The sequence below is a fragment of the Vulpes vulpes genome, chromosome X (assembly GCF_048418805.1).
Source record: "Vulpes vulpes isolate BD-2025 chromosome X, VulVul3, whole genome shotgun sequence".
NCBI lineage: Eukaryota > Metazoa > Chordata > Mammalia > Carnivora > Canidae > Vulpes > Vulpes vulpes.
This window is the reverse complement of record NC_132796.1, coordinates 119,348,333-119,420,421: the sequence shown is the minus strand read 5'-3', so window position 1 is coordinate 119,420,421 and position 72,089 is coordinate 119,348,333. Positions and strand designations below refer to the sequence as shown.

General features: G+C 44.5%; 1 protein-coding gene, 2 long non-coding RNA genes and 1 pseudogene across 4 annotated transcripts; 2 read left to right on the top strand and 2 right to left on the bottom strand.

Annotated features, from left to right (window-relative positions):
- Window positions 1-13,129: 13,129 nt before the first annotated feature.
- On the top strand, window positions 13,130-13,875 carry LOC140596051 (galectin-3 pseudogene; annotated as a pseudogene).
- Window positions 13,876-15,925: 2,050 nt separating this feature from the next.
- LOC140596082 (synaptonemal complex protein 3-like) lies at window positions 15,926-28,410 on the bottom strand. Its single transcript, XM_072743473.1, has 9 exons — window positions 27,074-28,410; window positions 25,817-26,001; window positions 24,981-25,050; window positions 24,790-24,824; window positions 22,777-22,894; window positions 21,844-21,943; window positions 20,252-20,350; window positions 16,532-16,636; window positions 15,926-16,399 (listed from the first exon to the last, which is right to left on the bottom strand). The coding sequence occupies exons 2-9, from the start codon at window positions 25,944-25,946 to the stop codon at window positions 16,346-16,348; spliced, it is 711 nt and encodes a 236-aa protein (XP_072599574.1). The 5' UTR covers window positions 25,947-26,001; window positions 27,074-28,410; the 3' UTR covers window positions 15,926-16,345.
- Window positions 18,598-25,143, top strand: LOC140596084 (uncharacterized). The gene is made up of 3 exons (XR_011998123.1): window positions 18,598-18,686; window positions 24,367-24,578; window positions 24,906-25,143. It is a non-coding gene; the product is annotated as an uncharacterized lncRNA (long non-coding RNA).
- Window positions 28,411-35,663: 7,253 nt separating the features above from the next.
- LOC140596083 (uncharacterized) lies at window positions 35,664-71,054 on the bottom strand. Of its 2 annotated transcripts, XR_011998122.1 has the most exons (4): window positions 70,733-71,054; window positions 63,868-64,003; window positions 40,498-40,569; window positions 35,664-37,450 (listed from the first exon to the last, which is right to left on the bottom strand). It is a non-coding gene; the product is annotated as an uncharacterized lncRNA (long non-coding RNA). The 2 variants fall into 2 exon arrangements; XR_011998121.1 differs by lacking the exon at window positions 35,664-37,450 and having other exon boundaries at window positions 37,473-40,569.
- Window positions 71,055-72,089: the final 1,035 nt, after the last annotated feature.

The window sequence follows — 72,089 nt, the reverse complement described above, 5'->3', positions numbered from 1 at the left end:
ATGGGATTGTTTTCTTTTGAATGATTCATGGGAGGAATTTCAGTACCTCAGAAAAATCTATTTAAAGGGCTTATTCAAAATATATTCTGAAACAATGTCATGTTTATTAAATAACATGCCCAAATGCACACGGTATTATGTCACCAAATGTTAAAGCAAATACCCACTACAAAAGGAGAGGTATAAGAATCAATTATTCAAATTCCTAGCTCTCAAGTATAAAATCAGAGTTCCACATACTCAATGAATATTAAAGTTGAAAACGAAGCACTGTATGTGATTTATCTTTAAAGACAGATGTGAGGGGATGCGTGGGTGGCTCAGTGGTTTAGCGCCTGCCTTCCACCCAGGACATGGTCCTGGGCACCCGGGATCGAGTACCACGTCGGGCTCCGTGCATGGAGCCAGCGTCTACCTCTACCTGTGTCTCTGCATCTGTCTCTCTCTCTCTCTCTCTCTCATTCTCTGTGCCTCATAAATAAATGAACAAACACACAAACAAAATGTTTTTTTAAAAAAAGAGAGATGTGAAATGCTAAGCCCTAAGTAATTAAGTACATGCGCATATTTGTGAAATACGTTCAATAAATGCTAAGGGTAGGTGTCATTTAATAGTGAACCAACACCAATTAAATGACATTTCGGTGTGCTTGTGGAAATGACGCATTCACAAACCCATGTCTCAGCACTGATATTTATACACGTAGTTCTTTTCTCCCAGCGATTGTAGGCAGTTTAATGGATTCAAAAACACAACCTTATGTTTGCTTGCAATCATTTTTATAAGGCAGTAGAGTACGTTTTCTTCTGAAACCATATTGGTATTGGAATTGGCTCAGTAAACTAATGAGTAAATAGAAGCGGGTGCACGGATAGGACAGATTTTATATTCTTTAATTTTTTTTCCCTATAGGCAAAGCAATGGAGCCTTCTTTCTGTTCTTGTGGTTTGAGCCTTTTGGGGCTAATACAGATCGACTGAGGGAAAGCCTAAAATTAAATCATCCTTACTGCTAACAGCTAATTGACAGTGTTAAGTACAAAAAGTCTTCATTACTAACAAAGGGTTGAAAGCGTAATACGTATATAATTGTGGAACTGCCGCTCCTCACACAGCTTTTTAGGGTTGGGGTTTTAACAGGAATAGGTTCTTGCACTTAGCAAGCAAGCTATGATAAACAAGACGTACCAATTTCAACTACAATCTTTAAACTACTACAGTGTGGTTCAGTGCAGCTAATGTCGTACTTAATAAAACGTAGCTTCCCGTTCTTTCATTCTTCAAAGTCGTCAGAACAACAGGGAATGAAGAGACTTCCGAACCATTGCCAGCTCTTGCTGCTGCTGATTCAAGGAAGGAAATATGGGACATTCGCCTGTTATTTGGGTAACTGTCATACATTTTGGCAAAACAAATACCCCAATGCTCACATCCCTCCTTGGGTCTTAATATTACATGTATACTACTTACAGCTTCCCTCATAATTTTGTTTTGCAACTTGGCGATTTCTTCTCTGACTTCACTTTGTTCATCAGTAAGAAGATGTTCATGGTCCCTGTCCAAGGCATGCAAACTCTAAAACAAGAAGCCTAGTTCAGGTATAAAGCACCACTTTTCATCTCATGCTGCAAACATGTACAATCAAATTTCAGGGAGTGCCTGGGTGGCTTAGTGGGTTACGAGTCGGCCTTCAACTCAGGTCATGATTTCAGGGTCCTGGGATCGAGCCCCACGTCAGGCTCTCTGCTCAGCTGGGAGTCTCCTTCTCCCTCCCCCTCTCCTTCTCCCCCTGCGTGTGCCCTCTCTCAAAAGATATTTTTCAAAAAATTAAGTTAGATTTCAAAGGTAACAGCCCTTAATATTCAAGGGATGCTCATTTATTTTTCCAAACAAAACACTGTACCTGACACTTGGAGATTGGAATACCCACTTAAGAAATTTTTGAAATGTTGTGTTTGAGTCAAATATTATTATTACAGAGGCACGACAGTAGTACACTTGGCTCCAAACAACGCATTAATAGACAGTTAAGGTCGAGGTGGAGGAAGAACAGATAAAGACTGACCGTCCCACAGAATGAAAATCCATAATTTTAAAACACTCTAAACACCACGGAACCCTGCCATTATAATGACTGATAATCAGTGTAACATATTCCATTGGAGGGAATGAAAGGATCTGTAACACAGATCCTTTTAAGGATCTGCCTCTTAAGTCATGAGAAACAGATCCTTTTAAGGATCTGCCTCTTAAGTCATGAGAAACAAACATGATCTAATCTTTACTGTTCACTTAACGAGTTGCGATCTAGTGCATCCTACGTAAAAGGTAACGTTAGGTGTCGTGAATTTGAAAAGGAATGCATGATCTCTTCCTCCCTTATTCCAGGGAGATAAAAACAGGTAAGTTAAAAGCCACACAAATCCTTTGTAACTATTAAGGAAATACCCCTTGCCATGACTGTGTGCTGGAAGGTAAGATTGACTCTACATTAGTTGCCGAAAGAATAGGAGTTCAGTAGGTAAAGGGAAGAAGGAATTGAAAGTGTTCCAGAAACAAGGAAGTAAAGGTGAGTTAGTTCAGAGAGAGCAACCAATCTGGAGGGGTGGGAGGAAAGGAGGAATGTCCACATAAAACCACAAAGGGGGGCAGCCCCGGTGGCAGAGCGAAACCTCAGCCCAGGGCATGATCCTGGAGACCCTGGATCGAGTCCTACATCAGGCTCTCTGTGGGGAGCCTGTTTCTCCTCTGCCTGTGTCTCTGCTCTCTCTCTCTCTCTCTCTCTCTCTCTCTCTCTCTATGAATAAATAAATAAAATCTTCTTTTTTAAAAAAAAAAAAAAAGGGAGTTCTGTTACTGGGCAGGGGCAGATGCTGAATACCTGATGGTTTAACATGGGAACCTAATGACAGGTTTTCAGGAGGGAAGATCATGTTGCAGAAGCTTAAGAATGGACTGGAGAAGAGAGCACTTAGGGAAGCGTTTAATCGGAGGAGCAAGGAATGGCGAGATCCCGAACTAGGGCAGTAGCAGTGGGAATTGAAAGAAAGATGCAGTTGCAGAAAGGTTGCAAAGAAAGGCACCAAAGCAGAGGTAAAGGGCCGATGCGGGCACACACACACACACACACACACACAGTGCCCATAGACACACCAAGAAAAAATAAGGGGAATGTGCAGGATTCCATCACTTCCTAAAGAAGTATATCTCTGCCTGAAGAAGAGGTATGTGTCACTGAGGACAATCTGCTTATGTGGAAATATCAAACCATATCATTCTCAATTCACAAACGGTTAGTCTTCCTCTGGCCTTTTCATTATGATATACATTCCCTTAGACCTTTCCTTATGATTTTTTAAAAACCTTTTTTGAAATTTTGTTTATTTATTCATAAGAGACGGACAGGAAGAGAGAGAGAGAGAGAGAGGCAAAGGGAAAAGCAGGCGCCATGCAGGGAGCCCAACATGGGACTCGATTCTGGGACTCAAGATCACGCCCCGGGCTGAAGGCAAGCTCTAAACCACTGAGACACCCAGGGATCCCTTAAGTCTGTGTATAAAGTCACTATTCCTCTCGTATTCCAAAAGCAAATGTGCCACAATTTTGTACTCATGTAACATATTTGAATATAAAATCAGGATCCATCAATTACAACTGCCTACTCATATTTAACAGAAACCACTAATACAAGGAAAAGACACATAGAAGTGACTCATAGAATTCCTAGTTTCCACTATATGTTTATTGCTGATCTCCTCAAAACTGATGGTCGAACCAAAAAATCATGCTCGAAGTGTTAATAAAGTACCAGTATTCTTCATGATACGTGTATTTCTAGATAAAATTCCCACGTTGCCATTCCCTGTTTTAAACGACTCCCATCTAGTACACTTAGGACACTTTTTTTAGTATTTCTGTATTTTTTTTCCTTTTTATAATCAGGATCTTTAAATCTTCAACATTGGGGAAATAAAGTTCAAGATCTCAATTTCACACATAATCAGATTTACAAAAATAAGAGTGGCAATAGTGTGAAATGAAAGTCAAAAAATAATGTGCGTGGCAATAGTGTGAAATGTGTGTGGCAATAGTGTGAAATGAAAGTCAAAAAATAAACGACTCCCATAAAAGTATCAATGAATGCTAAAAATAAAAAAATGCATTTCCCAATTAGGCTGAATCCAAGACAGTGAGGTCATACCGGACATTGGTTGACAATTTTGTTTTGTTTTGTTTTTTTAATTTTTATTTATTTATGATAGTCACAGAGATAGAGAGAGAGAGAGAGAGGCAGAGACACAGGCAAAGGGAGAAGCAGGCTCCATGCACCGAGAGCCCGACGTGGGATTCGATCCCTGGTCTCCAGGATCGCGCCCTGGGCCAAAGGCAGGCGCCAAACCGCTGCACCACCCAGGGATCCCTGGTTGACAATTTTGATGTACAACCTAAATGGTTTTCCACCTGCAGATTCAGAAAGAAACTATCTTCTACTTTTATATACATATTACATATTTTTTCAAGATTTTCTCACTTATTTGAGACACACACAGCGCACGTGCAAGTGGGCAGAAGGGCAGAGGGAGAGAATCTTCAAGCAGACTCCCTGCTGAGAAGGGAGGCCCAGCGGGGCTCCATCCCACAACCCATGGGATCAGGACCCACGACCTGATCCAAAACCAGGAGTTGGTCGTTTAAGCGACTGAGCCACCCAGGCACCCCTACGTTTGTGTTTCTTAATTTTTCCAGCCTCTGGTTCTGAACAATTCTAGCTTGTTGCAGAATCTTTTGCTGCTCTTGAAACATACGCTGGGAACATAAAAGAAAAAGGTGACAAAATGTGGGTCATGTTTATTATTCAGAGAACATAATTACCCATCAGGTTAAAAAGGAAGATTCCTTAAATCGATACCTGTCACCATTTCCTGTTTTAACAACTTTTGTGACTAAGTTTAGATCATTGTGTTCACCACCCATATACAGAAACAATACACGATGACCCTACCCAGTAGTCATTAAGTGGGAAATTGTCTTCCTCACCGATATTGAAGACATGTATTAATTCTGGACTTCAAAGTCCACAAAAGGCCCTTTCAATAATCTGTTTACCACAAGTAGGCAAAGACTCTATACAATAATCCTTCTTAGCAGTAGTCACAGAGGAGCGATTCTTTCTTAACCACGTTCAAAACATGTGTTAATTCTTAGTCATTTCAGGACACGTATAGACGATCGAAGCCTCTCTGTTACTTGAGCTGCTCTCCAACAATAATTCTGTCCTCTTCCCTACTTTAGTGACTTACGTAGTCAGACCCGGGATTCCTAATAACTGCAACTTCTACATGAGATTAATTAGAGCAAAGACTTGCATATCAGCTCCATGTCAGGTACTGTTTGGAACCATTTCAAATAGACATATTACACATGATCTCATTCAACGCTCAAAACAACTCTACGAGGCAGATGCTCTTACTATGTCTACTTTTATAGGTGAGGAACCTGAGTGCGATACTATTTGTCCCTGAAGCCACAGCTCGTACTGGTCAACCAGGATTGGATTAAAAAAACAAAAAAGCACAAAAGGTTCCGGGGCTTAGGCTCCTGACCACTGTGCTATGCTGTTTCTCCAACCCACTCCGCCCCCTACAACATTCCAGCTTTACCTCCCTGTTTGTTGTTCTCTCCCCTTCTTACTACGGTTCAGTACTCTTTCAGAATTGATATCTCAATGATCCAAGGAGTCTTCCTTGTCCCCAGTCCCCATTCTCTTAGTCTCCCTTTTCCTCCTTCTTGGCTTAAATTCCATGGTCAATCGTCATACCTCTGCACTTGCACGTGTACCTTGCCCCCTTTCCACTCTGTCAATCTGTGTGGCCGAACACCAACCCTGGAAGATCCAGCTCTCTGGCCACTCTGCCACAACTGTGCAGCGTGGTCTCACTTTAAATTCATGATCACTATGACAGTAAGCAAATCCAGACCCATAATGCTGTTTGGCAATGATATTTCCCTAGTGCATTCGCTGGCCCGCTCTCAGGAAACAATTCCGGGACTTCCTCTCTGCCCCCCAAAGGCAGCGCCTCCTCCACCACTCTAACTCTTAACTGGTGACCTTCCTGTATTACTAAATAGAAGCCATCCAAATAGAACATCCGGCCTCCCACCACTACTCATCTGGGCTACCTTCTACCCTCCCTTACCCATCTGGGCTCACGGACTCTACATTCTCTCCTGTGTTTTTGCATGACCTCTTGCTACCTGAGACTTTGATACAGTAAAGAAATCAATGGAATAGATAAATTTTAAAGCCAAGGCTGATACCAACAGCTAGTTTTGCTTCCTGTTCCTGGGCTTTCCTCATGTCGGTATCCCACTTCTGAAAGAGAGTCAGAAACTGCTGAGAGTATTTGAAATGAAGATTCTGCCTGTAAAACATGATAACGGGCACCATCACACTCCACAAAGAGATGACAAAATGAACCATATTTTGGAGGAATACTGTAACAGCAGCTGAAATAGTCTCACGGGAAACAGAAAGGGCACACGAACAATTGACTCTTATTACCAACAGTATTGATCCGAATTGACCAATATAGAAGCTTTTGCACATGCCTTGCCTCTTCAACACTAGCAAGGATTTACCATAAAATAAATATTCCAGAAAGACTCATTTTATCTAAAAGCAGCTTACTTTTCATTTCTTATTCCAGAAGAAACTCTACATTCGGATGCGGAAGTAGATTCAATGAGGATGTTATATCGAAGATTGCCGAACAGGAATATTTCACTTAAACAGTTCCCCTCTTTGTCACAACAGTGATTTTTTTAAATTTATTTTTTGTTGGTGTCCAATTTGCCAATATAGAATAACACCCAGTGCTCATCCCATCAAGTTTCCCCCCCAGTGCCCGTCACGCAGTCACCCCCACACCCGCCCACCTCCCCTTCCACCACCCCTAGTTCGTTTCCCAGAGTTAGGAGTTTCTCATGTTCTGTCTCCCTTTCTGATACTTCCCACTCGCTTTTTCTCCTTTCCCCTTTATTCCTTTTCACTACTTTTTATATTCCCCAAATGAATGAGACCATATGTTTGTCCTTCGATTGACTTATTTCACTCAGCATAATACCCTCCAGTTCCATCCATGTCGAAGCAAATGGTGGGTATTTGTCGTTTCTTATGCCTGAGTAATATTCCATTGTATACATAAACCACAACTTCTTTATCCATTCATCTTTCGATGGACACTGAGGCTCCTTCCACAGTTTGGCTATAGGGGACATTGCTGCTCTGAACGTCGGGGTGCAGGTGTCCCGGCGTTATATGCATCTGTATCTTTGGGGTAAATCCCAAGAAGTGCAAAATCAATGCCCAGAAGTCAGTGGCATTTCTATATACTAACAGTCAGACTGAAGAAAGAGAAATTAAGGAGTCAATCCCATTTACAATTGCACCGAAAAGCATCAGATACCTAGGAATAAACCTATCCAAAGAGGTAAAGGATCTATACCCTAAAACTACAGAACACTTCTGAAAGAAATTGAGGAAGACACAAAGAGATGGAAAAATATTCCATGCTCACAGATTGGAAGAATTAATATAGTGAAAATGTCAATGTTACCCAGGGCAATTTACACGTTTAATGCAATCCCTATCAAAATACCATGGACTTTCTTCAGAGAGTTGGAACAAATTATTTTAAGATTTGTGTGGAATCGGAAAAGACCCCGAATAGCCAGGGGAATTTTAAAAAAGAGAACCATAGCTGGGGCCATTGCAATGCCAGAATTCCGGTTGTACTACAAAGCTGTGGTCATCAAGACAGTGCGGTCCTGACACAAAAACAGACACAGAGGCCAATGGAACACAATAGAGAATCCAGAAGTGGACCCTCAACTTTATGGTCAACTAATATTGGACAAAGGAGGAAAGACTATCCACTGGAAAAAAGACAGTCTCTTCCGTAAATGGTGCTGGGAAAATTGGGCATCCACATGCAGAAGAATGAAGCTAGACCACTCTCTTGCACTATCCACAAAGACAAACTCAAAATGGATGAAAGATCTAAATGTGAAACAAGATTCCATCAAAATCCTAGAGGAGAACACAGGCAACACCCTTTTTGAACTTGGCCACAGTAACTTCTTGCAAGACACATCCACGAAGGCAAGAGAAATGATTTTTATGATTTTTAAGAACGACCAGTGAAGGCAACTTAGCTACAATGTGCAAATTCTTTATCATATAAAGTTAAGCTTTTCTACATGATGGAATACAGTTAAGTTTCCCCGGGATAACGCTGTAAGACGTTTACCCAAGGTTCGGCTAGATTAGGTCTAGAATGACTATGAATTAAAAGAAAACCATATAGGAAGAAAACTCCTACAGGAAGAGAACCCAATTGTCCTTTGCAAGGGAGGCAAAAGGTCATCTTTACTGGCTTCTGGAATTACACCTCAATGCTGATAAGGAGTGAGGTTAAGAGAATTTATCCACGTAGAAAAGAATCAAGCAAGATCTCTTTTAATGGAAAATTCAATATAATAGCATTCGCCTTCCGTGATTTGCACCAAGGAATACTAAGATATGATACAAGGGTCCTCGTAGCTTAAAAATGACAACCTCACCTTTGTCTTTTTATTTCCCAACCTTGCTCGATTTTCTCGTTAGTGCATTTCAGAGAAGCTTTTGCATTTGCTTCAAACATTTTTCTTTTTGCAAGAAGAGCCTGTTTAATGCCAGCTGTGTAGAACATAGATATTCACTGAAATTTCATGCCGAAAATTATTTGGTTTTCATATATACGATTCAATATAGGTAAATGTTGCCTCGGCTACACGCAAAGGTGCTTCAAATCTATAATGCAGGCATCGTAAATGTCCAAACAGTATGTCGCATACCTGGAACTAATATCATGTTGTGTGCCAATGACGCACCCCCCCCCCAAAAAAGGTAAAATAAAACCTAGAACACAGGCGTCGTTTGAAAAAGCCATATTTGCTCACTAGTTTCCATAAAGTTTTTGCAGTACTAGTATCCTGATTCTCATTACTCTAACTGCGGGCTCAGAGACAAGGAAAGGGGGATAATAATCCAACGACTTTCCATTCTCAAATGCATATAAACAATCCAAAAGACAGACTTTAAAGTCCTTGTGAGAAGACAGGTAAAAGGCAAACTTTTCTGAATTTATAAAATATCCTGCAACTCAGGGGACATGTTTAGATGGATTATCATTAAGATGCATTATATAAAACATCACAAAAGCATTTTCTTAAAAACGACCTCCAAAAGGAGAAAAATCATTATATCGCACATTAAAGAATCACTTTTCAAGCGATCTAGCGAGTGATGCTTTTAACTGTGCTTTACTAAAAGAGAGCAAGGCTGTGACTGTATTCTGATGACACTAAATTCATATCTTTCAATAGTAACTCTGTACGTGAATATGCTTAATGATCCCATCAAGAGGTGCAGGCTTTCAGACTGGATAAAAAAGCAAGACCCATCTATTTGCTGTCTACAAGTGACTCATTTTAGACGTAAGGACAACTACGGCCTGAAAATAAAAGGTTGGAGAACCATTTACCATTCAAATGGTCCTCAAAAGAAAGCAGGGGTAGCCATCCTCATATCAGATAAATTAAAGTTTATCCCGAAGACTGTACTAAGAGATGAGGTGGGACACTACATCATACTTCAAGGGTCCATCCACAAAGAGGACCTAACACTCATGAATATGTATGCCCCTAATGTGGGAGCTGTCAAGTATGTCACTCAATTAATAACCAAAGTTACAACAAACTTAGATACTAATACACTTATCCTGGGAGACTTGAACACGGCGCTCTCTGCAATTGATACATCCTCTAAACACAACATCTCCAAAGAAACAAGAGCTTTAAATGATACACTGGACCAGATGGATTTCACAGATATCGACAGGACGTTACATCCAAATGCAACTGAATACACACTCTTCTCAAGTGCACATGGAACTTTCTCCAGAATAGACCACATACTGGGTCACAAACCAGGTCTTAACCAATACCAAAAGATTGGGATTGTGCCCTGTGTATTTTCAGACCATAATGCTTTGAAATTATAACTAAATCACAAGACAAAGTTTGGGAGGATTTCAAACATGTGGAGGTTAAGGACCATCCTGCTAAAAGATGAAAGGGTCAAAAGGGAAATTAGAGAAGAATTAAAAAGATTCATGGAAACTATTGAGAATGAAGACCCAGCCCTTCAAAATCTTTGGGATACAGCAAAAGCATCCCTGAAGGGGAAATACACAGCAATAGAAGCATCCATCCAAAAACTGGAAAGAACTCAAATAGAAAAGCTAACCTTGCACCCGAAGGAGCAGGAGAAGGAACAGCAAATCCGACCTTCACCCAGCAGAAGAAGAAAGTTAATAAAGATTCAAGCAGAACTCAATGAAATAGAGACCGGAAGTACTGTGGAAGGCATCAACAAGACCAGGAGTTGGTTCTCTGAAAGAATTAATAAGATAGATAAACCATTAGTCGGCCTCATTAAAAAGAAGAGAGAAAAGACTCAAATTAATAAAATCACGAATGAAAAAGGAGAGATCACCAACAAAACCAAGCAAATACAAATGATTTTGAAAACTTATTATGAGCATCTATACACCAATAAATTAGGCAACCTAGAAGAAATAGACGCATTTCTAGAAAACCACAAACTACCAAAACTGGAACAGGAAGAAACAGAAAACCTGAACCGGCCAATAACCAGGGAGGAAATGGAGACAGTCATCAAAAACCTCACAAGACACAAAAGCCCAGGGCCAGATCGCTTCCCTGGGGAATTCTTTCAAACGTTTATAGAAGAAACCATACCTATTCTATTAAAGCTGTTCGGAAAGATAGAAAGAGATGGAGTACTTCCAACCTCTTCCTATGAGGCCAGCATCACCTTAATTCCAAAACCAGACAAAGACCCCACCAAAAAGGAGAATTATAGACCAATATTCCTGATGAACACAGATGCAAAAATTCTCAACAAGATACTGGCCAATAGGATCCAATAGTACATTAAGACGATTATTCACCATGACCAAGTGGGATGTATCCCTGGGATGCAAGGCTGGTTCAGCACTCGTAAAGCAATCAGTGTGATTGATCATATCAGCAAGAGAAAAAAACAAGAACCATAGGATCCTCTCAATAGATGCAGAGAAAGCATTGGACAAAATACAGCATCTGTTCCTGATCAAAACTCTTCAGAGTGCAGGGATAGAGGGAACATTCCTCAGCATCTTAAAAGCCATCTACGAAAAGCCCACAGCAAATATCATACTCATAGGTGAAACACTGGGAGCCTTTCCCCTCAGATCAGGAATAAGACAGCGATGTCCACTCTCACCACTGCTATTCAACATAGTACTAGAAGTCCTAGCCTCAGCAATCAGGCAACAAAAAGAAATAAAAGGCATTCAAATGGGCAACGAAGAAGTCAAACTCTCCCTCTTCGCCGATGACATGCTCCGGGCCATAGAAAACCCAAAAGCCTCCACCCCCGGATTGCTAGAACTCATACAGCACTTCGGCAATGTGGCAGGTTACAAAATCAATGCCCAGAAGTCAGTGGCATTTCTAATCACTGACAATGAGACTGAAGAAAGAGAAACGAAAGAGTCAATCCCATTTACAATTGCACCCAAAAGCATAAGATACGTAGGAATAAACCTAACCAAAGTGGTAAAGGACCTATACCCTACAAACTACAGAACACTTCTGAAAGAAATGGAGGAAGACACAAAGATTTGGAAAAACATTCCATGCTCATGGATTGGCAGAATTAATATTGTGAAAATGTCAATGTTACCCAGGGCAATGTACACATTTAATGCAATCCTTATCAAAATAGCATGGACTGTCTTCAGAGAGATGGAACAAATCATCTTAAGATTTCTGTGGAATCACAAAAGACCCCGAATAGCCAGGGGAATATTCAAAAAGAAAACCAGAGCTGGAGGCATCACGATGCCAGATTTCAGGTTGTGCTACAAAGCTGTGGTCATCAAGACAGTGTGGTACTGGCACAAAAACAGACACAGAGATCAATGGAACAGAATAGAGAACCCAGAAGTGGACCCTGAACTGTATGGTCAACTAATATTCCATAGAGGAGGAAAGACTATCCACTGGAAGAAAGACAGTCTCCTCAGTAAATGGTGCTGGGAAAATTGGACATCCACATGCAGAAGAATGAAACTGGACCACTCTCTTTCACCATACACAAAGATAAACTCAAAATGGATGAAAGATCTAAATGTGAGACAAGATTCCATCAAAATCTTAGAGGAGAACGAGGCAACACCCTTTTTGAACTTGGCCACAGTAACTTCTTGCAAGATACATACATGAAGGCAAGAGAAACAAAAGCAAAAATGAACTATTGGGACTTCGTCAAGAAAAGAGGCTTTTGCACAGCAAAGGATACAGTCAACAACTCAAAGACAACCTACAGAATGGGAGAAGATATTTGCAAATGACCTATCACATAAAGGACTAGTTTCCAAGATCTATAAAGAACTTACTTATTAAACTCAACAGGAAAGAAACAAACAATCCAATCATGAAGTGGGCAAAAGACATGAACTGAAATCTCACAGAGGAAGACATAGACATGGACAACAAGCACATGAGAAAATGCTCCCCAATACTGGCCATCCGGGAAATGCAAATCATAACCACAATGACATCCCACCTCACACCAGTGAGAATGGGGAAAATTAACAAGGCAGGAAACAATGCATGTTGGAGAGGATGTGGAGAAAGGGGAACCCTCTTGCACTGTTGGTGGGAATGTGAACTGGTGCAGCCACTCTTCAAAACTGTGTTCAGGTTCCTCAAAGTGGTCCAAATAGAACTACCCTATGACCCAGCAATTGCACTGCTAGGGATTTACCCTAAAGATGCGGATGCAGTGAAACGCCGGAACACCTGCACCCCAATGTTTATAGCAGCAAGGTCCACAGTAGCCAAACCGTGAAAGGAACCTCAATGTCCATAGAAAGATGAATGGAGGGATCACGCCGCCTCCCCGACGCCATCCCCGAAGCTGTCCCCGAAGCCGTCCCTGGAGCGAGCAATTGAGCGAGCGCCGAGGTGTGGGGAAAATGGTAGACAGTTTTTCACTTAATGATGCTTTATCTGGGTCTGGAAACCCAAACACTCAAGGATGGCCTGGTCCATGGGGAAGCCAGCCTGCTGGAGCAGGGGTATACCCAGGGGCCTCCTATCCTGGTGCCTACCGTATCCAGGCACCTCCCAGCGGCTACCCTGGCCCCACAGCACCTGCTTATCCTGGCCCAACAGCACCAGGAGTGCAACCCGGGCAACCGAGTGGGCCTGGGGCCTACCCGCCTCCTGGACAACCAAGCGCTTCGGGAGCCTACCCTGCTGCTGGTCCCTTTGGCATCCCTACTGGACCACTGACTGTGCCTTATGACCTGCCTTTGCCTGGAGGAGTCAAGCCTCGCATGCTGATAACAATTCTGGGCACCAGTGAAAACAGACTTGCTTTAGATTTCAAGGGAGGGAATGATCTTGCCTTTCACTTTAACCCACGCTTCAATGAAGACAAGAGACTCATTGTTTGCAATACGAAGCTGGATAATATCTGGGGAAAGGAAGAAAGGCAGGCGGCTTTCCCATTCGAAGGTGGTAAACCATTCAAAATACAAGTGCTGGTTGAATCTGACCACTTCCAGGTTGCGGTCAGTGATGCCCATTTGTGGCAGTACAATCATCGGCTGAAAAATCTCCGGGAAATCAGCAAACTGGGAATATCTGGTGACATAGATCTCACCAGTGCTTCATATGCTATGATATAATCTTAAAGGAGAAGATTTAAAAAAAAAAAAAGAAATCGAATATTCATTTAAACTTACACACGTAGACTTCATGTTTCAACTGAAAATTTTTACCTTTATTCGTCACTATCCTTCTTGTAAATCATCCATTTAATAAACATTCTAAGAGTTAAAAAAAAGATGAATGGATAAAGAAGCTGTGGTCTGTGTACACAATGGAATATTACTCAGCCATTAGAAATTACAACTACCCACTGTTTGCTTCGACGTGGATGGAACTGCCGGGTATTATGCTGAGTGAAATAAGTCAATCGGAGAAGGACAAACATTATATGGTCTCATTCATTTGGGGACTCTAAAAAAATAGTGAAAGGGAATAAAGGGGAAAGGAGAGAAAATGAGTGGGAAATATAAAAAAGGGAGACAGAGCATTAGAGACTCCTAACTCTGGGAAACGACCTGGGGGGGGGGTGGAAGGGGAGGTGGGTGAGGGGCGGGGGTGACTGGGTGATGGGCACTGAGAGGGGCACTTGATAGGATGAGCACTGGGTGTTATTCTATATGTTGGCAAATTGAACACCAGCAAAAAATAAATTTACATATAATAAATTAAAAAACTAAAAAAACAATAAAATATTTTTAATTAAAAAAAGAATGTATTTACTCATTTGAGGTTCTCAGGGGATGAAATAAATGTCAACTGTTTGATCACTAAGTACACTATGTACTGAGTATGCCTCTCCATGCTCACATAAAACCAGATGTCTTAGTATCAATACGAGAACTTTCGTGGGGTCCTTTGGAGTACTTTATTTTTGCCTCTATAGCTACTGGAAAACTTCCCAAAAGAGGACCTTCTTAGATGTTTGGAACAGAACTTCAGACGCATATACCAACACATGATTTGGCTTAAGGGGAAACTTCTTTATGAACATGTGAAATTGGGCAATTAATTTCTCCCTGTAATGTCAAAGATTGGATAGCGGTGGAGGACTCATTTGTCCCTGTATACATTACTGCAGTTAGAAAAAGAGATTCTGAAAGGGCTTATGTTTGAAAACTTGCAAAACCTTAAAAAAAAGGAAGGTTGGTATACAGGGGTCAGAATTGACAGTAAAAAACAAAACAAACAAAACAAAAAACAACCCATGACACCATGCGGAAAGATGGGAGAAAATCATTCCTCTCCTCCTAATGGGATTGTTTTGTTTTGAATGATTCATGGGAGGGATTTCAGTAAGTCAGAAAAATTCATTGAAAGGGCTTATTCCAAATATATTCTGAAACAATGCCATGTTTATTAAATAACGTGTCGAAATGAAGACGGTGTTATGTTATCAAATGTTAAAGAAAAAAGGCCGGTACAAAAAGAGAGGTATAAGAATCAATTATTCAAGTTCTTAGCTCTCAAATATCAAATCAGTGTTCCATATACTCAATGAATACTAAACTTGAAAACGAAGCACTGTGTGGGATTTATCTTTAAAGACAGATGTGAGGGGATCCGAGGGTGCCTCAGGGGTTTAGCGCCTGCCTTCTGCACAGGACATGGTCTGGGGCACCCAGGATGGAGTACCACGTCGGGCTCCGTGCATGGAGCCAGCTTCTCCCTCTACCTTTGTCTCTGCATGAATCTCTCTCTCTCTCTCTCTCTCTCTCTCTCTCTCCCTCTCTTTGTGCCAAATAAATAAATAAATAAATAAATAAATAAATAAAATGCTTAAAGAAAAGAAAGATGTGAAATGTTAAGCCCTAAGTAATTAAGTACATGTGCGTATTTGTGAAATATGTTCAATAAATGCTAAGGGCAGGTGCCGTTTAATAGTGAACCAACACCAATTAAATGACATTCTGGTTTGCTTGTGGAAATGGCCCATTCACAAACCCATGTCTCAGCACTGATATTTATATATGTAGTTCTTTTCTCCCAGCGATTGTAGGCAGTTTAATGGATTTTAAAACACAATCTTATCTTTGCTTGCAATCATTTTTATAAGGCAGTAGATAGAGTACGTTTTCTTCTGAAACCATATGGGTATTGAAATTGGCTCAGTAAACTAATGAGTAAATACAAGCAGGTGCACGGATAAGACAGATTTTATATTCTTTAATTTTTTCCCTTTAGGCAAAGCAATGGAGCCTTCTTTCTGTACTTGTGGTTTGAGCCTTTTGGGGCTAATACAGATCCACTGAGGGCAAGCCTAAAATTAAATCATCCTTACTGCTAACAGCTAATTGACAGTGTTAAGTACAAAAAGTCTTCATTACTAACAAAGGGTTGAAAGCTTAATACGTATATAATTGTGGAACTGCTGCTCCTCACACAGCTTTTTAGGGTTGGGGTTTTAACAGGAAAAGATTATTGCACTTAGCAAGCAAACTATGATAAACAAGGCGTACCAATTTCAACTACAATCTTTAAACTACTACAGTGTGGTTCAGTGCAGCTAACGTCACACTTAATAAAACGTAGCTTCCTGTTCTTTCGTTCCTCAAAGTCGTCAGAACAACAGGGAATGAAGAGACTTCCGAACCATTGCCAGCTCTTGCTGCTGCTGTTTCAAGGAAGGAAATATTGAACATTCACCCGTTATTCGAGTAACTGTCATATACATTTTGGCAAACCAAATACCCCAATGCTCACATCCCTCCTTGGGTCTGAATATTAAAGGACTACTACTACTTACAGCTTCCCTCATAATTTTGTTTTGCAACTTGGCGATTTCTTCCCTGACTTCACTTTGTTCATCAGTAAGAAAGCGTTCATGGTCCTTGTCCAAAGCCTGTGATCTCTAAAACAAGAAGCCTAGTTCAGGTATAAAGCACCACTTTTCATCTCATGCTGCAAACATGTACAATCAAATTTCAGGCGGCGCCTGGGTGGCTTAGTAGGTTAAGAGTCTGCCTTCAACTCAGGTCTTGATTTCCGGGTCCCGGGATCGAGCCCCGCGTCAGGCTCTCTGCTCAGCGGGGAGTCTCCTTCTCCCTCCCCCTCTGCTTCTCCCCCTGCATGTGCCCTCTCTCAAGCAAATACCTAAGATATTTTTTTAAATTCAGTTAGATTTCAAAGGTAACAACCCTTAATATTCAAGGGATGCTCATTAATTTTTCCAAACAAAACACTGTACGTGATACATGGTGATTAGAATGCCCACTTAAGAAATTTTTAAAATGTTGTGTTTGAGTCAAATATTATTATTATAGAGGCACGACAGTAGTACACTTGGCTCCAAACAATGCGTTAATAGACAGTTAAGGTCAAGGTGGTGGAAAAACAGATAAAGACCGAACCAGAGAGTATTATGCTGAGTGAAAGTCAATCGGAGAAGGACAAACATTATATGGTCTCATTGATTTGGGGAATATAAATAATAGTGAAAGGGAATAGAGGGGAAGGGAGAGGAAATGGGTAGGAAATAGCAGAAAGGGAGACAGAACATGGAAGACTCCTAAATCTGGGAAAAGAACTGGAGTTGGTGGAAGGGGAGGAGGACAGGGGGTGGGGGTGACTGGGTGGTGGGAACTGAGGGGGGCACTTGTCGGGATGAGCACTGGGTGTTATTCTGTATGTTGGCAAGTTGAACACCAATAAAAAATAAATTTATTATTACAAAAAATAAAGACGTTTCTTATCCTGGAAAAAAAAGAAAAGACTGACCTTCCCACAGAATGAAAATCCATAAACTTACAACACTCTAAGGAACTGCCTAAACACCAGGGAACCCTGCACTTATAATGACTAATAATCAGTCTAACAGATTCCATTGGAGGGAATGAAATGATCTGTAACACGGCCTCTTAAGTCATGAAAAACAAACATGGTCTAATCTTTACTGTTCACTTAATGAGTCGCAATCTAGTGCATCCTACGTAAAAGGTACCGTTAGGTGCCGTGGACTAAATTGAAAATGAATGCCTCCTGCACCCCGATTTCTATAGCAGCAATGTCCACAATAGCCAAACTGTGGAAAGAGCCTCGGTGTCCATCGAAAGATGAGTGGACAAATAAGATGTAGTTTATGTATACAATGGAATATTACTCAGCCATTAGAAACGACAAATACCCACCATTTGCTTCGACGTGGAGGGAACTAGAGGGTATTATGCTGAGTGAGATAAGTCAATCGGAGAAGGACAAACATTATATGGTCTCACTAATTTGGGGAATATAAAAAATAGTGAAAGGGAATAAAGGGGGAAAGGAGAGAAAATGAGTGGGAAATATCAGAAAGGGAGACAGAGCATGAGAGACTGCTAACTCCGGGAAACAAACTAGGGGTGGTGGAAGGGGAGGTGGGCGCGGGGTGGGGGTGACTGGGTGATGGGCACTGAGGGGGGCACTTGATGGGATGAGCACTGGGTGTTATTCTATATGTTGGCAAATTGAACACCAATAAAAAATAAATGTATATAAAAATAGAAAATGAATGCACGGTCTCTTCCTCCCTTATTCCAGGGAGAATGAAAAACACGTAAGTTAAAACCCACACAAAAACTTTGTAACGATTAAGGAAATACCCCTTGCCATGACTGTGTGCTGGAAGATAAGATTGACTCTGCGTTAGTTGGCGAAAGAATAGGATTTCAGTAGATAAAGGGAAGAAGGAATTGAAAGTATTCCAGAAACAAGGAAGTAAAGGTGAGTTAGTTCAGAGAGAGCAACCAATCTGGAGGGGTGGGAAGAAAGGAGGAATGTCCACATAAAACCAGGGAGTTCTGTTACTGGGCAGGGACAGACGCTGAATACCTGAGGTTTTGACATGAGAAGCTAATGACAGGTTTTCAGGTGGGAAGATCATGTTGCGGAACTGTAAAGGATGGACTGGAGAAGAGAGCCCTCAGGTAAGCATTTACTCGGAGGAGCAAGGAATGGTGAGATCCCGAACTAGGGCAGTAGCAGTGGGAATTCAAAGAAAGAAACAGTTGCAGAAAGGTTGCAGAGAAAGGTACAGATGCAGAGGTAAATGGCGCACGCGGGCACACAAACACACACGCACACACAGACACACAGACACACACACACACACAGCGCCCATAGGCACACCAAGAAAAAAGAAGGGGAATGTGCAGGATTCCATCACTTCCTAAAGAAATCTCTGCCTGAGGAAGAGGTATGTGTCACTGAGAACAATTTGCTGATGTGCAAATATCACACCAGATCATTCTCAATTCACAAACGGTTAGTCTTCCTCTGGCCTTTTCATTATTTATGATATACATTCTCTTACACCTTTCCTTATGATATTTTTAAACTTTTTAAAAATTTTGTTTATTTATTCAAGAGAGACAGAAAGGGAGACAGAGAGAGAGAGGCAGAGACACAGGCAAAGGGAGAAGCAGGCTCCACGCAGGAAGCCCAACACGGGACTCGATTCTGGGACTCAAGATCACGCCCCGGGCTGAAGGCAGGCTCTAAACCGCTGAGCCACCCAGGGATCCCTTAAGTCTGTGTATAAAGTCACTATTCCTCTAGTATTCCAAAAGGAAATGTGCCACAAAATACTCACGTAACACATTTGAATATAAAAATCAGGATCCATCAATTACAACTGCCTACTCGTATTTAACAGAAACCATCAATACAAGGAAAAGACACGTAGAAGTTATTCACAGAATTCCTAGTTTCCACTATATGTTTATTGCTGATCTCAAAACTGATGATCGAACCAAAAAATCATGCTCGAAGTGTTAATAAAGTACCAGTATTCTTCACGATACGTGTATTTCTAGGTAAAATTCCCACGTTGCCATTCCCTGTTTTAAACGACTCCCATCTGGTACACTTGGGATATTTTTTTTTTAGTATTTCTGTATTTTTTTCCATTTTACAGTCAAGATCTTTAAATCCTCAAAATTGTGGAAAAAAAGTTCAAGATCTCAATATCACACATAATCTAAGTTACAAAAATAAGAGTTATATGTGTGTTGTAATAAATAGTGTGAAATCAAAGAAAAAAATAAAAAAACGACTCCCATAAAAGTATTAATTAATGCTAAATATAAGAAAATGCATTTCCCAATTATGCTAAATCCAAAGCAGTGAGGTCCTCCTGGAAATTGGTTGAAAATTTAAATATACAACCTAAATGGTTTTCCACAGACTCAGACTCAGAAAGAAACTATCTTCTACTTTTATATCCATATTATGGTTTTTTTCAAGATTTGTTCATTTATTTGAGACACGCACAGCACACGTGCAAGGGGGCAGAGGGCCAGAGGGAGAGAATCTTGAAGCGGACTCCCTATTGAGAAGGGAGCCCCAGCGGGGCTCCATCCCACAACCCATGGGATCAGGACCCACGACCTGATCCAAAACCAGGAGTTGGTCGTTCAAGCGACTGAGCCACCCAGGCACCCCTACGTCTTGTGTTTTCTAAGAGCGTTTTGTGTTGCCAAATACCACAGACCTTTAAGAATTCTTTGTATACGTTTCTTAATTTTTCCAGTCTCTGGTTCTGAACAATTCTAGCTTGTTGCAGAATCTTTTGTTGCTCTTGAAACATACCCTAGGAACATTAAAGGAAAAGGTGACAAAATGTGGGTCACATTTAGTATTCAGAGAACATAATTACACATCAGGTTGAAAAGGAATATTCCTTAAATCGATACCTGTCAGCATTTCCTGTTTTAACAACTTTTGCGACCAAGCACCACCCATATACAGAAACAATACACGATGACCCTACCCAGTAGCCATTAAGTGGGAAATTGTCTTCCTCACCGATATTGAAGACATGTATTAATTCTGGACTTCAAAGTCCACAAATGGCCCTTTCAATAATCTGTTTACCACAAGTAGGCAAAGACTCTATTCAATAATCCTTCCTAACAGTAGTCACAGAGGAGAGATTCCTTCTTAACAACGTTCAAAACATGTGTTAATTCTTGGTGTTTTCAGGACTCATACAGACTATCCTAGCCTCTCCGTTCCTTGACCTACTCTCCAACAATAATTCTGTCCTCTTCCCTACTTTAGTCACTTACGTAGTCAGACCCGGGACTCCCAATAACTGCAACGTCTACGTAAGATTAATTAGAGCAAAGACTTGCATAGCAGCTCTGTGTCACGTACTGTTCGTAACCATTTCAAATAGACTTATTACATACGATCTCATTCAACCCTCAAAACAACTCTATGAGGCAGATACTCTTACCAGGCCTCCTTTCCTAGCTGAGGAACCTGAGTGAGACATAATTTGTCCCTGATGTCAAAGTACTGGTCAACCAGGATTGGATTAAAAACACAAAAAAGCAAAAAATGTTCCGAGGCCCAGGCTCCTGACCACTGTGCTATGCTGTTTCTCCACCCTTCCCCCCCCCCCAACATTCTACCTTTACCTCCCTGTTTGTTGTTCTCTCCCTTTCTTACTACGGTTCAGAACTCTTTCAGGATTAATATCCCATGATCCAAGGAGTGTTCCTTGTCCCCAGTCCCCATTCTCCTAGTCTCCCTTTTCTTCCTTCTTGGCTTAAATTCCATGGTCAATCGTCATACCTCTGCACTTGCACGTGTGCCTTGCCCCCTTTCCACTCTGTCAATCTGTGTGGCCGTACCCCAACCCTGGAGGATCCAGCTCTCTAGCCACTCTGCCACAACCGTGCAGTGTGGTCTCACTTTAAATTCATGATCACTATGACAGTAATCAAAGCCAGACCCATAATGCTGCTTGGCAATGATATTTCCCTAGTGCATTCGCTGGCCCGCTCTCAGGAAACAATTCCGGGACTTCCTCTTTGCCCCCCGAAGGCAGCGCCTCCTCCACCACTCTAACTCTTAGCTGGTGACCTTCCTGTATCACTAAATAGAAGCCATCCAAATAGAACGTCCGGCCTCCCACCACTACTCATCTGGGCTATCTTCTACCCTCCCTTACCCATCTGGGCTCACGGACTCTACATTCTCTCCTGTGTTTTTGCATGACCTCTTGCTACCTGAGACTTTGATACAGTAAAGAAATCAATGGAATAGATAAATTTTAAAGCCAAGGCTGATACCAACAGCTAGTTTTGCTTCCTGTTCCTGGGCTCTCCTCATGTCGGTATCCCACTTCTGAAAGAGAGTCAGAAACTGCTGAGAGTATTTGAAATGAAGATTCTGCCTGTAAAACATGATAACGAGCACCGTCACACTCCACAAAGAGATGACAAAAGTAACCATTTTGCAGGAATACCGTAACAGCACAGTGTAGTCTCACGGGAAACAGAAAGGGCACACGAACAATTGACTCTTATTACCAACAGTATTGTTCCTAAGCGACCAATACAGAAGCCTTCTCACATGCCTTGACTGTTCAACACTAGCGAGGGTTTACCATAAAATCAATTTTCCAGAAAGACTCATTTTATCTAAAAGCAGCTTACTTTTCATTTCTTCTTCCTACAGAACCTCTACGTTCAGATGCGGTAAGTAGATGCAATGAGGATGTTTTATCGAAGATTCCCGAACAGGAATATTTCACTTAAACAGTTCCCCTCTTTGGCACAATAATGATTTTTAAGAAAGAACAGTGAACACAACTTAGCTACAATGCGCAAATTCATTATGATATAAAGTTAACCTTTTCTACGTGACGGAATACAGTTAACTGTCACCGGGATAACACTGTAAGACGTTTACCCAAGGTTCGGCTAGATTAGGTCTAGAATGACTATGAATTAAAAGAAAACTATATAGGAAGGAAACTCCTACACAAGAGAACTCAATTGTGCTTTGAAAGGGGGGTAGGAAAGGTCACCTTACTGGCTCCTGGAATTAAACCTCAATGCTGATAAGGAGTGAGGTTAAGAGAATTTACCTGCTTAGAAAACAATGCAGCAAAATCTCTTTTCCACTGGAAAACTCAATACAATAGCATCTGCCTTCCGTTATTTGCACCAAGGAATACTAACAAATGATACGAGCGTCCTTGTGGCTTAAAAACAACAACCTCACCTTTGTTCTTGCTGTATTTTCCAACCCTGCTCAATTTTTTCGTTAGTGCTTTTCAGAGAAGCTTTTGCATTTGCTTCAAACATTTTTCTTTTTGCAAGAAGAGCCTGTTTAATGCCACCTGTGTAGAACACAGATACTCATTGAAATTTCAAGCCGAAAATTATTTGGTTTTCATATATACGATTCGATTGAGGTAAATGTTGCCTCCGCAATAAGCAAAGACGCTTCAAATCTGTAATGCAGGTATCGTAAATGTCCGATCAGTATGTCGTATACCTTTGAACTAATGTCATGTTGTGTGTGCCAATGATGCTCCAAAAAAAAAAAAAAAAGTAAAATAAAATCTATAACACAGGCATCGTTTGAAAAAGCCAGATTTGCTCACTAGTTTCCGTAAAGTCTTTGCAGTACTAGTATCCTGATTCTCATTACTCTAACAGCGGGTTCAGAGATAAGGAAAGGGGGATAATGATCAAAAGACTTTCCATTGTCAAAATGCGTATAAAGAATCTCAAAGACAGACTTTAATGTCCTTGTGAGAAGACAGGTAAAAGGCAAACTTTTCTGAATTTACAAAAATCCTGCAACTCATGGGACATGTTTAGATGGATTACCATTAGGATGCATTATATAAAACATCACAAAAGCATTTTCTTAAAAACGACCCCCAAAAGGAGAAAAATCATTATATCGCACATTAAAGAATCATCTTTCAAGCGATCTAGTGAGTGATGCTTTTAACTGTGCTTAACTAAAAGAGAGCAAGGCTGTGACTGTAAGAACTCTAGCTGGAATAAATGAGTTCAGAAACACTTTTAAAATATTTTCACGGGGAAGCCCTGGTGGTTCAGTGGTTCAGTGCAGCCTTCAGTCCAGGGCCTGATCCTGGAGACCCGGGATCGAGTCCCATGTCGGGCTCCCTGCATGGAACCTGCTTCTCCCTCTGCCTGTGTCTCTGCTTCTCTCTCTCTCTCTCTCTCTCTCTCTGTGTGTGTGTGTGTGTGTGTCTATCATGAATAAATAAATAAAATCTTTAAAAAAATAATAAATAAAATATTTTCACGGAGCTTTTTCCGTAGCACTTTCATCCATAAGTGCTGCATTTCACCGAACCTTAAAACTTCAAATAAAGCTTTGCAAATCGCATGATTTGACTTTTTGGATCTACAATCGATAGTTACTTTTCAGCAGTCATGAAGGATCTGCAGTCTGATAAAACTATTTTACACACCCGGAATCCCTCTACAGTAAGAAGTTTATTAGACAGCTCACAAAGCAAGCCCTTTGTCGCCACCAAATAGAGCAAAGCTATCAAAACATCCTTGCTTGTAAGGGCGATCCTTATCGAAGAGCCACAGATTGACTTGGGACTCTTTGCTAAGTGTCCTGCCCTGTAGTGCAGATGGTGTGACTGACCTCTGACCAAACAAGAAAAAGCTTAGGAGTCTGGATATGACATTTCTCAGCAGCTACGGGAGTTCTCTAGTTTGCACCTATATGGCTTATTAATGAAAAATGATGATAAAGAGGGTGCTTTGTTTTATTTTTTGTTTTTTTGGTTGGTTTTGTTTGATTGATTGATTTTGGCAGGATTCAGTTTGTGCTGCTACTCCAAAGAACAGAGCACTGGAAAGTTATGGAAAGTAAGTAAATCAAGAAAAATTAAATCCGACACAAAAACCTGATATGCCACCTAATCTGTGCACGCCAAAGGAGGTACGAAGTTTGCTCCGACCACTCGCTGGCAGAGTACGTTGACGTACGCGTGCATAAAATAATGGCGTCACTCTTACCTCATCTCGGTGAGTACCATTTTTACCTTTCCAGATCAACAACGGAAAAGGTCAGCATAGAAAGTGGCAAAGTTGAATCACACTAAATACTTGTGTAATATCCTACATATGAGAACAAGGCATGAAAATCAGTCTTGCAGGCCACTCATTAACATTTCCACCTGTAAAAGCTGTCGGATCTAAAGCTTTCCTTTTCCCTGCAGACAGCACTTATGCATACCTCCAAGTCCTTGCAGCATCTTCTGTATTTCGTTTCTGTGAAGAAGTTAGAGCAAACGTTACTGAGGAAAGGTAAACCCAGGTCGTATTTGTTTTGGAAACAATGTCTCATTCTAGGATTTTACAGAGAATTACGGGCAGGCAAGCCGAGTTGACTTGATGTGGCAAGGGAAAATACTGTAAACACGTTACCCCACGTCTTCCTCACGCGGTCCGGGAGAAGCCCTCTTTCGCCCATGTTTATCGGCTACTGGATTGTTTCCTGCGTTGAAATAAAAGTGGAGAACATTTTTTTAGTAACACATTTATGTTTTATTGGTGTTCAATTTGCCAACATACAGAACAACACCCAGTGCTCGTCCCGTCAAGTGCACCCCCTCAGAGCCCGCCGCGCAGTCACCCCCAACCCCCGGCCTCCTCCCCTTCCAACACCCCTAGTTCGTTTCCCATAGCAAGGAGTCAGAAACCATTCTTAAGGGAAGGGTGGCCTTTCGATCAGTTTTCGAGGGGGCAATATCGTCACCGTGCGGGCTGCGAGGCCTCTGGCAAACCAACAGCCTTTCAAGGCAGAGCTAGGAAAGGCTGCGTGTCTGTGCAAGGGCAGAGGAAAGGAGATCGGGGCCCAGGACCACACCACGCGGCGGAGAAGGTGTTCCCGGCCTTTGGCGCGCTTAAACGCCAGAGAACAGCCCCCGGCACGTGGGAGGTATTTGGGAAAGAAGGCCTGCAGGGCGCAGGGTGGGGTTGGGGTGGGGGCGCGGGGTGGGGTCGGGGTGGGGGGTGGGGTGGCGGCGCGGCAGAAGAGCTGCGTGCGATCTCCACCTCTGGAATCCTGGTTTGGGACAGGAGGATCCAGTGGGCAACCTGCGGCAGGTGAAACTGCGCTGGCGCGCACACACACGTGCGGGGGCGCGCACGCTGGAGGGCCGTACTGTTGACCGGGCGAAGGACTGGGAGGCAGACGCCTGCCCCGCGTGCGGTCATCTCCGAGCGAGCGCTGTGTCCGCAAAGTGTGGGGCAGACAGTACCTTCCGCAGCAGCAGCAGCCTCTGGCCCACTCAGCTCTCCGCTCCCTCCTCTGCCCGAATCACAGGCTGCCACTCTCTGGGGCTCCGCAGGGGCTTTCCTCCCCAGGCGCTTCCTGCCAACCCGAGGCATCCGCACAGGTGTCTGTCCTCCGAGGTGTCTGTGTGTCCTCCGAGTTGTCCCTCACCTTGTGAGCCCGAGCAGGCGACCGACCGAGAAATGGGGACACGGTCAGCGAGCGTCGGCAGGCAGGGGGGCCTCTGCACAGACCGGGCTGCGCGTGTCCTCGTGTGTCTGGCCGGGCCAGGAGGGAGCAAGGAGGATGCGGCCGGCGCAGCCCCGCCTCCCCCGCCCCCCCCCCAAGACGGCGACCCGGGGCACGTCAGCTGCCCCGGGCCATCTGCGTGCCGGGCCCTTCCGCCACACTCTTGCGCTTACGTTGGGCCAGAGGCCGGCCCGGCCCCCGAGGTCCCTCCCCGCAGGGCTGTGCTGGCCTGGAGACCCGACCGTGGCCGGGTCGAAACCCCGCGTCCCCTCGGGATGCACGGGGAATAAGCCGTTCTGCACCCGTCGGCGGACAGTCAGGTGGAGGGGGCTCCTCGACGGGCCATCTGGACCCCCAGGACGAGCCGTGGCCCCGCCCCCGGGGGCCAAGATGTCGGGCCGGGCGGTGTGGCCGGAGGGCCAGGCGCAGACGGCCCCTCCTCACCAGGTGTCACCCTCCCGGGCCATGAGGGCCGTCGCTCCCGCTCCCCGCCCTGCCAGCTCTGCGCTCAGGGGCCTGGTCGTATCCCGTCGGAGCCCCGGAGGACCCCGTGGGGACGTCACCTCAGAGGTCAGCCCCGCCGCCCCCGTGGCCGCCCCCGTGGCCGCCCCACGCCCTGGTCCCGGACGTTCCAGGATACCCCCCCCCACGGCCACCCAGTGCCACCGGGTCCGCCTGCCTGCCTGGCGGGGCCTCCCAGGGGGTCGCTACGCCCGACCCCCGGCCCGGCCCCCGTTTGTCTTGACCCTTCCTCTGTCCCGCAGTGCGTATGCCCCAGCGCTAGCCCCAACCCCTCTGTCTTGCCCCTCGGTCCTGCGACCCTCCGTCCCTAGGGCCCCCCCCGCCCCGCCCCACCCCTGTCTCCGTCGGTCCTCCCTGCGTCCCTCGTCCCTCCGTCCCTCCGCCCCACCCCCATCCCCATCGCCTGTGTCTTGCCCCTCCCTCCGCCCCTTCCATCGCCATCGCCATCGCCATCGCCATCGCCATCCCCCACCTCTCTCAGGCCTCCACGCACACAACGACCTCCACAGCACGTCCTCCGCGACGACGCTCCTCTGAGGGCCTCGCGACTGACTGGGAGGAGCCAGTCAGCCTCGCCTGCGCGGGAGCGACGCCGAGCGGCTGGCCCAGTGCGCATGCGCACGCGCACGCGGGAGGCGGGGCCTCGCCAGAGACACGCCCCTCGGGCCCCCTGCCCTCCAGGCGCCGGGGCCTGCGGGCCCTGAGGATCGAGGGTCGAGGTTCGAGGGTCGAGATTCGAGGGTCGAGGGTCGAGATTGGAGGGTCGAGTGTCGAGGGAGGTCGAGGTACGGGGCTCACGTGGCGAGGGCCGAGCGTCTTGGGTCAGGACCCAGGGTGGCGCGTCGAGGGCCGCGGGCCGACGGCCGAGGGCCGAGGGCCGAGGGTCGAGCCCCGGGGCCCAGGCTGCGCGGTTCCGGTTCTGCAGCCCGAGGACGTTTCATCTTCCTGGGAAATCACTAAAGGGTACTGGGTTGTGGAGCAGGTGGCCGCTCAAGCCTCCACCTTGCCGACCTGAGGCGGAAGGCTTTTCGCAGGTCCTCGTCGGGCTCCTGGCGGGGCCCTTTCCACCCAGTGCTTCCGCTTCCCGGAGGAACAGCCGTCTCCCCGAGGGTCCTGTGCAAACGACCCCCTGCGTTGTCTCGGCTCCGCTCTTGGGTTGGCGGTTGGGGGGTTGCCTTTGGTGCTGTTTCGCAGACCCCTGCGCGTGTCCTTCCCTGTGCTGGCCTCCCGCTGGCTTGCCTGGCTAGGAGGGCTGGACTCCTGTCAGCGGCCTGCCTGACGTCGGTGGTTGCGCCGCGTCCTTTTCCACCCAGCGTTGTGCCCTAACAGGGTCTGTGCTATTCCGTGGAGCCCCAGGAGTAGGCCTGGAAGCGGTCCCCTTCCCCCTGGGAGCACACGCCCCCGGGGAACCGCTCCGTGGACGCGGTCCCCTTCCCCTGGGAGCACACGCCCCCGGGGAACCGCTCCTCAATGCCGTCGCCCCATTGCTTCTCCGTCCACATGCCCTTATTTCCACTGCAGCGCCCTGGAGGGCAGCGATGCTACGAAGAATCTCACGTCTGCCGAACGTGCCATTACGCTCTGTGGGGTTTAAATGAGCCCAAGAGAAATACGTAGAGATAAACGAGCCCAAGGCTTCAGAGGACTGGATGACCTGTTCACAGTCCTACCAGCAGTGCACAGTGGTTCCCCTTTCTCCACATCATGCCAACTCCGGTTAGTCCCAGTTGCTTGCTTTAGGCTTTCGTTTTGTTGTTGCCTTGAGTTTCTCTGTTTGAAAACAGGCATCCTACAGAGTGTGAAGTGCTTGCTGCTTGCCGTGCTCACTTTTCATTCCACTGGTGATTAGTCACGTAGACCATCTTTTCAAGTGCCTACGGGTCGGGGCCACGGGTACCCTTTCTCTGCACATATGTCCATTGAGGTGCTTTGCCAATTTTTAATAAGGTATTTTTCTTTTTCGGGTGCGTGCTGGTCTGTCTTTCTTTCTTTCTTTCTTTCTTTCTTTCTTTCTTTCTTTCTTTCTTTCTGTCTTTCTTTCTTTCTTTCTTTCTCTTTTTCTTTCTTTCTTTCTTTCTTTCTTTCTTTCTTTCTTTTCTTCTTTCTTTCTTTCTTTCTTTCTCTCTTTCTTTCTTTCTTTCCTTCTTTCTTTCTTTCTCTGTCTCTTTCTTTCTTTCTTTCTTTCTTTCATTCTTTCTTTCTTTCTTCTTTCTTTTTTCCTCTGCACCACGGGTGAGTTGTAGGACCTCTTTACCGGTTCAGGATTTTAATCCCTTACCTGATCGGTCATTTGCAATGATCTTTATCCATTCCTCAGGTTGCCTGCCTGGCCTGTTGATAATGTCCGTTGATGCGCAAAGCGTCTAAACTGTGACGTTTCCGATTTACCCAGGTGATTCCTGGCCTCCTGGGCCTTTTAAGATGAAGCTGCCTGTACTCCAAGGTCAAAAATGTTTCCTCAAAATTGACTTAAGGCCTTATTTTGTATCTTTTAGTCTTTGCTCACGTGAAATTGGTTTTTGTGCTTGCTGTCCGGTCGTGATCTAATTGCTTCTGCTCCCCCCCCCCCCGGGAAAAAAAGTCACCATACCGTCCCCATTTTTCTGAAGGGTGCACACTTTCGCCACTATCAGCTGTGCCCAGTCACATGTCAAGGTTTGCTATGTCCCCGATTCTGGTTCTCTGTCCCGTCCCACCACTCATTTCGTTTATCCTGTGCCAAAAGCCACAGCCTGTGTTAGAATGAACACTCCTAAGTCGGGGCCGCCCGGGCGGCTCAGCGGTTTAGTTCCCCCTCAGCCCGGGGCCTCATCCTGGAGACCCGGGATGGAGTCCCAGGTAGGACTCCACGCCTGGAGCCTGGTTCTCCAACTCCGCCTGTGTCTCTGCCTCGCTTTCTCTCTGCATCTCTCAGGAAGAAATAAATAAATAAAAATCTTTAAAGAGAAAAAACAAAGATTCTAAGTCAGGCCTAACTCTGAGTCCTCCCGTATTAAGCTTACACTCTGATGACTCAGATCCTTCCGTGATTCCTGACAGCCTCCACAGGAGGGTCGACCCTACATACGAGGATCCTTAGCACCTCGTCTCCTTTGACTCCCCCTTTATCCTCCCCATCCTGAGCTTCTTGCCACTCCCCGAAGCACACCCTGGCTGTGGCCTGCCACTGCGCCCTTGAATGAGCTCAACCAACCTCTCTGCCGAGACCCTTGGCTGTCACTCCTTCCTTTGCCTGTCGCTTTGACTTGTGCCACCTCGCTCCTCTCACTGCACTGTAATCCAGTCCTCTGTGTGCTAACAGGACCGTATTCCTGTGCCTCGCATTGACCGTGCAGGAAGCCTGTATCATTCTACCAAGCAGATTTGGAACTCACAATTCGTATTGGACACTGTTTGCCCATGAATACAGACAACATTTCAGCGAGCGATGCGGTCCTGGCCTGAAGGGATACATACCCGTGACTCACTGGATGATCTTAATAACCCTCTGGAAGGTGAATTGGTGCAAGGCCCGTGTATAAGTTAAGAGGACCATGGTCAGAGACTACAGATGCTTACCCAAGTTTGCAGAGCCACACAGTGGAGGAAGGGCCAGACCTTTGGTACTTTTTTTTTAAATAATAAATTTATTTTTTATTGGTGTTCCATTTGCCAACATAGAGAATAGCACCCAGTGCTCATCCCATCAAGTGCCCCCCTCAGTGCCCGTCACCCATTCACCCCCACCCCCCGCACTCATCCCCTTCCACCACCCCTTTGCCCACCCCTGGCCCTCGCCTCTTCACTGGTTTGTGTCCCTTTGCTGCTCTGGGGCTACAGCACATCTTCAGCTACAAGCCATGGTCTCTAGTAGTGCCTGCCTCTCCCAGTACTGCAGAAAATTGTTTGAAGGCTGTCACTGTGGAGGTGGAAGTCCTTTACAAAGTTCTTGATTTCCATGTAAATTTCAAAACATGTCAATCGAGAAAGGTGCTCTCTTTGGCATTTTGGAATGCACCTAAGCGGTATGAAATGACAAACCCATTGAAGAGTTCACGCAGACCAAACCAGATGACGGGAAGAAGGGTCTGTCCTCGGTAGAGCAAAGGCCAGTAGCTCAACAACGACTTTCGGGTTCCAAATTGTCAGGGACATTCTGATTCCCTATGGCTGGCACCAGGACAGGAATCGCGATTTGTCAGAAGCTCCCACTGGGGATTTTTATGATCAATATAGATACGTGTAAGTGCTGTGGCAGGTCCTGGACCTCCCCGAGCACTCCTTCCCTCACCCTTTCGTCCTTACTAATAGAACCCTGACCCCATTTCACAGACAGGTGAGCACGTGGCTCAGTCCAGCCCCTAGGCTGGTCATGATACGTGTCCCAGATGACGCTGGTGGCATTACTAGGAAAGCTCCTGGAACTGGAAAGATGCAGCTGGCATTCCCCTTTGATCTTTCCCACTTGATCCTGCCAGTGATACAGACGGAGTGCCTGTGGCCAGGGAGACAAAAGCCACATTTAAGGAGAGAGGGACGAGAAGAGAGGAGATCCTGCCTCCCTGAACTGTAGTACCAGCCCTGGATTATGTATTCCTGCCATGTGTTACCTGGAATAAACAAAGCCCCTCTTTGAGCCACTATTCAACATGCAGGAAGATGCAATTCACGGTGACAGAGCAGGGCATACCTGAAATTTATTTTTGCCCAGCTTGTGTCAGGGGTGGTAGACTATTACCCTAACACCTAAACCCAAATGTGTACAGGGACTCAACTGGTTTATCTCAACTCGTTTATCTATTACTCTTTGCACTTTACTGGGAAAGTGACTGGGTCCTCCTGGCAGGCACTATCCATGCACTTCCACAGTGATCCCGGCTGTCAGAAAGTCTGCCACATCCAACATGGGGCTTCCATGGGAGCCCCGGACATGGCCCCCTTGGCAGTTTGCTAGAAGGGGCAAAGAGCACAGAGGTGCACCAGGTACCAGGTGTTTACAAGTTAGGCCTGGCAGTGGCACGCATCATTTCCGCTTGCCGTCCCATTGCCTACATCTCAGGCACACGGTCACGCGTAACAGCAAGGAAAGCTGGGCAATGATGCCTAGATGTGGCCCAGGAAGAAGAGGAGAGCAAGGATTTAGGTGGCAACCGGGAGGTCCCTGCAACCTGTGCCTTTCTGAAAGTAATCCAAAACTTGACTACGTTGGGTTTTCTTAAAGAGAAACTCACAAAAATGCTCAAAGCACGAACTGACAGTCCAGCATGCCATTAAACGTGGCTGTCCCCCTCGGGGACTGTGAGACACTGAGGTGACTTCTTGACCTCTCTCTCGAAGCCTTGATCACTTTCGTACTATCTTAAAGGCATACCGACAGTATTTGTCTCATGATATTTTCGATGCCGCTAACTGAAATAATGCATAAAAACTCGTATGGGCCCTCAGTAATATCCGGGAAACAGTCAAATATTAGTAACAGTATAGCAGCATTACTGTTTCTGATTCATTCTACCGTAATGTTGATCGGTGTTTCGTGTTTATTGTATTGCCATTATTGTGGCCACTTTGTGAGCCACTGGCACACAATTTCCTGAATATCAAACATTGAATGCAAGCTGGTGCCTACTACATATATCAAAGCATAAAAGCTAACTTTTTCATCATCATGATTAACAGTAACATTTCATTAACAAATGTGGACTTGGGACGGGTAATACATATTTCAAGTATATGAATAATTTAGGGTGTGTCGGATATCACAAGGGCATATTTACTCTTTTTAAAATTTATTTTTTCATGAGATAAAGAGAGAACGAGAGAGCAGCTGCCATGCATGGAGCCCGATGTGGGACTCGAATTCAGGACTCCAGGATCCCACCCTGGGCCGAAGGCAGGCACTAGACAGCTGAGCCACCCAGGGATCCCACATTCTTACTGTTTAAGGCAATATTTCTTCCAAAGAAGTCAGAGAAGATGATGACGGATGTGTGGATAAATTTGAACAAAAATGCATGCAGTCTGGTTGACCCTTCTTATCTCCTTTTTTTCCCTTCCACTCTCTCTGTTTTCCTTTGGCCTCCATAACTGCATAGTGTCCCGTTATCTCCTTTCATTCTGGCAACTTATTACCATTGCTAGCTCCTTCTCTTCAGATGAGCCTTCGCATGATGATGTTCCTCAGGACTTTGTTTTACTTGATTCTTATCTCAATCAATATACTTTCCCTATACTTTTCCACCTATGTGCATGATTTCAATGGCCATTTACATCAGAGCTTCTCAAAGGGTGGTGCATGGGATCACCGGTATATCAGAATCCCTGAAAGGAGAGTGTTAAAGTCCAGATTCCTTAGATCTGTCCTAAGCCTGCCCAATCAACCATGTGGGCGTGCTAGGAATCTGCATTTTAAGTAAATTCTCCAGGTTGTTCTCAAACTTGGAACCACTGTATTAGTCAAGAAGGACCTGACTGTCACAAACAGTGGCAGCTCAATATCTCCATCTGGTGGCTTCATAAAACCACTGTCTTTGTTTTGCAAATGCCCACCAAGGATGTGAGGAATATATTAAAAATCTGAAAATCAGGAAAGAAATTGGAACAAGGGACTTTAGTGGAGCATCTGCTCCATGACTAACCAAGAAGAGTTATGACACCTTTTGAGTTATAACAGCTTTTGACTTTTCTAACACCGACCGTGAACTTGTCAGTTTTACACTTGTAAGGAGAAATCAAATTGATACATCTCAGAGGTCTTCCGACTATAGAAAACCACAGGTATTGGATGACTCCTGTCTATAGATCGTATCAGCACGTTTTGATTTCTTACGGCAGTGCCAAGAGGATTTCAGGAATTTTGAAGTTATCCTTCCAGAGGTTAGCTCATAAGTTGGACACGCTAGTCACAGCATACACAAAACGCCTAAATGTGAGAGCAAAAAACTATAAAACTCTTAAAATAAAAGGTAGCAGTAAACCTCCATGAATTTGGATTTCTTAAACATTAGACCAAAAGCAACAAAAGAAAAGAAATGGGAAAATTGACGTTCACCAAACTGAAAACAAGTTTTTGCATTAAAAGACACTATCTTTGGGCACCTGGGTGGCTCAATCAGTTAGCATCTGCCTTTGGCTCGGGTTGTGGTCCTAGAGTCCTGGGATTGAGCACCGCATCGGGCTCCCTGCTCAGCGGAGAGCCTGCTTCCTCTCCTGCTCCTCCTGCTTCTGTTCTCTGTCTCTCTCTTTCTCTCTCCCTCTCTCTCTCTCTATCTTTTTGTCTCTGTCGCTGTCTCTCTCTCTCTCTTCTCTGTCTCTGTCTCTCGCTGTCTCTCTCAAGTAAATTAGTAAAATCTTTAAAAGAACAAAAAATAAAAGACACTATAAAGAGAGAGAGAAAGATATCCTAAAGATGGGAGAAAATATTGTCAAATCATATGTCTTTTTAAAAACGATTTTATTTATTTATTCATGAGAATACACAGAGAGGAGAGAGAGAGAGGCAGAGACACAGGCAGAGGGAGAAGCAGGTTCCATGCAGGGAGCCGGATGTGGGACTTGATCCCTGGTCTCCAGGATCACGCCCTCGGCTGAAGTTGGCGCTAACCTGCTCAGTAACCCGGGCTGCCCATATGATTTTTAAAAAAGTATTATATGTATTTATTCAAGAGAGTCAAGGAGAGAAAGAGGGAGGCGGAGACACAGGCAGAGGGTGAAGCAGGCTCCATGCAGGGATCTTGACATGGGACTCGATCCCAGGACCCCAGGATCACGCCCTGGGCCAAAGGCAGGCACCAAACCGCTGAGCCACCCAGGGTTCCCCCTGCAAATCATATGTCTAGAGAGAGTCTAGCAACCAGAGTATAGAAAGAACCCTTAAACTCCAACCAAATTTAAAAACAAATAAGGATGGAAAGAGATCTGAGTACATATTTCCCGAGGGAAGATAAACAAATGGCCAAAAGTCACATGGTAATATGCTCAATATTATTAGTCACTGGGAATTGCAAACCAAAGCCTAACAATAGCTGTTAATGCCCCTAGAATGTCTAACATTAAGGGGAAAGAGTTGGTCTTTCAGAAAGCATCTCTGATTTGAAAAGATGGGCCATGGGTGCTTCCCACTATTTTCCCACCCCTAAAACTACATAGGCTACATACATGGAGGCTCTTGGTATGCCTCTTCCTCTCCTCTTCACCAAGAACCTTTCGAAAGCCTTCATTCAGGCGGCACACAGTTCTATGAAAACTCCAGCTTGCCCTGCTCTCCTGGATTGCACATAAAACGAGAGGCCTTTGTCTGGCTCTGGAATCTGGGGTCCAGGGCTGTGCTGGGTCTGTCTGGAACCAGTGTGAGGGCTGATTTGGGGCATCACTTGCCAAATCAGCACTCGGTGACATCGTGTCAGTGGTTTGAATTCGGCCATAATGGAACTACTTACAACATGGAAATAGGAAAACCCTGGAGCTCGGACCTGCAATCTCCCCTCCCGAAAGCCTGTTTCCAGCACATCACACTGCCCAGGACTGGCCACAGAAGAATTGCCTGGAGCTCCTTAACAGGAAACAAGAGCTATGTCACAGGGCACCTCTGCCCCCTAATGTAGATGACTATGAGAGTGGAAGTGTGCGCTGTGTGCCCTTCTGAGAGGAGCCCTACCTCGGGGCATAGCCATCATTGGCAGTGTGGTTGCAGCAGTACAAGCTGAGCGCACATCCCAAATGTGAGAGGCTCTATCTCATCTCTATCTCCCTATTGTCCTCCATCAGGGACATTTCTGGGGACTCGCCTCTCTTCTCAGGAACCACTGGTGTCCTGAAAACAAGGTCAGTACACAGTTGTCCAAGGGTACACTGAGGGTCATTTGGTCTTGTTGCAACCCGAGTTTCTAGTTAAGGCAAATGGATCTCTTACATCCAGGGCCTTTGTCCTGACACGTCTTCTCCTCTTGGGTCATTTTTAATTGACTGAGAGTCCTTGAATCCCACCCACACAAACACACACGGCCTCATGTGTCTTGGCACATTGAAAGGAGGTCCTTAATGGAACCTGGATCCTCAGCGTGTGCGTGTGAAGTGAAGACAGAAGCTGTTATCTTTCCACTTTATTTCTTCCATAACCCATTTTACAAAAACTCCCCTGCCCTCAATGCCTTTTCTGAGACCATCAGATATTGTCTTCAATGTTTCATTCATTCATTCACTCACAAACTCATTCATTCATTCACTGGATTGGTCAGGGTGTAATTGACTGAGACCACGATCAACGCTCGGCATCTGAGGAGGTATTAGTACTTCCTCGTTTCCAGAGCAAGCGAACATCAGGAAGACCTTTTCTGATGACATTCTGGTTTCCATGACAACTGGGGTAAGCCATTCTTTTATGGAGACAGAAGAAACATTTAACAAGGATATTTACAGACTGGAGAGATGGAGTACATGTAGAAACATCGGACTAGTCAGTGTCTGCTATCAATGTGTTAGTCGTGTGTGTGTATGTGTGTTGCCAGAGTGTGGTCTTCAGTTGGACTTTAAGAGCTCTAATCCCTCCTGTTTTATCAGAGGGGATGGCAGCTTCTCTTGGGGCTGGGGAGCTTAGGTGACTGAATAACTCTGTCACACCAGGGCCCCTTTCTGCTGTCCTAAGGTGACACCATTGCCCGAGGGCATTGTTACCTGACTTCTTGAAAGCAGATATCCCCAAATATTCCTCATCATGTACCTCTGCTTGATGAGTGTCCCATGAACCCTTAAAGATATAAGTCGACTCACTTGCACTGACTGAAAATCCAGTTATTATGTGTGTGAAATGGGAGAGCATTAGAAGTCGGCAAATAAGGTAAATGGGTAGGATTGGAAGATCTAATGTGACTCTGTGTAGCCTAGGGGATGATATTGTGCTCACTCTGAGTAGCCGACACACACATGATCTAAGAAACATCTCTAACAGACAAAGTCGGAGCCCACGCTCTGAGGTCTCCTCTTCAGACGTCATGGCTTCTCAGAACCACCGTATCCTCCATTGGGTTCTCTGGAACTACAAGTGCCCACTCTTCCTGTCATGACACTCTTGTGTCGTTGCTCAATTGTTCTTTTTTTTTTCTTTTTTGTTCTCAAATAACTCAAGCTATCTTTCACAGAACTAGGAAGAGAGTGTTGCCTAAAAGTCATGCTGGTCTTCCCTCTTTGCTTTTAAAGCTGTTCTTTTCCCACTGGGTTCTAGAAGTTTAACCATGATGAGCCTAGACCTGTGTGTGTGTGTGTGTGTGTGTGTGTGTGTGTGAATGTTAGAGAAGAGGAGAGGGAGAGCAGGCAGAGGGAGGGAATATATTATACTTACAAGTTGGCATATCAATACACCATCTGATATTTTTCTTTATTTTGGAACATTGTTGCCTATTGTTCCTTCACACATTCAGCAGCCCTTCCCTCTTCTTGGACTGCAGTACAATATATCTTCTGTGGTTAAATATATACATTTTAATAATGAACATTTCCTTTGATCCATACAAAATGTACCTCAAAGACATTTCCAATGTATTTGCATTGCTTTCTATGCAATGGTTGGTACTGTTTTGCTTGCCTGCTTTTTGTTCACTTACATCCAGGATTTCATTTCATATCACCTTAGAATCTTTGCAAAGTAAGGTGTCGGTGCCTATGTACACATAAATGTGTCCTCCGTGTAATGTTTTAAAACATTTGAGAGGGGATCCCTGGGTGGCGCAGCGGTTTGGCGCCTGCCTTTGGCCCAGGGCGCGATCCTGGAGACCCGGGATCGAATCCCACGTCGGGCTCCCACGTCGGGCTCCCGGTGCATGGAGCCTGCTTCTCCCTCCGCCTGTGTCTCTGCCTCTCTCTCTCTCTCTCTCTGTGACTATCATAAAAAAAAAAAATTAAAAAAAAAATAAAACATTTGAGAAATGATGTCTACCCTCACCACCCACTTCTGTCCTTTTCCTTCCACTCTTGCCAATGCAACAGTGCCATGACATTTCTGTTCATCATTCTGGACTCTTCTCTTGCATTGACATGTCTTTTGTATCCAAAGATGAAGTAGACACCGTTGCTCTCATGTGAATGTGTGCCTTACGGAAAGCGTAATATTTGCACTTCATTGGTCTCTAGATATGTTTTCTTTGGGGGGGGGAATGAATTTTTGTCCACTGTCAGCACATGAAGGTCTGCATCAGTCCTTGTGTTGGATGCATAACATGCCCTTGTTGGCTTAGATTATCGGTTTTAGTCTATTCCCATGGGTAGCAAGCACCTGGCAGACATCCAATGCCGTTATGACAAGCTACGATGCAGTGAGTTGTCTTGTGAATTAGGGCACCTTTTTCTCCTTGTGCCCGACACAGGGAAATTAATAGGTTCTGAAATACACACTTTGTCCACTCACCTGGATATCAGTAATTATGGAAGTCTCGCCTGCAGGAAAGACCACGATGCCCTTGACTTTTTCAGTCCTAAGGCTGTGCATGATTTCATGACTGTTAGAGAGGGAAGTGGAGGTCTCCCTGTGGCAGGTAACAGTGACTGTAGGGGTAACAGAGAATCTCTGGAAGAAAATTGGCCTGCTTGATGGGAGAAACCACCTGAGTTTGCTAAAGGAATGGGACAGAAGTCACTCTAGTCTTAAAATAAGGCCCCGAGGCGAACCCTGATGTTTGTGTAGTCCTTTGCACAAGCACTCATGCTTTTGCTCCTCTGGGTAGCTCTAGTACTCTTGATGGTGTGTGCCTGCAAGCATAGTTGCTATGGTTCCTTCTTTCTTAAGGGAAAATGGGGGGCAGGGTTTGGCAATTTGAACGTGTAGGTGCTCTTAGGGTTGTAGTGGATCATTTGTAGGTGAGAAGCAAGCCTAGTTTTGTCAGTTCTTTGATAGAATTGAGGGTGGTTCACGAGTTTTCAGTCTGCGCTACTTCCCATTGAAATATTTATACAAAAATGGTCCACATTTCCAAGTAGGTGTGACCTCTATGAGTTTATGAAACTAGTGAGCAACATAAGGGAAAGGTCTGAAGATGCAATTCCCACTCAGTTGCTCTACAAATGGAATGTGGTTAAAAACTTTGACATGTGGAAAGTTCATGCTGGATTCATGGGGCGGTGGAAAGGCATAACAGTAGGCAAGAACGTGTTTTCTCTCTAAGTGAAATTACATGAAATGTGCCTTTATTGCTGAAAGGGGAAACTGCTAACTCGTCTATTCATGGAAATACATGTTGTGGGGACAGTTTAAGGTCACAAAGCCTACAGCTTTAAAGAAGCTCCAAGGTGTGCCTCGGAGGCTCAGTCGGTAGGGGACACCACTCTTGATTTCAGCTCAGTTTATCATATCAGGGTCATGAGATCGAACCCCGTGTGGGGCTCTGCACTGGGCATGGAGCCTACTTAAGATTCCATCTCCCTCTACCTATGGCCCCGCCTTCCTCCTCCCTCTCAGAATGAAAAACACAGAAAAAAAAGTCCAATAAATAAGCAATGAATTTAGGGAAGGGATGAGAGGGTGTTGGGTTAAAGATGAGAGAAGTTCTGCCTCTGGGGAGTGGAGGGGTGCGGGAGTTCTATCAACGACAGTGCCCTTGTTTTGACAGAACACGTTCAGAGGGTTGCGTTCATTTTTGTTTGGAAGTGATCACAGCCCTCAATGGGGAAAGGAGTTAAGGAACAAAGCTTCCAAATTCATTCTTCCAAAAGTCATTGCCATTGACTGGAGAAATAAATGTTCGTTGCCACCACGTTCTCTCATTCCTTAGCCAAGGGGCAAAGGGACTAGAGTTAACAGCAGGACTTCAAAATTGAAGCTGGTTCATCTGAGGGTTCTATTTCTTGATGGTCTGGAATTGACCCTGAAGTTACAAATTGTGGAGTTGTTACTTCTACGATTCCCCTTCTGTTTTATTCTATTCATTTTTACTGGGCAGGCATGTTTGGTATGACTGTAAACTAGAATTGTGGATACATGTTCAGATCCAAGCCCTCCAGGATTGGGGGTCACTTTAATAGTTACTTCAGTGTCATCCAAGGTTCTATTTTTAATACTTGTTCCTGGTGTGCAGAAGAGGATCAACATTTACATATAATTCCCTCTCTCTGTCCCTCTTTCTGTCCAACTGCCACGTGTCTGTCTACACACCCACCTGGATGCACCCTTAGAGGGAAAGAAGAGAGCTGTGCTCCTGTTAGGATGAAAAAATAAGGAAATCATCTGCAACATTATGTGCCAACCCTTAAATGGAAGATGTTTGGACAGTGGGCCAAAGCATCTGTTGAGTAGGCCATGGAGGATTTTATATTTCCCTTAAAAACCCTTTCCTTCTGACTGCGTCTCTCAAGGATGCATTGTTTTGGTAACCGGACAAAATGATTGGAATTGATATTTTGGTTGTCCGCTGCAAGTTACTCCATTAAAGTGCTTCGTAGTTGAACAGATGTACACAAACGTGGATGGGAGAGAATAGTCAAATAGGTGCTATGGTTTTTAAAGCCCTTTCTAATATCTTATAGAAAATAGGTTTAAACAGAATTTAAAAGTGCGAGACTCATATATTTGCAGTTCGCATTCCTTCTGGGTGATCAGTTTACTGATCCTTAACGGTTTTCCTACTTTATAATCTTAAACAGCATTTTAGAATCTCTGTGTGTATTTCCAAGATAAGGAACTGAGGGAAGCTTGAAAGAAGCCCTGCCCTGGAAGCAACAACATTTGCATGCATGTGTAGAGCAGAAAGCATGGATTCCATGCATCAATATCAGATATCTTGCATCTCTAACCTCATCACTCTGAATCTGTGTATGTACCTGTGAGTGTGTGTGTTTCTTGGGGGTCTGTTTGGAGCTCAGGTGACTCAGGCACTCCTGTTCTGTGTGAGAGACTGGCAGGTCATGCTGCAGGGAGACTGCAGTTGGTTGAGTTACCTGTTTTTCCTTCTCTTCTCTGTTCCGTGTCCTCACCCGACACCCGTGATCTAAGAGCCAGTACACTGAGTTCTGTAAAGCAGAGGACACAATACCTGCATGATCATACATTCTGGCAAGAAAAGGTTTGTGCAGGCTGGGCCCAAAGTCTGAGTCATCATACGTTGCATATTGTAGCCAGGAGTATGTGTGAACAATGTCCGGCATACACGCATTTTTTTTAGGGAAATAATCTGTTGTAAATCAAAGCGTACCATTTGAAACCGATACTGGATGAACTAAAATCTGTAAGCGAACTGTGATACATAATTGAACAGTATATGTGGAAAAGTAGAACCCATTAACAGGTATTTCCTGATGGGTCGGAAGGGGGATTGAGAGAACAACTGCATTTTCTGCATGACACACATCTAAAAGATTGAAATGTATTTAAATTAAGTTTTTAAATGTCAGGGAAACCACATTGCAAAAACTGATTCACAAAATTGATACAAAAAATCAGATTCTTACGAAACAGTGATACCATACTGCTCTTGAGTGAAGAAATACAGTCCTAGGCAATATGTGCACGCGTGTGTATATGGCGCATTGGGAACGTGCACTGAACCCTCATACCATCATGTTGACAGCAAGCATCTATAATGTATTGCCCCCCGTGTACACCCCTCGGCATGGTTTTTCTCTTCACAATTTTACTTCAGAAACACCAACACACACTTACAAAATAGACACCGTTTTTGTTGCACACACACAAACACACACACACCCAAACGCTGCTACTATTAAATCTTTGCATTTAAGATGGACAAAAAGGCTATTATGAAAGCCGTAGTTGCCATGGTTCTGAAATAGGAGGATTAGCCTAAACTAAACAGGTTAATGTGGCAATATTTTTGAAATGCAAAAGAAGGAAGCAGAGAGACAGGTCTACATTCCAAATGAGATGTAACTAACATTTCTGTTTCAGAATAGCCTGTATTCCAGAGTTGGGGAAGGGAAAATGATGACTCCATCCCCATTTCGTTGGCTTCATTTCCCATCTGGCTTTCCGATTTTCAAGATTAACATTAGAGGTACGTACGTCCTGGGTATCTACATTTGAGGCCATTTGATCCCTGGAAGGACTGTGCACCTCAGAGGCACAGAGCAGAGGAAAGGGACTGCCAGACAAGCAGTTGGAGCGTGTGAACCAACAGGTGGTGCGAATAGACTCACGCCTCCCCTCATCTACGTGGTGTTTTGTAAGATGTTCCTATTTTACTAAACATTTCACTTGCAGTCATTTCATGTTGACATTTGGAGTGTGGCTTATTCCGCTCCTGGCTCTACAGCCATCTCTTTCCGAAAAGTTAGCGCTGGGGGAGGGGAGGGGGATGGGCAACAGCCTTTTGAGCCACCGTAGTGCAATGCAAAAGGGCAGGTCACAGCCAATGGCCCATGCCTGTAGCAATCCTTATGAAGGATGGCACCAGTAACCACCAGGATGATCTTGGTGAACCTCTGGATTCTAAGCTCATGCTCTTGAACCCAAGACTGGGCTGGCTGGCGTTCAGGGTCTCTAGGCAGGAGATTGTCCCTGGCTTCCTTGGTGCACAGGGTGACATCAGCGCCCCCAGAAAATAAGGCCCGAGTGAAGCATTCCCCCAGGATGAGCCCCAGGGAGCACAAAAGGCACAAGACGGCCAATAACACAAATGAGATCTGGAATATGACACCCGCCTCCCCACACAGATGCTCTTTAGTACGGAGTGGCAACAAGCAGGGCAAGAAGTTGGGTATGGAAGGTTAAAAAACTCCTCAGGTATCTTCTGTATGTTCCCCGATACTTGCCTTGTATTTACCCCCCTATCTGACACACACTCTTTATAGTACTTTGTTTTATCTCCTTTCAATTCTCATTGACCGATGTTCTTCTACGTTCACAAAAGGAATTTTTTCCCCTAATGCTTTTCTTCTCTTCCTTTCCCACATTCCAGTATTCTCCTATACAGTCCATTCCGATGACAAGTCCCCGTGACCCTGGGAGCCTCAGGTGAAGAAGGACAGTCCACACAAGCCGTAAACCCTTTGTGGCCCGAGGCCAAAAGCCATGCTGAAGGACATTGTTTGAGGGAAGACGTGCCCTCGGAGTGTGTCTGACGGCCAGACCCCTCAACCTCTATTAGTCACCACTTGAGAGGACACCCAAATCACAATGGATGCTGAGTATGTCCTATGCAATTGGAAAGGCCACTTGTGGCCAGCAAGGGTTTTGTCTAGATTCGGGGTCTCACCAAGAAATAAGAGGAAAGGAGCACTTTCTCTAGAAGTTGAAATACTCTCGGTAGATGAAAAAATTAAAGTGAAAAGCACAGATGTAAAGATCCTAAACGAATCTCAGATTGAATCCATTACCTCCTTGCTAACAGCCCAGTCGAAGGCCAGTGTCCCAGCGGGACAGGAAGTGCCTTACAGAAACGCTCTTACAGTGGCATTGGAGATTCTGAAGGAGAGAGCAGATGTGCGCCCAGCAGGAGCATCGGATGATCCAGAGACCACTACACCGTCCCGAAGGGGACCAAGAAAGCGATCTCTTAAAAACTACCGGAAGGCCAAAGGGATCTTACTGAGGCGTCTCAGGAAACGCAGAAACCTCAAATCACGGCTGGTGCGTACTCAGAGACTGGACGCCCCAGAAGGCGGCCAATCACAGGCACACACAACCGTCACTCCCGTTCCAAGGAAAAGGCGAGCAAAGTCCTCACCAAGCTCCAGCAGGCACCCGAACTTACCGTCGCTTGCAGAAGATGGTGGTGAGAAAGAAGGCAAGGAAGAGAGGGACACCTCAAGAGTTAGGCCCTCGCATGGCATAGCCAAGGAAGAGGGTACCGGGGCTGAAGATGGAGGCATCCTTCCATCTCCGCCACCAGGTCTCAACCTCACTGTGCCCGAGGAGGCTCTGAAAGAAGAGTTACCTGACACCCACGCACAGACCCCGGCTGCCTCCTCTGAGCGCTCTGCCTCCCCTGGGAATGTTGAGGACCACAGAGAGGGTCCCTTGAATCCCGGCTTGAAAGCTGTGGCAGCCTCCTCCAGTGCCCCTAACCTGACGCCACGTTGTTTACTCCGTCTGGCAAACAGGAGAAGGAAGCTACAGGTACGAGAGCTTGAGAAAGGGCTGCAGGAATCTCGACCTTCGGCCAGCTCAAAGGCTGTGAACCCCACCACTGCTATTAAGAAGGATGTCAGCCAGGAAATGGGACAACTGACCAGCATGCTTTCTCCACAGGAGCCTTGTCCCATTGAAGGAGGAATGATGGTCTGGTTTAAATTTCAAAATCACCCCTTTTGGCCAGCGGTGGTAAAGAGCGTCAGCCAAGCAGAGCAGACTGCAAGGGTGCTTTTGATTGAGGCAAACATGCACGCTGAAATGAGTGGCATTCGAGTTCCTCTTCGAAGATTAAAGCCCCTGGAATGCAAAGAGAAAGAAACACTGATGAAGAGAGCCAGGAAAGTGTACGAGCAAAGTGTGAACTGGTGCTTCTCCCTGATTTCTCACTACAGAGAAGGGCTCACTTGTGGGTCTTTTGCAGGCTCCTTCCTGGACTATTTTGCTGCTGACGTCAGTTACCCAGTTAGGAAAGCCATCCAGGATGGGGACCTGGAGGCTGACTTCCCGAAGGTCAATTATGCCGACCTGGAGGATTCTGAGGAGGAGACCTCCGCGGGCGGGAAGAGGCCCCGCAAGAAGATTCTCCCTGACCGGATGAGGGCTGCTCGGGACCGAGCCAACCAGAGGCTCGTGGACTTCATCGTGAAAACGAAAGGGGCTGATCACCACCTTCTGGACATTGTCAAAGGCAGGAAACAGTCCAGGTGGCTGACATCATTTCTGAATTCCAACAGGTACACGCTCTGCATTGAAACATACCTGGAGGATGAAGACCAGTTGGATGTCGTGATGGGACATTTACAAGAAATCTACAAACAAATAGACAGGAAGAGGCTGACTCTGGCAAGGGACGACAAAGTGAGATTTGTTCTGGAAGTTCTTCTGCCAGAAGCAATCATTTGTTCAATTGCTGCACTTGACGGATTAGGTTATAAGGAGGCAGAAGAGAAGTACCTACGGGGCCCACCCGTGCATTACCGGGAAAAAGAGCTGTTTGATAAAAATATCTTTAAAAAAATACGGAAGAGATCGGCACCCGGGCTCAGGCCTAATAAGTAAGCCTTCCTGTGCCCACACTGCAGCAGGGAGACCTCTCATTGCCCTGTCTGTATGCAGGGCGGGATCCTTCCATTCTCTATGCCATGTACATACATTCTAGAAGTTTGAGACCCCGGCAACATGCTGTGTTCATTTTGGATCCATCTGTGTCCCTTGTGCGTAGCACGGCCACCATTGTTTCTGGTTCCCAAACGCCTCGCAAACTAATTTGATGAAAAATAGACTGCAGACTGTCGTACTTCTCTCTACTTACTTGGATGTGTCATTGTCTAGATGTTTTCATAAGGTTGCTTTGGTCAGCACTTCGTATTTTAAATACGGGACGTATGATCTCTTATGACGTGAAAGAGCCCTGGTGTCAGACATGAAGCAACAATCGCTTTTAAAATGTAATATGGGTTTTCGCAGAAACATCACATGGATTTCTCACTCTCTCTGTGACACCTCACACAGGTGTAAATGAGTGCATTCGTTCTTAGGATAATTCCTTGAATTTGATCTGCCATGCTTATCTGTGTGGAAGAAAAGCCCTGAGGGGTGAAGCCAACGGCACGGATGTTTGCGATATACTGTCACTACCTTCTCATGGTTCCTGGAAAAGCCGTCTGGAACCCAAAGTTAATGACTGGTCATCTGCGTGTAGTCCACATGGGAGTGAACAGCATCTCAACGTGCGGTGAACATTTTGTCGGCCTGTGCGAGACTGTGACCTCTACACTTGCCTGAGATTCCACTTAGGGAAGCAGTTCTTGCTCAGTGGCTAAGTGGTTTCCTAAAACAAACAGGCTCCAAGCTGTCTTCCTGACTGATGGGATGCTTTGCATGTAGTGGCTTATTCCCCTGTGGAAGAGAACTAGAGTAATCGGACACACAGTTTAGCGATTTTAGACCTAGCTGGAGTCCAGGTTCACTGCTGGGCGCCCATCTAAGTGGCACGCATTGTAGGAAAGCATGCACTTTGTTCCGGAACTGTGTCCCCTAAGACGCAGTCATCTGTCTCCTACCAAGCCAGGGCTCTCTTTTGATTTATTCACTGGCTAGCCCTGACAGGTTCCGACAGTTATATATGCAGGCTGGTAAGTCGTTCCAGGCTGTGTGAGCAATAGATGGACCGGGATCTGGGAGTCAGAAATGAGCTACAGAAAAGCCTCCATTTGGTTACCTGTGGCTGTTGACAGGGTACAATGAAACGTGCATAACTAAAAGATAAACCCTGAAGCCTATGAATTGTTATCTTAACTTGAACATGGGGATGGTAACATTCGGAATGTAAGAGTTTTTGAGGAAAAAAATGTTAGAAAAGCTAGTTTGCTTTTAAAATGTGATGTGAAAATGAGCACTATTGGTCTGACATGAACCCGAGTGCATTTCTATTCTTAGAGGGAGTCAGCTGTCACTCACAGGCCTCTGTTATATGTTCATACGGCCCTGTGATTTGTGAGAATGTGTGTGTAAAATTTGCAAGAGTTAGCTGTTTTGATTCCCAATAAAACGTTGTACCTTTTTCTTTGAACTTGCACTTCTTCACACTTTAGATTGTACAACTACACAGTTGTATCTAAATACATGCACACACACAACTGTGTGTGTGTATGTACATACTATATTGGAATTTCAGTGATTTAGTCGTCATTTTTAAAAGTTCATTATGAATTTTCTTCACATCCTAAATCAATATTCACGTTCATGCTCATTTTGCATAAGTTTAGAAGAGGGCCTTCCAAATTGTGTAAGCTTGAGGCCCAAAAGCAACTTCTTTGGATGCTGCCTGAGAGATGCCAATGACTCCTGAGGCGTTCTGCTTGGGCTAATCCACATGACATCCTCATGGTCCTGAAAAGTACTTGGAAACACACCATCTCATGCTGTCTGTGGACCTTTTACACTGGAACAACACACTCTAGTTCTTCTATGAACATCGTATCTCCCGGCCAAATTGACTACTCAACTTCAGCCTTTTCATATGGCCATATCTGGCTCTACATTCTAATATTTTGTTCACTACCTCATCCATCCATCCATCATCTTTTTTTATAATGAATTTATTTTTTATTGGTGTTCAATTTACCTACATACAGAATAACACCCAGTGCTCATCCTGTCAAGTGCCCCCCTCAGTGCCCGTCACCCATTCACCCCCACCCCCCGCCCTCCTCCCCTTCCACCACCCCAAGTTCATTTCCCAGAGTTCGGAGTCTTTATGTTCTGTCATCCATCCATCATCCATCCACCCATCATCCACTCCTGGCACTGTGAGTCAGTAGATTAAGTAAGATACAGTTGAAGACTCTCTCATTTCTAAGGTGACTGTGAGGCACTACTTTGCCTTCTTAGTAAGAAATTGGTATCAGTATCATGGTTTGATGGCCTATATGTGAAACCAGAACCCCAGATTTCCCCATGCCTGTGAAATTGCGGGTATCCTTTGGTTTGGCGTGAAGGGGGAGGACCCTCTCCCCCTTGGGGTGTCATGTATGCCTGAGGCATCCACTGAAGAGGGCGGACATGCCTAGGACATGTATCTCATCTCCTCCACAAAGATCCCGTGTGAACCAGGATCACATTTGGGGTGTGTAGCCGAATTGGGGGGCTGGCTGTGTAGACTCTGAGATACCTTTCAGCCTGAGCAATTGTTAAGGGGTTCTAAGATCGCCCTAAACTGGTTCTGTAGCATGGGAGTGTGTGTGTGTGTCTGTGTCTGTGTGTGTGTGTGTGTGTGTGTGTGTGTGTGTGATGGGCTACCCCAACCTGTCACCCACCCTAACCTCGTGGATTAAGGAGGCCTCCTCTCCTATGGTCACAAGGCGGAGGGTGGAACATCGGGTCCTGACTCTAACTGTTGGTTGGCAGAGCTGCATGGACACGGCATGCACAGAATTGATTGTTCTCCATATTTAAGTGTTCATCTGAAGAAGATATAGTGGAACCCCGAGACACACTAAGGTGATGAGCATGGAAATACTGAATACCCATAATCCCCTGAAACCTCACCTGGGCATTAGCAACCCCCTGACCCTTGTTACTGGAGAGTAGCTTCCTTGTTCTCAGAGACGCTGCAAAGACTTCATCTAAGGTACCTACTGGGACAGATGTTGCTTCACTTATTCGACATTAATCTCTGCTAACCTCCATTACCAGTGGAATATTAACAAGGGTAGGTGAGAATATAAAAAATAGTGAAAGGGAATAAAGGGGAAAGGAGAAAAAATGAGTGGGAAATATCACAAAGGGAGACAGAACATAAAGACTCCTAACTCTGGGAAACGAACTAGGGGTGGTGGAAGGGGAGGTGGGCGGGGGGTGGGGGTGACTGGGTGGCGGGCACTGAAGTGGGCCCTTGACGGGATGAGCACTGGGTGTTATTCTGTATGTTGACAAATTGAACACCAATAAAAAATAAATTTATTAAAAAAGAAAAAAATGTATGTGAAAATGTGTGACAGAATGTGTGTGTGAATGTATGTAGAATATAAGTGACAGAGAGAGAGAGAGAGTGTGTGTGTGTGTGTGTGTCTGCATTGGAGGGCTTGGAGCAGGGCAGAAGAGGAATTTCAAACAGATAGGAGCCTGAGTGACAACAGAGCCAGAAATAGGGGTAATTATTAATGGTCATCTTTGATTTGTTTTCTTTTTTCTTGGCAACACCAACATAGCACCAGTCTCACCTCAGACCTCTCCTCTATAGCCTCACTACCACAGGTCAGGTCCTGCTCATTTTTCACTGTTAGAAAATGGCCTAGTTAACTGGCTTCTGTGATTCTACTCTCTTCTCTAGACATCGAGCCACTAAAACTTTTGATTCTCAATCTCTGGGGAACTTTCTCTAAAGTACAATAAAGATGTAACAGCACTGTTAAATTGTTGAATCAAAGTTTCTGAATTCTTACTTTCTGTTTCTATATTCATCTCAGCATGGACTGGTACCAAAGAGCATATGGCCTGATACAAGTCTGTGGAACTCTTTTTGAGTAGGGCTCTTCTAGACAACAAGACAGAACTTAGCAAAGCCTGGTTGCTTTGAGGTATAATAAAGAAGAAAAATAAAAGAGACTGGGTAACTAGCAAAATAGCCTGAGTACTGCATTTAACTAGAAAAGTAGCATGAGTATGGCATTTTAACTGCTTACCAGCCAACATGGAATGGAGAGTGTCAAACTAATAGAAAGGACAGAACAAACTGGAGGGTATGGGTATTTGGTGCTGTAGAGTACTCTTTTTGTTTGAAGATTTGTTCTGTCTGTTGTTCTGTTGAGACTTGTATTATTTAAAGTTAAATATAAACACGTTTAAGGGAAGCTAGTGAAGAATATATTGGAACCCTGTAATGTCTTTGCAGTGGTTCTGTGAATTTAAAATTTATTTTAAAATAAAAAGGTTTTCAAAGAACATTCAGAAGCTATTTTAGCTAATAAAAATAAATAAATTTATTCAATTACTAGACTAGTGTGTTTCTGAGATTAATAATTTTTCATTCTCAAGTTGACTAAACCTCAAATTATTTTCTTTTGACTTAGCCCTCACACCTTGTGAAAAGGGGGTTACCAATCTCACAGTACTACTGGCTGAATGAAAGTCACACATTCAGTCATTTGGTGGTCAACCCACATCACAGTTTGCCTGGTTTACTCTGGTTGTCCTGGAGTTCCATCCAGTTTAGCCTTCTAGCATTCTCTAAACTACCCTGGTTTGGACAATAAATTATATAGCTACTCTTGGTAGAACTATCACAGAGAAGGTGGCCAATAAATGTCTGGAAAAAATATAAGATTTCCCCATGACACTTATCAGTGGGTATATATACCCAGTTAGGCTGGGGGAAAAAAGCCCCTTACTAAAGTATTGTCATCCACAGTTCCCACACTGCCTTGGGTGACAGATCTGGGAAGAAAGCCACTATCTCTCAATCACTTTTCTTATGTATCCTGAGAAATTCCCAACTCATTGCAAGTACATCAGAGTCTGCCACCCACTATCTTTCTCAGTTGCAATCATCTTTCAACACCTGCCTCTGTCACTCCCTACTCCCATTCCTGTGTTTCTCCCTACTTCTATGTCTGTTGTTACTTTTGGGAAATCCATTGTCCATGTGGGTTCCCATTCCTCACCTGGCCTTTCAGTATTCTGACCACCACTACCTTTCCCTAAAGCCCATCTTAGCCACTCACTTCCAAGGTCACCCCCTTGCCATCACCTTGTTGTTACCAATAACTGCAGTGCTTCCAAATTCTTGGTTTCAAGCATTCCATTCTCTGATCATCACCTCCTGTTTCTTAGCTTCCCACTGGTGTCAACAGTCCACCAATCCATCAATCTAACCCCCTTTCCCTATCCATTACCCAGTACACATGCATGTGTACACACTCACAGACACACATATACATGCCACATTCACCTGCTCCACCACCACACTCACTCCATGCCCACACTTCCCTGTTTATCCAGTTAGATGTTATGATCCAAGCCCATAAATGCTCCTTTGCCAGCACCCTTAGTTTCTTTGCACCCTTTCCCTCCAGTATCTTTGCTTATCTAAAGCCCCATGGCTTCCTGAACCCCGGGACAAGCCTACGTCCTAGTTGTACCTAAACAGTTGAATTTTGTTGGGGCATATATCTCTACAGTTCTGAATAGCTTTAATTTTAATGGCCCATTTCCTGGTTATACTCCTAGTCCCTCTCTCTAAATTATTCTTTAACAGTATCTCCTCTCATCAAAATTCCAAACTCCCGCCTAATGACTTTGCCCCATACTTCACTGAGAAGACAGGTGCAATCTGCCAAGATTCATGTCATCTTCCCACCATCATACCTACCCATTGCCTGTGTCTGTGTCTCTATTTTTAGCCTTGACCTGGTGATAATAAATGAACTGTCTCTACCTCTAAGGCCAACTTCCATCCCTTCCCACCTCCTAGAAGCAATCTCATGCCCTTCTCCCCTTCTTTTCTCTGCATCATTACTTCTTTTTTTTTTTTAATCATATCTATCCCATCAGCACACACACATGCTCTTTATCTCACATCCTTAGAAGCCTCTCTTTTGTCTTCACATTTCCCTCTAATTACAGCCCTGGTTTTCTGTGCTCCTTCTCAGCAAAACTCTTCAATAAAGTCATCTGCACAACTTTTCTCTTCCTCCTTCACCCACTCCATGAGGACTATTTTTACTCTTGGGAGTGGTGGAAGGGATGTAGGTGCACTAGGGAAAGAGGAAGCACATGGGCCACATGAGCATAGCCTCAGGCTGACAGAGTTCCAGGCCTTCAGTGTGAGCAGGATATGGTGTCATTTCCTCATTATACAGATAGGGAAACTGAGGTCTAGGGAAGAAGTGGACTTGCTCTATGTCCCACAGTGATGGGACTGTATAGCTAAAGCTGAAACATATTCATTTTCCTAGTTCTCATATATACCAGGCTGCCTTCAATTATTATAGTGACTTTTGTGTTTTTCATGGTTTTTTGTCCTATAGTAACAGCACAAAATATTATATGTAAAAGAATTTAAACAGTCCAGATTTATGTAGAATAAAATATAAAAACACACCATGGACTTCTTACAGTTCCATATACTATATCCCTTTCCCCAGGGGTACCCACTGTCAATGATAATAATGACAAAAAGGGTCATATTCCACTGAATTGCTGCTGGAGAGTTTGTTGCACTTTCTCAGACTCCTTTGTCCTGGAGATGAACTTGACTTGGGCCTGTTGCACTTTCTCAGACTCCTTTGTCCTGGAGGTGAACTTGACTTGGGCCAGCTCCTCTCAGGCTGAGAGCTCACTCTGCCAAACCCACCACCTGGCTCCCTTTTATTGCTCATAGAACAGTCTTTGGGTTATTTTTTTCCTGAAGGACCTCACTATGTCCCAGCAAGACTCCTCAATTTAGAAATGGCCCTTCCTCCAGGCCCTATGATCTTGATAGCTCTCTCCCCCCCCATCCCCACCTCTCTGTTCCTAAATGATAACCATATCCCTGTGATAGTCCAAACTAGTGCCTGAGACTAATTTCTCACTTCTCCTCTCCCTCATTCACCCACACTTACTCTATCATCAAGTCTATCTATTCATCTTTCAGCTGTCTTCCAATTATACCAACATCTTTTTACTATTTTATTTATTTATTCATGAGAGACACAGAAAGAAGGCAGAGACATAGGCAGAGGGAGAAAGAAGTAGGCTCCCTGCAGGGAGCCCGATGTGGGACTTGATCCCGGAACCCCGGGATCATGCCCTGAGCTGAAGGCAGACGCTCAACCACTGAGCCACCCAGGTGTCCCCTAATTCTACCAACTTCTATCTCCACAGCCACATCCTAAGTTAAAGATGCCACTATCTTTCTTTTTTAGATTTCATTTATTTATTCATGAGAGACACACAGAGAGAGAGAGAGAGAGAGAGAGAGAGGCAGAGACACAGGCAGAGGGAGAAGCAGGCTCCATGCAGGGAGCCCGACGTGGGACTCGATCCTGGGTCTCCAGGATCATGTCCTGGACCAAAGGCGGCGCTAAACTGCTGAGCCAGCCGGGCTGCCCAGATGCCACTATCTTTAGCCCAAACTACTGGCTGCATTCACCTCCTATTTAGTCCTCCTGCAACCTCTCTTCCCCCCTCCATCTTTCTTTCCCAAGGTAACTAGAGAGAGCCTTTAAAAATAAATCCAAACCTGTCACATCCCTCTCTGAAAATATGCCAAGCAGGGGCTTCCTACCACCTTTGGATATAAATCTTGACTTCTTTCCATGGCATTCTGCCTCACTGCCCCAAGTGCCCATCTGACCTCCTCTCATGGTGATGTCCCTACTTACTGCTCCATCCATTCAGATCTCCCAGTTCTGGGGACATACCAGGATTTTGTGTGTATGCTATTCCTTCTTCTGGGAGCATTCTTCCTCTTCAGATGCCCAACATCTCTCCATCCCTCAGGTCTTCATCCAACACCACTGTTTCAGCATATGTGGTATGAACATTTGTTTGATCACAAGTCTCCGTTCCCTTCCTGTCCTTGCTATAGTTCACTGTAGGTGGAATATACTTCCATGCCCCATTGCCTTTGGGCTTTGATCCATGACTTACATTAGCCAATAAAATGTGAATAGATATGAGGTATACCATGTGCAGCCAGAGGCTTTAATGTGATTGCATGGTTTGGCTTGCCCTCCTCCACCCCTGCCCTAGACCATCAGGAGACCCTGCCTTACTCAGGTGGCCAGTGCTCCCTCCATCTGGGTCCCAGAATGAGAAGACACATGAAGCATACCTGAAGCTATGTCCACACACTGATGCACACTACAACTGATCTAAAAAGGCCAGTGCATGAGAAATAAATGTTGTAAACCACTGAGGTCTGGCAACTGAAGTATTGCAGCAAATGCTGATGAATACCTTGGGGTAGAAGCACTTACTCAAAACTAGAGATTGAAGTGAAAGTCTAGATAGATGGACAGTGAGACGCCCAGCTACAATTCTCACCCAGCTCCCAGACCACTAGCAATAAGGTGAATATCTCTCAGGCAGAATATGAAAAAGAATTTCTCCATTGAGAAGAAAGGAGGAAAAAACTAGGTCAAGAGAAAATACCTGTAGACAGTAGCCTTAAGATAATCCACTATAAAAAAGCCAGTTAACCTCCTTGTGACTCCACAATCATGGCCTCCAGTGAGTAGAGCTCCCTGACCCTTATACACAGAGGCTCCAATCAGTTCCAATCCATTTTTAAGGGCTTCACTCTTTTGTTTTAACAAAAAATGTACAAAATGTTCATTTTGAAGCAGAGGGAAAAGTGAATGTTCATCAAAAGAGGTTCTTTTTCCTTTGCAGAGGGCTATAGTGCACAGCTTGGGGCCTAACCACTCGTGCCTTACTGGAGTGTTTCTGCATTGCTCCATGGCCAATGCCTCTCTCCATGCATGCCACTGACATATCTACCCTGGACAACTCACTATGCTCCCAGCCACTGTCTCCTTGTCTGGGTTTCTTCTGCACCCATTTCCAAAAAGTCAGTCAGGGGGTTATTCTAAAACACCTATCTAATCATGTCACTGCTTGGCTCAGAACCCTCCAGTGGCTACCAGACTCCTATCCATGGACTATGAAGCCCCATGCCTAGCCTTCCAAGTACAGCTCCCACTCATATCCCTTTCACTGATTCTATTCCAGGTAAGGGGCATAGGCCTTTTTATATCTTGAAAAGCCTGTCTCAGAGATTGCACCCTTGTTTTTCCCTTCACTTGCCTGGGCTTTTTCCCCAGTCCTCCCCAAATTGGGGCTCCTTTTCATCCTTCTCTCATCTTGTTAAAGTGGCTTTTTATTTTTAAAAGTGGATTTTATTTATTCATGAGAGTCACACACAGAGAGAGGCAGAGACACAGGCAGAGAGAGAAGCAGGTTCCATGCAGGGAGCCCAATGCGGGATTCGATCCTGGGTCTCCAGGATCATGTCCTGGACCAAAGGCGGCGCTAAACCGCTGAGCCACCCAGGCTGCCCTTAAAGTGGCTTTTTAAAACTCGTCTATAGTAATTCTTCCTCAATGCTTAAGTTTCATCTTTTTGTCTTCACACTGACCATGATTTGCAATGACATAAATTTTTTTCCTTGAGTTACTGTCCATTCCCCCATTGACTGTAAGGACCACTGGAGCAGGATTCACTATGACATTCACTGCAGAATTCCCTGTATCTGGTGCAAGGCTTGGTCCAGAAAGGGCCTTCCAGAAATGGCTCTGAATGAAAGGGGATGGTGGCATCAGTATTAGGTTACAAAGTACTTGATGTATGTACTGTGTGTCTATGTGTGTGGTTGGGGTGAGCAGGGGCAGGCTTATGGACAAATAAAATCTGAGTGTTTCTCTGCCCCACTGTCAACTCTTCTGCCTTCCCTCTGTAGCATTTCTATCCCCTTGCCCCACCTCTGAGTCTCTGGGCTGAGGACTACAGCAAAGGCAGAAAAACTGGATAAAAGGGAGAGGACTGTGTCCTGTGTATTGAGCAAGGTTCCTGGAGAAAGCGGGAGACCAAAGGGGCTACAGAGAAAGAAGAATACCATCTCACACCAGTGAGAATGGGGAACATTAACAAGGCAGGAAACCACAAATGTTGGAGAGGATGTGGAGAAAGGGGAACCCTCTTACACTGTTGGTGGGAATGTGACCTGGTGCAGCCACTCTGGAAAACTGTGTGGAGGTTCCTCAAAGAGTTAAAAATAGATCTGCCCTATGACCCAGCAATTGCTCTGCTGGGGATTTACCCCAAAGATACAGATGCAGTGAAATGCTGGAACACCTGCACCCCGATGTTTCTAGCAGCAATGTCCACAATAGCCAAACTGTGGAAGGAGCCTCGGTGTCCATCGAAAGATGATGGATAAAGAAGCTGTGGTCCATGTATACAATGGAATATTATTCAGCCATTAGAAACGACAAATAACCACCATTTGCTTTGATGCGGAGGGACCTGGAGGGTATTATGCGGAGTGAAATAAGTCAATCGCAGAAGGACAAACATTATATGGTCTCATTCATTTGGGGAATATAAAAATTAATGAAAGGGAATAAAGGGAAAGGAGAGAAAATGAGTGAAAATATCAGTGAGGGTGACAAAACAAGACACCCAACTCAGGAAATGAACAAGGGGTAATGGAAGGGGAGGCGGGCAGGGGGTTGGGGTGACTGGGTGATGGGCACTAAGGGGGAAACTTGGTGGGATGAACACTGGGTGTTATACTATATGTTGGCAAATTGAACTCCAATAAAAAAAAAAATTTTAAGAGAAAGAAGAGAAGGAGAAAACTGGATCCACAGGGGGAAGGAAAAGGGACCATTCCACAAGTGGCAGGGGCTCCCTGAAGGAGGTCCCCACCTCTACTGCCCGATGGCCCCAACACCCCTAAGCCCCCAAAACAGAAGAGGGACATTTGAGCCCTCTTCAGGGGTGATGGCCACGGGAAAGGGGAGCCTTGGCTTCGGTCAAGGCTGGACTGGATAGACTCAGTGAGACAGCACCCTCTGAACTAGGGTATCACGAATGCCACTCCCACCTGTCTTTACTTGAACAACAGGGAAAAGGAAGACCCCCTTCCCCTCACATCTATGTCAGCAGCTGGTGTGCACCAAGTTGGGCCTGGGGACAGCCACTAAGAGCCCAAGGTTCCTCAGGAAATCCTGGATAGACGGGGACACAGCCAGCTCAAGCTGTGCCACTGGGGCCCCCGGAGAGGGAGGAGCTGTCCCAGATCCCCCAGGGATGGGGGTGAGGGGACAGGACAGGGATGTGTCCTGAGGGCTGTGCCCGACAAGCTTGAGGGCCTCCGACAACAGGTGATGTGCTTGGCTCTGGGTAAAGGAAGCACTGCCCTGGGAACACCAAGTACAATGCAGGGCATGGGAGCTCCCTGTTTCAAACTGTGTGGTTGCTGTGGGCCGACGGGGGGGTGGGGAGGGGCGGTGAGAGGCCGAGCAAGGGACAGGGTCCTTGGCACAGATGCTGGCAGTGGCCTGGCCCTGCTCACTCCGAGGCCCTGTGGCCTATCTGGAACCTTCCCTGGGCCTCTCCTAGGAGCCAGTTTCTGCCCGGGGAAGGACCCCGAAGGCCCTGGGACAAGCTGGGCGAAGGTGTCCCCTTGGCCAAGCTGATGCCTATTCGCCCCAAGGGAGGCTCCCCGTCTCCCTATGCAGCCTCACTTGGCCCCCTGCCTGCGTGTCCAGGTCCCCTCCAATTGTAAAGCTATGCCAGGCACTTGCAGACTTGCTCCTTGGTCTCCACCAGGGAGCCTGACTCCCACAATGGGGTGGGAGTGGAGACGGGGGGCATGAGTCCTGTCCGACATACACTTCATACCCGAACCACCAATCTGGCTTCCCTCTGGATGCCCCAACTTGCCCTGGGCATCCACAGAGCTCTGGTACTGGTCCTCACACCTTGTGGTCTGAGGGCAGCCACAGCACAAGACAGAGGGCCTGGGAAGGACGTAGGGGTTCCCCAAGGTCAGGTACAATGGGGTTAGAGCTCACATCTGCAGGCCCCATGTCTGGCATCAGGTGTGATTTCCGGAACAGGAACTTAGTAAGGTACACTGAAAGGCCCATTCCAGTTCTGCCTTAGCCCCTCTTGCTCTCTTCCTTTCCATTTCCAGCAGGATCTGGCCACCTTTGCTTGGCACCAAGGTTGGACCAGGGTGCCACGTGTGCAACAAGTTTGAGCTGGCTGAGAGTGAGCAAGTGGTGTGCACAGAGAAATGGTGGACAAGGAGATATCCAGCAGGGCCCTGAGTACAGGGAAGGGACGACAGTCCAAAAAATGCCAGAAAGACACCCAACACCAGCCCCAGCAGAAGGCTGGCAACAGGGCCATGCCTAGGAGCAGGTGGGATCTGAAGACCAGGGCCCACCCCAGTGGAGCTCCTCTGCCAGTGCATCTAGAAATGTGCACTTGACTGGAGGCTGCAGAAGAGAAACCGAGAACTCACTGCTGTCATGTCTTCTGCACAAGCACTTGTCATGAACATGTGGCACATGTACATCCAGTCTTTTTTTCTTACAGGCTTTTAAAAGACATCGATGTTCTTGAGTTTTTGTCCTGATTGCAGAAACAACACGTTTACTACTCAGGGAACACCTGCCACTGCTACCCACATATGGTAGGTCCTTCATTCAGGTATTTCCCAGGGCTGTCACCATTACCAATCTGCTGTGTGGCCCTCAGCTCTGCTTCTATGACTGTCATTGCTACCCACATGCCTCGAGGGTCTTTCCACCATTTCCAGGGCCTGGGCTATGCAGCCTGTTAGCCTGGCCCTATAGTCCCAATGCATCCACTGCGGAGCTGTGGGACTTTGAGCAAGTCTCCAAATCTTTCTGCGCCCAGTGTTCTCATTTGGATTAAAGGGGTCATAACAGTGCCCACCTCCCCCCAAGACTTCTCTAAGGACTCCAGCACAGTCCTAGTTGTTCAGCCAAGTGTCTGGCATGTAATATGAATTCATGTTACTTTCAGCTATTTTTTCACGGTTAAGGTTATGCTATCTATGTGTACAATTTCATATTTTGTTTTTTTCTTTAGCATAATATTAGCCATATACTCCTGTCATTTAAGTCTTTATTTTTACATGATTGATTGGTATATTCTATCATATACTATTATATCTAACACAATTTTATGCTTTTGTAATGTTTCAACTAAGCATCTTTTTGCATGACTGTTTATTTGCATTTTAGGTGATCTCTTAGAAATACCACTGGAGGGTTAGAAAATAAAAACATCTTTCAGAGTGTTGATATATCTTCTCTAGTAGGCCTTTTGGCAAGAAATATCTGTTTTCCTAATGCCAGCAAATGAAAGTGCCCATTGTTTTCCCACAAACTATCATTTTTGATTGCTCTTTCACAAATGGCAAAACTTATTTGTATTTCTTTGATGACTAATTATAGTAGGATTTTACTTAATGGCTACATGTATTTCTTCCTTGGTAAATTGCCCGTACCTATCAATTACCCATTTAGCTGCTAGAAATTAGTATTTTCATTTTCTAATTTTAAGACTGATTCATATATTAACCTTTTGTCAATTATATTTGTTGCAGATGTTTTGTTCCACCTTTTATTTACAATTTACTTGTTATGATGCTTGATGTAAAGATTTTTTAAAAATCTTTTATATTGTTGAATTTATTAAGATTTTCCTTCTAATTTCTTTCACTGTTTTTTTTAAATTTTATTTATTCATGATGGCCACACACACACAGAGAGAGAGAGAGGCAGAGACATAGGCAGAGGGAGAAGCAGGCTCCATGCACCGGGAGCCCGACATGGGACTCAATCCCGGGTCTCCAGGATCACGCCCTGGGCCAAAGGCAGGCGCCAAACTGCTGCACCACCCAGGGATCCCTCTTTCACTGTTTTTAAGCTCAGAATATTCTTTCCTATCCAGAGACGATGTAAATATTCACTGGCGTTTTGTCCTAATATTTTTCTTAATATTTAGCCTTCAATCCTTTTGATATATACATTAGAGTATGGCATGTCTTAAGGCTCTGCACTAATTTTTCCTCCAAATACCTAAATGTTCTAATACCATCTTTTAATCATCCTTCCATAGCGATGATTGCAGTTTCCTTTGTGTATATTGTACATATGTGTATACCACATGTAGTCTCTCTTTGATCCACTTATTTGTTAATTTTGATGCCACAGTGACTTGGTTACTCTATAATCTAGAGGTCTGTCTTGTAGCACTAGTGGAAATATCAAATTATGACATCAAATGAAGCATAGCCAAAAGCATATGAAAAACAATTTGTAAATATCAAGTTTGTTGTGAAGATAATCTAAGTTGACACTGTGTTAGTGCCTAAGTTTTAATTTGTTTTAATGAACTGAGTTCAATTTTGTACCACACATTGGCAAGGAAACTCAATCTCAGCAAGGAGGCAGGAAATCCCTCTTCTTAACTTATAACCCTGAGGGCCACCACTCTCAGAATTTACTGTTTCCCCCATCGATGACAACATTCAATTACTACAAGGCAATCACTAAAAAGGTCTATGTGTCTTCTAAAGTAAACCAAGTGAATAGCAGCTGTGTGCAAGGCACAGTTGGTAAAGGGAAAGGAACCAAGGAACATTTAGAAGAGTCCCAGAAGTAGGCAAAGTTATGGAAAATGTGGCACAATGTGACAAAGCAAGTGTTTTTAAGAAAATCAGCACTATCCAACATGGCAGAGAGGCACAAGAGAACAATGGTGAGAGCCAGCCAGTATAGATCTCATCTCCTTAAGGGGCAGAGGTCACACACTGAGTACACAAGAGGAATTTCACAAATTACACAGACATACTTCATATTAGAAAAGGTAATAGGAGTGAACATGAAGTTCTGATTTTAATTGAAGGCAGACATTAGAAACGACAAATACCCACCATTTGCCTCAACGTGGATGGAACTGGAGGGTATTATGCTGAGTGAAATAAGTCAATTGGAGAAGGACAAACATTATATGGTCTCATTCATTTGGGGAATATAAAAAATAGTGAAAGGGAATAAAGGGGAAAGGAGAGAAAATGAGTGAAAATATCAGTGAGGGTGACAAAACATGAGAGACACCTAACTCTGGGAAATGAACAAGGGGTAATGCAAGGGTAGGTGGGTGGGGGGTTGGGGTGACTGGGTGACAGGCACTGAGGGGGGCACTTGGCGGGATGAGCACTGGGTGTTATGTTTTATGTTGGCAAATTGAACTCCAATAAAAAATAATAAAGAAAAAATAATGGAAAACAGAGCAGGCATGACTTCAAGAGCAAAGGATGAAGTTTCTGAAGTTACTTGCCCCCATAATTATTACATTATATATGTAATAATTGTACCCTGGAGCCCATCCTAATACCTCCTTGTACTCTTGCCCCTATAATTATTATTACACTCTGGAGCCCATCCTAATACCAAGAGTACAAGGAGGTATTAGGATGGGCTCCAGAGTGCAAGTAGAAGGGCACACTTCAAAGAGGAAACTAGGAGTGAACAAGTCTAGATGTTCAGGTTAAGGGTCTATGGTTCCCCATATCCCCTGTCATTAAAGGGGAACCTGGAGGAACAGGGGAATAAAGCAAGAAGTGGCCAATAAACACCTGAAAAAAGTTCCAAAATAAAACTATTTTGCCCTTTTGAAGCTGGCAGGGATTTTTAAAAACTCTAATACACGCTGGCACGGTGTGGTGACATACACATTCTCACATACCACTACAAGAATATAAACTGGAAAGCGTTTTGATAAGCAATTCATAGCACAAATCAAGTACCTTGAAAATTCCTGTTCCAGTTATTCTAGAGGAGAAAAAAAAAACAGAGCTGTAGAGATACATCTAAATGGAAGGATGCTCAAAACAGTGTGAGTAATCACTGTAAAAAGGGAAAAATTAAAGTTTCCCACAACAGAGGAATGAATAAATAAATTATATCTAGATGATGAAATACTCAGCCTTTGAAGATCATGATTTTAAAGAATTTTTAATGACTTGTAAAAATGGCTATGATATAAAATCAAACAAATATTTAAAGACCAAATAAATAAATAATCAATAATAAATAAACAAAAATCAGTATACTAGCGGCACTTGGGTGGGTCAGGCAGTTAAGCATCTGCCTTCAACTTAGGTCATGATCCCAGGGTCCTGGAATGGAGCAACCCCCCCCCATCAGTGGGGAGTGTGCTTCTTCCTCTCCCCACTCCCTTGTTCGTGTTCTCTCTCTTTCAAATAAATAAATACAATCTTTTTTAAAAATCAGTATACAAGTACATGACCATAATCTGTTTATAATTATGATGCATAACTTTAAGTACATACATACTTACATGTGTACATTTAAAAAATGGTAGGAAATACACCAAAACATCAATAGTGCTTTTCTCTAACAAGTGATTTTATTTGCTTCTTTATATTTTTCTGCCTGTTAAATCTTTTTATGCAACCAGCACATCACACTTTTATGATTTTTTTTTTCTTACACTTTTATGATTAAAGCAAGATTAAGAAACTCTGCCAATAGAAGACATCATTTACAAACTAGAAGGGGAGAAATCCCAGTTTCTTCCAGCCCTGAAGCTTAGAACTGCATGAAAGAATCGAGCTCCTATGCAAAATTGCCCACTGGCTTGAACACAGAACCAGAAGTGAGTTTTGTTCTGGCATGAGTGGGGTTAAACTTGGCCTTGAACAATGGGGAGGGGAAAGAGATGTAGAAAGAAGGATCATATATCAGCCCTGGAGGGTTCATTCACACACAAGAAGAGGCATATGTCCTATCAAGTGAGCACAGGTCACTGCCACATCTGAATTCAACTGAGATGGTGGGGGAGGAGGAGATGCCTCTGGCTGCTTACAGAAGTTGGCTAGCTAGAACATGGAGCACTTGTGTCTAACACCTTTGTGAACTGGAAAGGGAAGGCACATTGGCTTAGATGTACCCATAAATGTCTCGAGCCAACTGTACAGGTCTTAACTCCTGGCTCAACCACATATTCTCTGTGTGAATTTGGACCAATTAGGCTTTCAGGGCCGTCATTTCTTCATCAGTGAAATGAAGATGAGGGCAACTACTACCTAAGGCTTTCTGGACCATGAACTACGTTATAGAAAAGTATATATAACTGCATGCCTGGCACACTGGAAATGCTCTACAAGTGTTTGTTATTGTTATTATTTGTTGCCATTACCCACATACTGATTTGAGATGGCCTGAAATACAAATAGTGAATATTAAGGGGCTCAGTTCTAACATGGAGGAAGTCATTGATCTGTCAGGGAGGCCCAGAAGAAGTAAAAACAAGAAAGTAGAGACTTGGGTGAAAATGAGGAAGTTAAAGAGAACCCCCACATCCCAGCATCATCAATCTTCATCACAGGCCTGGGGAACTGTTTAGAAAATGTTGTCAATTAATTTTTTAAGATCAATTCAAGTAGATTTTGCATTTGGTTAACAATGATCCAGGATTGTTTTGAGTTTAAAGGAAAGAACATATTTTAGATGACTTGAACTCCACCACTTGCTCCATTAATACCACTGCAAGGAATTTATCCACAGGACCTAGACTGACAAGTCTGCAAATATGTGGTATAAGTTTGTTTAATTTTGGTGTTGCACAGAATAATGTAAACTTGGAAACAACTTTGTTATCAATTGTGGATTGGGGTAGATAGATTATGACATGCTGGTAAAGTGGAATGCTATGCAGCCATTAAATGGGATGAATCTCCATCTACATCTATATATGCACTGGCACAGAAAGCTGTGCACAGCACATTATTGAAGGCACAATCCCTTTCTGTAGTTGTACAGAAAGAAAGGGATCGAAGAATATATAAAGATTGATAGTGATTGTCTCTGGGAGGTAGGGTTTGAAGACATTTATGTTTTCTTCTTTATGTCTCTATTTTTTTAGTTTCTAGAATGAGCATGATTATCTTTGTCATAGGCAAATCTGATTGTGTAAAAAAAAAATTTTGTGAAATGAATGAATGTCTTTTAAAAATCCACAACAAATAGTTCCTTTTGTCACCCTCCTCCCACCCCTTTTTTTGGGGCCAAGTTGCCATTATTAAGCATGCTGTTCTTCTGACAGTGAGGGAGAATGCAATTGGGAATATCTCCCAGATAATTATGAATGCTAAATGTGAGTAGGTGAGCAGACAACAAAAACACCATACAACATTTAGAATTCTTAAAATGTTCATTTTTCTTCTCAGAACTAAAATTGCAAACTCTATTTCAATTCAGGGGCTCCAAATGCTTAGTTTTCACTTTCTATGAATGGATTGGGTATGAGTACCTCCCATGGGGTATAAAAATAAACATAAAACTTCTCACACTACCAGAAATTGAAAAGGGCCATTGTACTCTTTTGCTGACCATAAGCGTATCAACTTATCTGGCTTTCACTCGGTCACCTGCACAGAAGCCTCATGGAACTACTCTTTTCAGCATCCATAGTTCCTCTGCTGGCTGTAACTTGGAAATTATGTAGTTTGGAAATTGGAATCTCTGATTTTTGAAAAATAAAGAGGATGGCTATTTGTTGTGGGGACACAATGGCATCCCAGAGATCCATTCCAATCACTTGGCCTTCAGGAGAAAAAGGTACTCTAGGATACCCCACAGAGTGGTACAAGAATATCTTCACAGGGCCCAATCTGACTTCTAAGAAGGACTGGAGGAAAGAAAGGAGGATGTGTGTGGGAGCAGGAGTGGGAAGCTCCGCTACAATGAACAACTGGCTTTGCCTTCCCAGAAAGAATGGAAATCTGGTCATCTCCAGAGGAGTCTGACATCGAGGATCAGAGGACAGAGAGACCAAAACCTGAAGCAGCATAAGGAAGTTTATCAATAACTCCATTTGCCACTAGGCTTGCAGAAGGAAAGAGAAACAGAAACTATCAGTTTCTGGCTCCCAAGAAAACACAAATCTGAGCCCTGGCTCTCCAGTCCTAGCTCATAGGATCCACAGAAGGAATGCTGTACTTACACAGGGAGACCAGGGTCCTATACTTCACCAGTGTCCCTTCCTTACCTACATCCCTATCAGCAGGGTCCAGCTCACTCCTACCCTCCTGGCAGAAGTCTGAGGGCACATCTGTGAATATCAAAGACTCCAAAAAGATCCAAACCATTCCTACTTACCCTGAACTTCCTTTGGGAAGGCTGGAGTTGGTAGTGCTGGAGGAAGAGAAGATGGACAGGAAGGTCTCTCTGCTCCAAGTCTGATGCCTACCGAGGACCTAGTATGTGTCTAGCCAAGTACTTTACTCCGTGGAAACTACAAAAAAGAGTAAACACATATCTCTCAAGGAGACAGTCATTTAATCAGGAAGGAAAGAGCTTAAGCAGATTCCAGTAAGTCCCTACATGCTGGGCATGGTGGAGATGGGAAATTCAGCAGCAAGGAACTGGCTCAATTTGCCCCTCGCGGTATATGATGAGGACTCCCAATTCCAATCCCTTCCAGCCCCAGATCTCTGCCTCCTCAATAGATATCTGTCAGGTGAATAATTAAAACAATCTGAGAACAAAAGCCCTGAGTGCAAAGTCAAATAATGATGAGTTTTATTGTAGAGAACACATGGCCTGCTGGAGCAACAGAGAAGGAAGTGAAGTGGGGGTGGGGATGATGAATGACTGAGAGTGACTTTAGGAAGGAGGTGGTCTTTAAAGGAGGGTGACACTTGGATGGGACACCTCACTCCTTTGGCCCATGGCACCAGAAGTCCTTACAACAGCAGTTCTGCCATTGCTTTGCAGGGAGGGGTCCCCACTGCCAAGCCTTCTGCTGGATTACTGCAACTTTCCTGTAACTGGATTTCTTGCCACTTCAACTCATGTTCTACCATTCCATTGTCTACACCAGAGTGGCCATTCAAAGTGCAAACCTAGGTATGGCACGCTTCTTTTTAAAAATCATCTGTAAGCATTCTTTCTCAGATGAAGAAACTACATTCCTTCCGATGATATTCTAGGCCTTTGGCAACCTGGGCCTGATGTACCTGTCTGGTCTCATCTCCTCCTACTCCAGCCCACATAGACTCCATACTCCAGGGAAACAGTCCTTCTCACTGTTCTTGGAATGCATATGTTAATGCTCTTCTAGGTTTCCAATGCTTTTGTACTTGCTTTCAAATACATTCAAGCTCAAAGGTAATTGCTATCTGATCTTAAAAACACCCTCGGGGATCCCTGGGTGGCTCAGCGGTTTAGCGCCTGCCTTTAGCCCAGGGCGCGATCCTGGAGTCCCGGGATCAAGTCCCGCATCGGGCTCCCAGCATGGAGCCTGCTTCTCCCTCTGCCTGTGTCTCTGCCTCTCTCTCTCTCTCTCTCTCTCTATGTCTATCATGAATAAATAAATAAGTAAATCTTAAAAAAAAAAAACACCCTCAACTGTCTCCTTGGGGATTTAAAACATCTAGAACCTCATAATTACATGCATAAGTGAAAAAGATGACCTGATGACAAAAACAGACATACAAATGGACAAAGATTAGAAAGAAATGCACAAATGTGAGATAAGGCTTGTTGAGTAATAGAGTTATAAGCAATTTCTTCTACAAGAAGAAATATGTTAGTGTCACTACAACATATTTTTTACTGATTAAAAAAACAGCAAGCAATAGTGTACCAAATGATAGGAGGCATTAAGGTAAAGAATCTGCTTTGGAGGTAATTATTCAACCAAAAGAGCACAGTGGGCTAGACACCATTATGGAAGAGACAATTTTTCAGTTAACAGTAGGAGGGAATGTCCTGAACCATGTCACAACAGCTAGAAAGAGCAAGAGGCTTGTGCTCAAGACACAGCCAAGACTGCTGCCTGTAAGGGGTGGCGGGCCGTGTCAGGGACCACAATGACTCTAGGAGTACAGGTAAAAGGACGGAAGTCAGACAACTCCTAGATGAGAGATAATGTGATCATACTTGGTGCCTGAAATGGCCACTGATATCTAGAAATGGTACATGGCTGTTACCTGAGAACACACTGGTTTTGCTGCAGTTACGAGGGTTGTACTCTTGGGGGTAGGGGAGTAGTGAATTCCCAAGAAGCTTTATGTTCCTTTGGGAATAGCAGAAATATCTGAGAATGAGAGGAAACAGGAAGGAAAATAATATTTGTTGAGTATCTACACATGCTAAGCACCATGGTCAGAAGTTACATATGGTAGGCCATGAAACCTTCACAACAACCTGGTGAGGAATAGACCTCTTATACCCTTTCACAACAGAAGTACATTCAGAGTGGTTCTAGAACTTGCCTAGCCCCTAGCATGTAAGTGACAGAGCTAACAATTCCAATCCCTACCCCTGTGTATATTTCTGAGCAACCGGAAAGGGATCATAGACAAATGAAAGTAGAGATCATGTTGAGATCATGGGTGCTTTCCTGATGACTTCTATTTTTCTTAATGTTGTTATAATAATGTTAAAGCAATTTCTTCTGACTGGAAGTTATTTTTAAGATTTTATTTATTTGTTCATGAGAGACACAGAGAGAGGCAGAGACACAGGCAGAGAGAAAAGCAGGCTCCATGCAGGGACCTCGATTCGGGACTCGATCCCAGGATTCCAGGATCATGCCCTAGGCCGAAGGCAGACAGACGCTCAGCTGCTGAGGCACCCAAGCGTCCCTTGACTGGAAGTTAAAAAGGAATTAGTTTGATGGATTCCTAGATACCCTACCCCAAATCTATTTAATGTGATCTGAAGACCAGTTTAACAAATTTAAGAATTAGGATTAAAGTCTCAAAAGGCAACTGTTACAATTTTTCAAGTAATTTTTAAAAAGATAAAATAATAGGGACATCTGGGTGGCTCAGCAGTTGAGCGACTGCCTTCGACTCAGGGCATGATCCCGGGTCCAGGGATTGAGTCCCATGTCAGGCTCCCTGTGAGGAGCCTGTTTCTCCCTCTGTCTGTGTCTCTGCTTCTCTCTGTGTGTCTCTCATAAATACATAAATAAGCAAATAAATAAATCTTTAAAAACAGGTAAAATGATAAAAGCAAGCTTTATAAAAGACAATACAAACTAGGGATGGTAGAAAGGGAGGTGGGTGGTGGGTGGGGGTGACTGGGTGACGGGCACTGAAGGGGGTACTTGATGGGATGAGCACTGGGTGTTATTCTATATGTTGGCAAATTGAACACCAATAAAAAATAAATTTATAAAAAGAAAAAAATAAAAATAAATTTATAAAAATAAATAAATAAAAAAGACAATACAGAAAGATCCTGAAATGCCAAAAAAAGCAATCATTAAACTCTATAACCAATTTTTAATAAATAAGAGAATGAAAATATATGACAGTTCCCTAAGAAGCAACCAGAGGCCAGAGATCTTGGCTCAGATAACTGAAGAACTGCAGTGACTGACGCCCTGTGCCAAAAGGGCAGGAGAGAATCTGCATGTTGGTGTTCCCAGAGTGAAGAGATTTTTCAAAGTGAAGTGTGTAGAGGAGCTGGCTTTGTCAGAGGCTGCATCTTTGAGTCCCACGTCACATTCTAAATGCAAAAACCACAATTTTATATGATGGGGACAATAAAGACTAAAAAGGTTTATGCTCCAACTAGTCCATAAAATGCAATTAAAGCCTGTTTATTCTCATATCTGTGACAAAACGGATTCCTTTAAGCTGCTTCTCAAATTCTTTGTCTTAGGTGTATAAATCATGTTTAACAAATGGGCCTAAATTACAGAAAGCAATAGTCTTGTTTAGATCTTAAAGTGTCTGAAAGCCTTGTGGCAATTCCTATGCCCAACACAAGAAATGGAGATAAACAAAACTTGAAATCTGTTTATTTTTTGCTCAAAAATACACTTCTCTGGTCTTGAAAAGAGTTGCGCTGATACTAGATTTGTAGATGTGTATTTATATGCAATGTGAAATGTTTAAAAATTTGCTACTTTGAGGGGCACCTGGGTAACACAAACACAGTTGGCTGATTGTCCAACTCTTGGTTTCAGCTCAGGTCAGGTGATCTCAGGGTCCTAGGATGGAGTCACGCATCTGGCTCCATGTTCAGCAGAAAGTCTGCTTGAGATTCTCTCTCTTCCTCTGCCCTGCTCCCCTTATATAAATAAATAAAATCTTTAAAAAATTTGACATTTTGAAAATTGACCTAAAGGTTAACCTAAAATCACAGTAACCAAAGGTCTTCTTTATTGTGGGTAATACAGTAAAAGACTAAACTCTCTTCTGCCTGCTTTCTTCAATCCAGTGAAAACAACTATCTGGCACCAAAAACTAAGCATTTCCTCCAGGTCTCTGCACAGGCCTGACCAGGCTGTGCTTTTTTAGTGGATCACAGGAAATCCTGCAGGAATCCATCAGTGATTACTTAACTGTCCTGGAAAAAGTGGAGGCTTTTCAAAGAGTTAAAAATAGATCTGCCCTACGACCCAGCAATTGCACTGCTGGGGATTTATCCCAAAGATACAAATGCAATGAAACACTGGGACCCCATGTTTCTAGCAGCAATGTCCACAATAGCCAAACTGTGGAAGGAGCCTCGGTGTCCATCGAAAGATGATGGATAAAGAAGATGTGGTTTATGTATACACTGGAATATTCCTCAGCCATTAGAAACGACAAATACCCACCATTTGCTTCGATGTGGATGGAACTGGAGGGTATTATGCGGAGTGAAATAAGTCAATCGGAGAAGGACAAACATTATATGGTCTCATTCATTTGGGGAATATAAAAAATAGTGAAAGGGAATAAAGGGGAAAGGAGAAAAAATGAGTGGGAAATATCAGGGTGGGAGACAGAACATGAGAGACTCCTGACTCTGGGAAACGAACTAGGGGTGGGGAAGGGGCGGTGGGTGGGGGGTGGGGGTGACTGGGTGATGGGCACTGAGGGGGGCACTTGATGGGATGAGCACTGGGTGTTATTCTATATGTTGGCAAATTGAACACCAATAAAAAACAAATTTATAAAAAAAAGTGGAGGCTTTTTTTTCTTTTACACATTGGTAAGGTAATGTAAATTAGATATTTGAAACCCTTCTTTTTTTTCAGTATATTTGTTTTTTTTAATAATAAATTTATTTTTTATTGGTGTTCAATTTGCCAACATACAGCTTAATGCCACTAAGCTGTGCACTTAAAAATGGCTAGAACGGTAATTTTTGAGATATGTAATTTTTAAAAAAGAGTATAAACACCATCTGGGTTTATTCTTATGTATAAACATCAATTTATACTCTGACATACGTTCTATTCTACCCTGTCTTCTCACTAGTTCTAGAAAAAAAAACTGTTCAGAGGGTATCTTGGTGGCTCAGTGGTTGAGCATCTGCCTTTGGCTTGGGTTGTGATCCCAGGGTCCTGGGATCGAGTCCCACATCAGCCTCTCCCACAGGGAACCTGCTTCTCCTTCTGCCTATGTCTCTGCCTCTCTCTGTGTGTCTGTCATGAATAAATAAGTACAATCTTTAAAGAAAAAAAAACAAGAAAGAAAAAACTGTTCATTTCTGCTCCTGAGCACTTGTCATAGTATTCTCTAGCTTAGAAACTATCATTTCTACATCTCCAAAGGCAGCTTAAATTTCTCCTTCTTTTGCTTCCCATACTACTTCTTATTTAAACTTGTGATATGAGTGGTTAATTGTGCAGTTTCTTAATATTTCATCATTGCATATTCAGATCTTGTCCTGTTTTCTCTCCCCCAACAGGCCCTAATTTCCTTCACACCCAGGACTGGGTCTCACACATGGCATAACCGAGAAGTTTGAGGCACAGAGTATATGTCAAAGGTGTAGTGAATGACCAAATGGTGGGTGGAGAGGAGAGAACTGCAGAAGGGTGTCCTATGGACTCCATCTTCTTTCAAGATGGGCAATCTGTGAGGAGTTTGAAGCTCAACCTCTTGGCGGCCACTGGCTTAGCAGAGACACTGCAGGGCAGAAAGGATGATACACTCTCTACCTAAGAATTGAGGAAGCCTTTCAGAGAAGAAAAAGAAATGCAAGCTCACATCTAAATATCCTGTCAGGAACCTAATCTTTCCCTATTTTTCTGGGTTATGCTTCTGGGTAAGAACAGGGTCCTAGGAAGGTACTGCTGGAGGAGGAGGAAGAAACTGTGAGAAACTCTGGCCCTGTCCTGAAGAAATCTATGGTAAAAATTGACTGGGTACTACTCCCCTGTGAAACAGTGTTATCACCTACCCCCTACCTGCCTTACAGGCACTGAAGTTCAAAACTAGGTAAGAGACATGGCAGTGCTTTGCTCAGTGGCGCCAGAATGAAATAAAAGGAATGACCTAACACCTAAGTGGCAGAAACCTTGGCAAGGCAGGGTTTACACCAGGCAGCAGGTGACATCTGAGCTACTCCTGTATACCCTGCCCCATTGAAGGGGCAGCCCAGAGAACACTCTGGGCTGCGCTGTCCAGTGGGGGCAGCCATGCAGTCAAATGCGTCTGTGTGCTGAGTATGACTTGAGATGTGCTGTACGGGTCAAATACACATTGGATTTTGAAGAGTTGGTGAAGGAAAAAAGAATGTAAAATATCTCGTTGCTAACTTCTTATATTGATCACATGCTGAAATAATACTTTTGGATATGGTGGGTTAAGTAAAACACATTATTAAAGTTAATTTCACCAGTTTCTTTTAACTTCTAATACAGCACACAGGCAGCTCACATTGTGTTTCTATTGGACAGCGCTGCCCCCTAGGGGATGGTGGTGGCCTGACATCTCCAAGGCTATGGATGCCTTCCTGCACCAAACATCCAGTCCTGCAGTCCTCCCACACCTCCCCACCCCAAGCATCGGTTTTCTCTTCCCTCATTCTGGGAAAGTAGCTGGCCCCCCTCCTTCATCCGTAGACTGAAGGGCTCGCCTCTCTGCCCGCACTATCTGAGTTGGTTCCTTCACATCACTTTTCCTTCCCATCTGGAGTGTGGACTCCCACACTGAGCGCTTTAGGTTCCCAGCACTGTGGTAGAGGGGCGCCCCCGGGGGCAGTGCAGGCAGCCCGTGCAACAGCTTACCTCCGGCGCTCAGCATCGCCAATCTCCTCCAGCAAGCTCTCATCTAACTGTCACGCGCGGCCACGCACGGCCGTCACCACGGCAACTCAGTCTCACAGGCCACCTGAGTCACTCGACAACTGTGAGGCCGCAGGCTCAGAAAGGTCGCCAAGCCGGCCACAGGCACACAGGGCGCATGCGCTCTACAGCCACCGCCGCCACCCCGCCCCAGGCTCCTCCAGCGCCCGCCATCGCGTCTTCGGAGTCCAAGCCTATCTGTTGCGCGCTCCTCAGAGAGGGCTATTAGCTACCCCTGGCCCCTGAGGGCGCAAGGAGGTACTCCAGCCTTCCCTAAGGATCCTGGGAGTTGTAGTCCGCAGCCCAGACACAGGCAGGGTCTACCGGGCACCGTCCTTCCACAGGTGGCTAGAGAGGAGGTCGCTACCTTGGCAGCTGCGTCAGCCCCAAGGAACTCAAGGACCAGGACCTCCGTCCTGAGCTAGCACCCACCAGCTCCTTAGGCCCAGCTGCCTGCTAGCACACCTGCAGCCATGGGCGTCCAGACAGAGAAGGCGCCAGTGTAATTACAGGACAAGCACTTGGTGTACCAGCCGACTACAGGGAACAGAGTGAGGTCGTGAAGATTAACTTCCGCCACAGCTATGGGTTGACTGCCTTGCATGAGTCAGATACTATCCCAGGCTCAGGAGTGCAGAGAACCCAGACAGGTATGGGCCCTGCCCTCGAGGAGTTAATCACTTACTGAGCAGTTGAGTCGTCTTGCAAGGATATAGGAAGTTACTAAAAACAGTAGCTAATCCCTAGCCCACAGCAACACTAGAGATGGGATCCAATAGGAGACTTTCAACCAGAGAAATGCCTGAGACACCAAGGCCTCGACTCCACAGATACCGTCGGCTCTGGGTCTATAGACCACCTGCATGTATCAAAGCACTGCTGTAAGGAACAATAAAATTTAGCCAGGCAAAGGTGAAGGGCAAATACCAGTTACATGAATAATCTCCCAAACACTATGCAATGCAATGAAAAATTATGTTCATTCTACCTTCAAACTATCAAATTCATTTACTTTTCTCCACTTGCCTAAATACCACCATAGTCCGTCCACCTGAGGGGTCTACAAAAAAAGGGGTCTGTGTGCTTCTTGGGATGTGCACACTTTCCAAGGGTTAGGTGGGAAAGGCTATGTTCAATTTTCACATTCGGGTGCTTAAAACTTGACACTTTGTTGGTGCATGCTGTCCATCTCCACAATCACTTTCTTTTTTAAAAAAAAAAGGTTTATTTATTTATTTACTTATTTATGATAAACATAGAGAGAGAGAGAGAGAGAGACGCAGAAACACAGGAGGAGGGA

Coding starts and splice junctions, on each gene's coding strand:
- LOC140596082 (XM_072743473.1), bottom strand. CDS start 25,946: ATGCCTCGGGTTGGCAGGAAGCGCCTGGGGAGGAAAGCCCCTGCGGAG. Junction 22,895..24,789: donor GATGCTGCAAGGACTTGGAG/GTATGCATAAGT, acceptor TGTTCTACACAG/GTGGCATTAAACAGGCTCTT. Junction 16,400..16,531: donor ACAAAATTATGAGGGAAGCT/GTAAGTAGTAGT, acceptor TCCTTGAAACAG/CAGCAGCAAGAGCTGGCAAT.